At 38.7% G+C, this 64,170-nt stretch overlaps 2 protein-coding genes and 1 long non-coding RNA gene across 3 annotated transcripts; 2 read left to right on the top strand and 1 right to left on the bottom strand.

Annotated features, from left to right (window-relative positions):
• Window positions 1-3,692: 3,692 nt before the first annotated feature.
• LOC147334184 (uncharacterized) lies at window positions 3,693-26,402 on the bottom strand. The gene is made up of 4 exons (XM_086286437.1): window positions 26,384-26,402; window positions 22,547-23,191; window positions 5,965-7,155; window positions 3,693-5,835 (listed from the first exon to the last, which is right to left on the bottom strand). The coding sequence occupies exons 1-4, from the start codon at window positions 26,400-26,402 to the stop codon at window positions 3,740-3,742; spliced, it is 3,951 nt and encodes a 1,316-aa protein (XP_086142563.1). The 3' UTR covers window positions 3,693-3,739.
• Window positions 26,403-32,092: 5,690 nt separating this feature from the next.
• Window positions 32,093-42,420, top strand: LOC147334183 (uncharacterized). The gene is made up of 3 exons (XR_015128474.1): window positions 32,093-32,185; window positions 34,729-42,125; window positions 42,207-42,420. It is a non-coding gene; the product is annotated as an uncharacterized LOC147334183 (long non-coding RNA).
• Window positions 42,421-52,727: 10,307 nt separating this feature from the next.
• On the top strand, window positions 52,728-54,916 carry LOC147334182 (myelin-oligodendrocyte glycoprotein-like). Its single transcript, XM_086286794.1, has 3 exons — window positions 52,728-53,107; window positions 54,007-54,354; window positions 54,481-54,916. The coding sequence occupies exons 1-3, from the start codon at window positions 53,035-53,037 to the stop codon at window positions 54,582-54,584; spliced, it is 525 nt and encodes a 174-aa protein (XP_086142920.1). The 5' UTR covers window positions 52,728-53,034; the 3' UTR covers window positions 54,585-54,916.
• Window positions 54,917-64,170: the final 9,254 nt, after the last annotated feature.

The raw sequence follows: 64,170 nt of genomic DNA, 5'->3' as shown, positions 1-64,170 counted from the left end.
GGGTTCAATTATTTTCTGTAGTCACATATTCTAAGTTGACCAACAAGCTTTCTATAGGGGAAGTTGGAATGTTACATTTCAGACACTTTGATAAGTCTTCACATATCTCTGTATGTATGTTTTACATGTATCTGTAAAACTTCTAAACTGGTGGACAGAACCAAAGAGCATGCATGTAATTGTCCGGTGTATTGGCTTGACAGTGTGAGCAGTTTTTGGAGGACATAAAGCCCATCTTAAACCGATGAATGGCGGCCGGGAACATCGTTTTTGAGCCGGAGAGTGCTTTTACTGAGGAGGAAGCGCCCAATTCGGCCAAAAGGCGGGCCCACCGGTAAGTTCGGGGTTACAGGTGGGCTGTGTTTTTAAAGCAGATAAACCCCATCTTTTGCTGACCCTTTTCTTGACAACTAGTGCTAAGGCTCATTCATTTCATGCTCTCATGGAGTCTGAAGCAGAGCAGAATTTAATACACACTGAGGTAGCTAAATCATTGAATCTGCCTTTCACTCAGCTCTAGCCTCCCATTCCAGACACTGCTTTAAATAATGAGGTATTCGCCATGATCACTCACCAGACCGCTCCTGTCAAATTAGCCACGTCAGGCAATCATCAGGAAAATATAACCCTTTTTACCAGTTTTTCCCTCGACGTGTTTCTTCTCCTGATCTTACCACTGTTCCTCCTTAATGTCATGATCTACAGGAGGTGTTTAGTAAAGATAGAGCTCAGTCACTGCCCCCTCATTGACCTTATGATTGCACCATTGACCTCCTTCCTGGTGCTCCATTGCCCACCAGCTGCCTCTATAACCTGTCTCATCCTGAGAGGGAGGCTATGGAGAAGTACATCCGGGAATTACTTGTGGCCAGCCTCATTCGCTCCACTGGATCCACATGGCGAACTTTACTTGCCACCCGGGAGTGAGTAGAACTACAGCATTACTAAAGAGGTATTTCTGGTGGAATTCAATTGGCATCCACCTGGCTTACTTCACCCCCCACATAGACCCTGGTCTCACATTGCTTTGGATTTTGTCACCGGCATCCCAGCTTCCTCTGGGAAGACAGTAATCCTTTCTATAATCGATCGGTTCTCCAAAGCGGCCCATTTCATTGCCCTAGAAAAGTTACCAACAACTACTGAGACTACCGAAATTCTTACCAACCATGTGTTCCAACTTTATGGCATACCCTCAGAATTTGTTTATGACAGAATTCACCTCCCAAGTGTGGAGAACCTTCTGTTTGGCCCTAGGTGCCAAAATAAACCTTAGTTTCGGCTTTCATCTTCAGTTCAATGGTCAAAATGAACGGTTGAACAAGGAATTAGAATCCACTCTCCGCTGCATAACTTCACAGAGTCCCACTATCTGGTCCACTCAATTACCTTGGGTGGAATACGGCCATAATTCTCTTATATCCTGAGCGACAGGTTTGTCACCCTTTGAAGCCTCTCTCGCCCATATGGAAAAGATATATAAAAATCTTATAAAGTTTGTATCTGTCTTGTGTGAAACTTGTATGAAAAGCATATAAGAGTGAAAACAGATATAAGATCCCTTGAAAAATTATATAACGAAACTTGTATGTTTTGGATACTTACTAAAACAATGTATGAAAGTAATGAGAAAGTGGCCACTTTCATGAGTAAATCATGTAAGCCTTATATGATTACTCACGAAAGTGGCCACTTTCATGAGTAATCACATATAAGTTTTTGCTATTTCTTTTCCATATGGGCGGTTACTAGAGAATGAGATGGAACTAGCCATTCCACCTTCGGCGCTGCTTAAGTTGATTTTCCCTTCAATAAATTGTACAATAATTGTGTATAATTGTATAAATGTATTGTGTATAATTGTACATAGTTCGAGCAATTGAGTCTGCTCTTGAGTCCACAGCATTCCTATTTCCAATCTGTAACACCCATTTTAAGTCACACCCTGTAGCTTCTTTTATCTTTTAGTGATCTTTCACATAAATGATTTGAAGTTCAAACTTTGAAGCCACTTCATTTCAATGGTTACATTTTCTTATTTTCTATGTTCTATGTTGTACTTTAACATGAGTTTCATTAACTCCATAACATGCATATAAATATATTCAATCACATATTAATATACTATCCTTCATGTTTCATTCAGTTTACACATTTTACTTCAATAGGATTTATTAACTCAATTTCACATGAGAATCATAACTCTTTGTGATTTCAATTTGATCTCTTTTTAACTCGTGAATACTTTTTTCTCTTCATATCTCTGTATTTCACTTACAATATCTTCCATATAGCTTATTTTTAAATCGTATATGTTAAAGTCAGAGATTCTATAAGATTAGTGTCTTCCCATCCTTCTCCCACGCAGCCTCCAAGCACAATCATCTTTAGCACACACAACTTCATAAAGAATTTCAGTGAGAGGCGTGTTATTAAAATCATTTTATTACTCAGGTTAAATTTTCTTATTCATTATGTTGGTTAAACCTATACTTGATTGTATTTTGATTAGAATTATTCATGATTAACTGCTGGAAAAGTCACATATAAACTATGATTCTGTGTTCATTCAGTCACAAAACAATTAATATAATTTCTCTTATTCATTCACACTTCTTATCTTCCACATTCCTGCAGCCAGCCTCACATACATAGACACTAATGCACACAAATGTAGGCATTCCAATAATTTCCATTACTCAAAATACATTTCTCATTGATCATATAAATTGCATTTATATTTGAGTTTTAAATTAGAATTAAAAAATATTTACTATTAGCAGAATTACATATAGATAGACTGTTTTAACACTCTGTGTCACTTTAACCATAAAGAGGATGGATGTTAAGTCCTTTTATTTCACTTTTGGATGGAAATGTGCCAGGGGATTTCAATCTCTTTCACAATAAACAGTACCATTTACAGTGTACATAATGTCTTCTGGGTCTATCTTTGGTCTCAAAACATGAAATCCAAAAGGCAAAGCAAAAAACATGGTCCTTAAGGAACTAAATGTAAGACAGCACTGTTTGTACATATATAAGGGGGACTGGATGGGAATTCTTGAAAGTAGAGCATCAATAAATGTACACTTACAATACTATACAATAACATTTAGCGTAATGGAAATAAACATAAACAACATAGGTGTACACTGCACGTTCTTTGCGCAGTTCCAATACTGAACCAGATCCCGCAGAATTCTGTTAAGATGTCCAGATTAACAGAAATAAACAGCATACAAAAGATGCAACAACTGTGCCATTGTAGGGGTGGGATCATTATGTAACCCTCCTGTTCAAATGTTATTAACACATACTTGATAATTATATGTTATATGGCATTCATATGCTAAGAAAACTGACAACGGTTAGGCTTTAACTTAGACAACTTGCAGCTGTTGACTGTATTTGTGGTGTTGGTGCCTTTTTTGAACATTTTAAATAAAATATTATTAAAATAAAATAATATGACTCTGTGCAGTTAATTGTACCAACAGACCATCCAAGTTTTACTTAGTGAAATTATTTTATTTCAAATTAGGACTTGTCTAAACTTATCTTCCCTCTTTAGGACCTGATTGAAAGTTGGCCATGTTGTATCTATGACAGTGATATTATCTGATGTTACAAGAGACTGTAAAAAAGACAAAGAAAACAATTCATGGGTTTAAGTGTTGTTATGTGTTGCATTCTTCCAGGCTTAAAATAGCTCTCTTTTTCGACTTAGCAGTTTTATTTATGAAACGAAGCAGGACTGTTTCTCCTCTGAAGTCCAAAGTTTTTCTTTCAACTCACTCATCTCTTTATAATGTTTTTTCTGCATTTCATCCATTTCTTCTCTGATACTGTCTTCATCTTGCATCCCAAATTCCTTTTTCAATTCTTCCATTTCCTTTTCGTGTTTGGTGTATAGTGCATCCATTTTTTCTCTCTGATTTGTTTCACTTTCAGCTAGAAGCTCTTGTTTGAATTTCTTCAGTTTTTTGTCATGTTCTTTTTGTAAGTTATAGAATTCTTCCTTCTTTCTTTGTTGTTGTTGGTCTAAGAGTTTTTGTTTCATATCTGACATTTCTTGTTCATGTTTGATGGACAGCCTGTTTCTTTGTGTTTTCTGTTCGTCTTTGTTTTTAGTTCCTAGGTTTGCTTTCAAATTTTTGATTTCCTCTTTTTGTTTCTTCTGTAGTTTACCAATTTTTTCCTTCTCTTCTTCTTGGTTCTCCTTTGAAAGTTTTTTTTCACACTGTTCCACCTCTGTTCTATACGATTTCTGTAGTTGTTTTAGTTTTTCCTTGTTTTCTTTCTTTTGAGTCAAGAGTATCACTATTAACTCAGCCATTTCCCCTTTATGTTTACCCAGCAGGTCATCTATCTCTTCCTTTAGACTATTTTCTTTGTGTTCTGACAGATTCTTTAATCTTCCATATTCCTTCTTCTTTTCCAGCATGTCAGTCTCATGTTGCTGCTTCAGACTCTTCACCTCTTCAATGTGTTTTAAAATCAGTGCTGCAAAGTCCTTTTCCTGATTTTCTTTGAAATCATTGAATTCTTCAGCTTTTTTTCTGGCCTCTTCTTTAAACTTCTCCTGCATGTTCTCAATTTGTTTCTGATAGTTCTCCTCCAAGTCTTTAAGCTTCCCTTCCTGTTCTCTTTTCATTTTATCTTCTTTTTCCTTTCGTTCTAGTTCAAAGTTTTCTTTTTCTTGATTGTAATTTTGTTGGAGCTCGCTGATTTTTTTTTCTTTCTGTTTATCTTCTTGTTTACGTTTTTCGTTCAGTTCTTTTCTTTCCTTCTCCCAAGTTTCTTGTTGCACTCTTATTTTTTCTCTGTACACTTCACGATCTCTATAAATTGTTTCCCTAGATTCTGACTCTGATTTTAGTCTTTTTTCCAGTTCTTGCATTTTTCGTTGCCACTCCTGTCTTTGAAGTTGTTCCTTTTCTGTTTTCTTCCTGTCTTCTTCGTCTCTAATTTCTTGTTCTTTCTTCCTCTCTTCAGACTGAATGCGGATGCTGTCCTGCAGTTTTTTAAGTTGTTCGTCTCTCAGCTTTATTTCCTGATCAATTTCTGCTTTCTGTTCTTCCATTCTTTTATTCATGGATTGGATTCTTTCCTCATATGTACTTTGAAGCTTTTCCTGCTGTCTCTTCATCTCTTCTTCCTTATCCTTGAGAATCCTCTGCATCTCCTTCTTTATTGCTGCTTCAGCGTCTTGCAGCATCGCATTGGTGAAGCAGCTACCTCCATTTTTCTTCACCATGTTATCAATTTTTGTGATCAGCTCATTCACTTGTGAGTGACTTTGCTTATTATAATTATTGAACACATGGTATCTTCCTCCACAGTCAGAGATCAGCTTCTTCAAGGAATGATCACATTTTTTTTGTGTGTAATCTTCTATTGTCAGTTCGTCCTGTTCCAGTGAATCTCCTCTTGTGAAAAGAACAATGGTGAACTTCTCAGAATTTTTTCCAAATACCTTTTTGATGAGTTCCAGTGTCGCCTTCTCTTCTTGTGTGAATCTGCCAATCTGTACAACCAGTAGGAAGACATGTGGTCCTGGAGCCAAAAGACTGATACATTTTGTGATCTCGTCATTAACCTCTTCAGGGGTCAAACTGTCGTCAAACAATCCAGGAGTGTCGACCACAACAACAGGACGACCATCTATTTCACTGTGTGCTTTCTGACAAAATTTTGTGACTGAGGTTGAACATGTTTCTGATGTAAACTCTTTTCTTCCGAGAATGGTGTTTCCTGAAGTGCTTTTTCCACAGCCAGTCTTTCCAATCAGCACAATCCTGAGACAGTCTGGACTCTTAATCTCTTCATCATCTGTTAAAGGAGTTGGAAAGAGATACCTTGAATACTAATAGTTTGAATTGTATAATTTAAAAGGTAAATGGTTACATCATCAACATAAGGGCATTTCTATGATAAAAAAAAAAGGTTTGCATTACTTACAGCTTACTGTAGTCTTTGTTTTCAGGTCGTTAAGTTCGCCCTCCAAATCAGCGATCTGTTTCTCTTTTTCTATGATCTTTTCTATTTGTGCATATGTAAATGTTTCAGTTGTGTAGCTGCACAATTTGCCTTTTTTCTGAGTAATTTTTTCTACACTGCGTAACACATTTTGCTTGTCCTTCATGTTGAGAACAACAAATCTTCCTCCACAGCTCTCACAGAGATCATGGATATGCTTGTCTTCCATTAGAAAGTTCACAACAGCTGGAGCTGTAGGATCTGAGTCCACGGTGAACAGAATCATGGTGAAGTCATCGACTCTAGAGCTGAATGTGTTCTGTATGGTGTCTAACTCTCCCTTGTCTTCATCAGTGAGGGGACCCATAGGTAGGATCAGGATGAAGGCATGGACACCCTCAGGATCACAGAGGGAGATACATCTAAGTGATTTTTCCATCACTTCCTTCTGAGGCTTTCCATACAAGGCAGGCAGATCTACAAGGGAAACCAAACGTCCACACACCTCTCCCTGATGTTTAACACATTCTGATGTGTTGGCAGGTGGATCAAACTTTCTTTGTCCAAGAATAGCATTGATTACTGAGGTCTTCTGAACTCCTTTTGTACCACACAACACCAGGTTCAGAAGTTCTGCCTCTTCATTTAAAGTTAAATATCCTTCTCTATTCTCACTCACGATTTTTTCAATTTTCTCCATCAGTTCTTGTCTGTCTTTTTTTAAATCTTTTTTATCAATACCAAATCTGTGCACCCTTTCTTTGCAATCTCGGATTAGTCTTTGCACTGTGTTATTCTCGTTTTCATTATGCGCCACAACAACCATTGAATGTTTAAAGGCATCTTGACCAAACAAACTCAGGATGAACTTGAAAGTTTTTCTGTTCTCTTCAGAGAAGTCCGAAGGTTTCACTAACAGCAGGACATTTGGTCCAGGAGGACAAAGACTCACGCACTTCTTCAGCACTCGTCTCACAGATTCCACAGATAGACTGAACAAGTCTGGACATTTCACTACTGTTACTGGGGTTCTGTTCCATTCACCACTGGCTGCCAGACAGTCTTTCATTAGACTACCTTTAATGCCAAACTCTTTTTTGTCAGTGATAATGTTTCCCAGCAGTCTTTTTTTGTCTTCGCTCTTTCCAACCAGCATGATCCTCATTGCGTGTGCTGTAATAAATGACCAAATAAATGAAAGGTAAAATTTCCATTTAAAATTACTAAGTACACTTTTACTGAAATTTACAAATTGTTCAGCAGGTGATCCAAACAAGTTATAAATGTTCTTATGTTTGGTTTTAATATGTAATCTCCTTTATCCTTCTGGATTTGCAGAAAATGTAACAAATTTATAAATGTATACATTTCTTTAAATTGATAACCTCTTTTTTTCCCCTTCTTCTGGCTGTTCCTTTTTCAAGTCACAACAGTGAATCATTTGCCTTTTTCCTCCCCCTATTCCTGTGTTTGAAAACTATCTTTTGCAATTTTTTTGAATTTACATTATTGAGGGATATACCTCTGAAATGTATATAACTAGAAAAATTTGAGTAGCCAGTCATCTCACTGAGAGGATTCAGGCCCATGCAGAACAGCAGTGGGGACAGAGAATCTCCTTGGTAGATCTCGCACTTGTTGATGACTTATGCTGCTGGCTTGAAGTTGAGCTCTAGTGTTGTACACCACATCCCCACTGAGTTACTGATAAAAGCTCTCAGGGTCCTGTTAATCTTGTACAGTTCTGGGCATTCCAAGATCCATGTGTGGGGCATCAAGTCATAGGCCTTCTTGTAATCAATCCAGGCAGTTCACAGGTTAGTCAGTCTGGCCTTGCATTCTCAGGTGACTGTTCTGTCTACCAGCAGCTGGTGTTTTTCTCCTGTGGTATTCTTGCCAATTCCTTTCTGTGCCCTGCTCATGATTTAAGCCATGTGGCTATTCATCTCAGCTATAGGGCTGGGCGATATGGCCCAAAATTCATATCTCGATATTTTTTAGCTGGGTGGCGATATAAGATATATATCTCGATATTTTTTTAAAGCCATAAGTTAAGAACAAAAAGAGAGTTCTTAGTCAAAGCTGTGTCCCAGATGTCACACAGGCACTTTTATTATCATACAGTTTTATCATACATGAAAAAAAACTACTCAAAAATAAATTATGAGCATTTATTAAATAATATATAATAAATAAATAAAAGAAAACTATGTTGTTTTTGTGCATAACAAAGAGCTCACAATTGTGCAGTCAAAATGTAAACTAAAAGACGCTGAGCATAATAACAAAGACAGATTTCACAGCTGCTCTCTTTCCAAGTTTGTGACTGACAGCCTGGAGTTTGAAATCCGCTTCATAACCGTGTCTCTTAACAGGTGCCATTTATGGTCCTTATACACACACAATACGGTAATATTACGTTGAAGCACAGTACGTATCACTCTGCGAGGCTCCTCGGTAGCTGTAACGCTCCGACAATCCATCAAGCCGGTGCAGCTCCGTAGCTTACCAAAGTCGAGCGAAAACATTTTTTGACAGATTGCTGAGCGCCGTGTTCCACATAAGATCGGTTCGCGGTCATCAAGCACAACCAGAATTCATACATAAGACGCACTGTCGATTTTTGAGAAAATGAAAGGAGTAACGTTGCGTAAAGACAAAAGCGGACAAAAGAGAGGCAAACTTGTGGCTCCACAACTATAATTATAACGTAACATAGACTATATCAATATAAAAGATATTGTCACATCTTATATCTCGTATAAAAATATATCGATATTTTTAAAAAACTCGATACATCGCCCAGCCCTAATTTCAGCCACTATGATGCTTAACAGGTGCTTCCATGTGGTACTGTTCTTCGATCCACCTAACTTTATCTTGCCAGATAACACCCACAAATTAGTTAAACTGCAAGAATGTTGTTACGACATAAAGATCTGGATCACCTCTAATTTTCTGCTTCTAAATTCATATAAAAGTAGGGTCATCGTACTTGGCCCTGAAAACCTTCAAAATATGGTATCGAACCAGAATCTTATTCTGGATCGCATTAGCTTGGCCTCCAGTAACACTGTGAGGAACCTTGGAGTAATTTTTGTCATTTCTGGCTAAATTACTGGCGGCGTGATGGGTTGCAGTTGGCCACACCGGGTCCAAACCATGCTGCATTTTTGTGTCTTATTCAAGTTCTATTTAAGTTCTGGTTTAATGTAAAGTTGTAATGTTCGTCGGAACTACAGACCACCAGGTCTATAACCACCAACAATTTTGGATTTAGAAAAGCGTCAGCAAACACAACCAGATAGACATACTGGAGAAACTGTGCTATCGCGGCAGTTGCCAGTTTGCAGCGCCATTGCTTCTCAGCCTGGCAGTCCGTCAAAAGCGGTGTGCAAGGAGGCGGAAGCGCAGCAAGCCGGGACCTACGCTCAGCTAAAAGCTTTATGTGCATTGTTCAGAACTTGTGGATGTTTTAGCAGTCAGATGCAGACTGTCTTATATCCTAATAGTGGTGATCATCGTTGCTGATTACATCCCACCTAGTGCTAGTGCTAATGCTAAAGCTAGTGGAGCACTTTGTGAACTCTACAAGATTATTAGTGATCTGCAAACAGTCCAACCTGACGGCTTCTTCATCTCCCCCTGAGATTTTAATAACACCACAGTTAAATCAGTTCTACCCAAATTTCATCAGAACATTGACATTGCAACAAGAGGGGACAACACGTTAGACATGTTTACAAAAACATGCATGCATACAAGGCTTCACTCCTCCCCCACATTGGACAAAAGGACAACATCTCTATACTTCATTCACCCCAGTCTATAGACTCATCAACAAACAGATCAGATCAGCCTTGTGAGAGGTGAGAACATGGCCAGAGGGGGTAGTCTTTTAGGCAGGACACAGTAGACTTCTTTGGCATTGTGAATATTTGCCTTTTTCTCACTCTATTCTAGCTCTCTCCATGTTCTTCTTCCTGCACAGACTGGAATATGTTTAGAGAAGCTGCTACAAATACAGATACTTTGGACCTTGATGAGTCCACAACCTTAGTGACCAGCTACATCAGCAAGTGCAATGAGGATGTCACTGTCTTTAAGATCGTCATCACCCATGCAAAACACAAACTCTGGTTTTCTGCAAAGCTACGCAACCTGATGAAAATCAAAGACTTTGCCATTGAGTCCAACAATAGGGACACCTATACTACAGCCAAAGCAGATCTATCATGAGCCACCAAAGAAGCAAAGCGAGAGTATGCAGAAAAGATCAACACACATTTCACAAGTTCAAAGGACACTAGGTGCATGTGGCAGGGTATTCAAACAATCATGGGCTACGTGACAACACCTGCGGCATGCAGCAGTGATCCCTCCTTGCCAGATAAACTGAATGGCATCTTTGCACGTTTTGAGGCAGAGAACAAAGAGCCAGCAAGGAAGATGCCCCCCTTCCCCGAACAACCAAGTACTCTGTTTGTCCACAGCAGATGTCAGGAAGACACTTCACAGAGTAAACCCACGAAAGGCTGCAGGACCTGACAATGACAACATACCTGGCCGGGTGCTTTGAGAGTGTGCTGACCAGCTTGCAGGCATCTTCACGGACATCTTAAATACATCACTGAGCTCAGCTGTGTCACCTGCATGCCTCAAAACCACAAAAATCATCCCAGTCCCAAAGAAGTCTACTGTGTCCTGCCTCAATGACTACCGGCCGGTGGCACGTATGCCCATCATTACAAAGTGCTTTGAGAAGCTGGTATTGAGGAACATGAAAACTCAGCTACATCAGATCTTGGACCCGCTACTATTTGCTTACCGCCCAAACCGCCCCAAAAATGATGCCATCTCATCTTCTCTTTACCTTTCTCTCTCCCACCTCAACAAAATGGTAAATGGCCTGTATTTGTATAGCGCTTTACTTAGTCCCTAGGGACCCTTATGTCAAAATGCTGTTTATTGACTTCAGCTCAGCATTTAACACAGTCATTCCTCAGAAGCTGGTAAAGAAGTTGGACCTACTGGGAATAAACACCACCCTCTGCAATTGGATCTTGGACTTCGTAACTGACAGGCCTCAGTCTGTCATTATAGGAAATAACACTTCCAAAGTCCTCAGACAGAGCGCAAGCCCACCGCAGGGCTGTGCGTTTAGTCCATTGCTGTTAACCCTGCATGACTGTACAACACAACACAGCCCAAATTGCATCATCAAGTTTGCAGATGACAGAACAGTGGTGGGTCTCATTACCAACAACGATGAGTCTAGATACAAAGAGGAGGTACAACCTGGTGGACTGGTGCCAGAACAACAACCTGTCTCTAAATGTTCAGAAGACTAAAGAGATGTGTGAAGGACAATTTCCACCAGACACTGCAAAAGCTTTTTACCCCAAGCAGTCAGAGCCCTCAACTCACTACCACCAAAGGACTGATAAACATAAACACTTTACAAATGACTCAATAATAACAAGACAAACTGTCACAAATGCACTATAAACTGTACCTTGGAACAATATGTTTATTTGCACACCTCAGTCACATGATTACTGAACACATTATGTTATATTTGCACATTTTACATCGTGCACATGTTTTCATTTTGTCTTGTCCACAGTATCCTGACCATAACTTACCATAACCTGGTATTCAATATCAATTGCACAACATCTCACTTTACTGTAATTGCACATGATCATTTGTAATGTCTCCTGTCCTGTTTTGTCTTTTGTACATAGATAGCATTAGTACATTTTTATCTTTTTAATTTAATTTAAATTTAGTGTGTTATTATTTATCGGTAATTTCTAGTTTTATTCCTTTGAAGATTTATTTTGACATTCTTATAGATTCACCATGGTTTGGGGTGAAACGGTATTTTGATACACATAATACTGTGTATATTGTTGATAAGATAAGATAAGATAAGATAAGATAAGACAGATCTTTATTGTCACTGTTACCAGAACAACGAAAGACAGTTTGGCATCTCTCTGGTGGCAGCATTTAGGTTTTAAATTCAGATTCTTAGGGTAAGAGAATAAGATAAAACTAGAAAGCGAAAATTTCGGAAGAAATTTTAAGTGTGCCTATGCCGCTGCTAATCAGTGTAGTTTGCCATTCATACGGCTACAGAGAGCAAAACTCAGCAGAGCAGCTATTCTCCACCATGAACTATGGTAAAAACAAACACCGCTCGCGCCTCACAGATGACAGCTTACAGTTTTGTGTAAAGATGAGGTGACTTCGTACAGCCCCAATTTGCAGACGCTGTGCACAGAGGTTCATGAGCAGAAGTCCCATTGTACCACGGCAGACTCGACAATGTTTGCATGAACACGCTTTGTAACATTACTTTATTGACCACTTTTCACACATGGTTGGTGTACCCACACAGCCGGCTGTAGCTTTTCATCTCACAGCCCGACACACACCAAAACAACAGCCGAGAGAGCACAGACTTTACGCCTGAGAGGCGTGATTGCAGATGCCGCTCAGGTGGGTCCACCTCCCCTGCAGCGGCACTGCAGACCACGCCCTGCCACACACATCAAACACGTAAAATAAATACTTATGCACGTTTGCATTCACTTTTTGTTATTTTTACACAGTGTTCTGAATGATTAACAATGGTCTACAGCCAATCTTGTGTATTAATATACAAACTTTGGTTGTAAGATTCAGATAACTATTTAATAAGTAAGAAAGAAAAGTATATCTTTGTGCCCCCCTTTCCCTGTTAATGCCCTACCTGGCCCCCTGGCAAAAGCGTTGCTAGATCCGCCCCTGCACAGTTACCAGCTGTCAGCTACACAGAAAAGGATATTGGTGTTATTCGTCTCTCAGAAACAGTTCATAACTTCCCTTCAACTCATTCATGTCACCTAAAAGGTAAACCTGTTTCTCCATCACCAGTTCAGCTCTGATGATTCAGTAAGGACATCTCCTGGTTTGGACCATGTCATGTCTGTGTGTAGGCAGGCAGGAAGAGAGGACCCAAAATGCTGGACTCACTGAGGCGGAAGTAATTCAAAACACACAGCTTTATTGCTGGTAAGAAGCAGAACAGAAAAACACTAACTAAACTGGAAGAACGGAATGAGTAGGCAGGAAGGCTGGCTGGCAAATGGAACACACAGAGGAAGAGAGGGTGAACAGACGTTAACGACACGACACAGAGTAGGGGAAGACACAGACACTAAATACAAGAGGTGAACGGAGCGAAGAGGAAACAGCTGGGAGACACGGCTGACGCTGATTACACTGACGAGACAGGGAGAGCACAAAGCTGAACGCACTGACATAGGACACAGACCTACAAAATAAAACAGGAAGCACACGACAGACAGAGACACAGACTCGTAAACAGGCATAATGACATCACGGGCAAACAGAGGGACATACGGGCAGAGAAGACTAAGCACAGGCAACCTAAACCAAACACGAGAGCGAGACAACAAAACCTAAACCAGAAATAATCATCGTCATCATCATCAACAGATAACTAAAGAGTCAGAATATAATTATAATCAAAACGGTATCACCAGAGAATAAGAACTAATCCATAATGGAAAAATAAACCAAAACATAAGAAACTCAAAATACTGGGTCGAACCGACCCAGGACCGTGACAGACCAGCCGTTTTTACAGCTGTGGCTCCAGCAAACATCAGCTGATACTAGAAATTTAAATCAAATGAATTCTAACAACAGCTGATCAAGCTTAAACGTGCTGCAGTTGTTTAGCGCGATAAACAAACAAGAGAGAAAAGCCGATCATTGATCAGTTTCATGATTGAAGTTGCAACAGGCGAGAGAATGACAGGGGAATAAATCCAGCTTTGTGTCTTCTTCCGTTCTACCTGAAGTACGGGACAAACTGTGTTCCTTTTAAGCTCAATACGAAACGCGTAATATTTTCTCTGAATGCGAGACGATTCTGTTTGTACGGAACGGTTGGCAACTCTACGAACTAACCCTTATGAATAAAATAAAGTTCAACATCAGTAACTTAGGGCACACACAGCTGTATAGAAACTCCGTCGTGCTAGCTAGCATGCAGTACGAGTTATTGTAACTGATTGTAAAAAGTCAGCACAACGAAAATAAACTACACCTAAACTCTGTTTATATCTGACCCAAATAGAGTGCAGTTCATAAGTTGTTACCTGAAATTCAGTTAACCTGACGCTCTGACCGGCAGCCGCCTTGGGTCTGCTTCTCCTGCCTTCAACTTCCCTGATCCATGGCTGCCATCTGTTTGAGCTCTGCGTTAGCCACCACCGGTCGATTGGCGGCTGCCTCGCCACCTTGTATGTGTCTTTTTCCCGCATGTCCTTTCTGTCATACACCGGTGGCTAGCTGCCCTTTGTTGGAGCTCCGCATTAGCCACCACGAAACAACTCAGTTATTTTTCCCACATCGACCAGCATCTGGACAACCACCTTTCACTCTTTATACAGTTACTAAAATGAATAAATGAATCATCGGCGCATATAAACGAAAAATAAGTCCAGCTGAGACAAAGACTATTTGCGAGCGATCGGGGGGTGAAACGAGTGTGAGCCGCCTCACTGAAAGCCAAGCCCGGGTGCTTTTTAGCGAAGAGCCGCTAGTCGCGCAGCAACATCGTAAGAGCACTGTTGCTAATATGGGATGTCTTGATAAAGATATTTGAAGTTTACACACCTACATTCTCGCCTGAAAATATCTTAAAAGTTTATTTTGGGACCTAGAAACACTAATAAAAGACATAAAAAACAAAGTAGTGGCCGCCATTGTTTGACTCTGTAGAGGCGTGCTATGAATTGTGGGATATGGAGTTTTTCCACCAAGCATACACCCTTTCGGCTGTACTACTCCCGGTTTACCACTAGAGAGAGCCAACACACCACAAATGAAGTCTGTTTCTATGGGGCAAAAAGAAGAATCTTTCTCATGGGCCTAGAAATTGGCCTAAATTTGCACTAAAATCTAAATATCTAAAAAACTATAAAAGTCATAAATACCAAAAGTCATAGCATACTAGTCAATGATCGGCTTTTCTTTCTTGTTTGTTTATCGCGCTAAACAACAACAGCACGTTTAAGCTTGATCAGCTGTTGTTAGAATTGATTTTAATTTCTAGTGTCAGTTGATGATTGCTGAAGCCACAGCTGAAAAAAGGGCTGGTCCAAACCAGGAGATGTCCTTACTGAATCAAAACGTTTGACTGTTAAAAGGTCGTTTTTCCTTCCCACTGTCTCCAAAGGGCTTGCTCATAGGGGGTCATACGATTGTTGGGTTTTTATCTGTATGTATAATTGTAGGGTCTGCCTTACAATATAAAGCCCCTTGAGATGACTGTTATTGTGGTTTGGCGCTGTATAAATAAAATTGAATTGAATTGAATAAACATTGTGTAGCATACAGATATTCAATATTCAATAAAACCTAATGTTTTCAAGTTTTTCTTTTCTCTTGTTATTTTAGTTATATTTAGTTGTTTGAAATAAATCTATTCTATTTTATTCTAAGTAGTAAGAGTAAAAGTCTGAGTATACGGTCACATCTGTATAAATAGCTTTCACAGGTTACGCCAGCCTTTAAAAGTAACAGACCTATTGTCTAGGCCACTAAACTAAACCCACACATATTCCAAGAGCACTGATTTAGAGGGGAGGTGTTGCAATGGATGTCGCTGGTAGGACCTGATAGGACTAGAGTCACAACTCCAACAGAGTGACTTTAGGAGCCTGTGGTGGGGACTAAGGACAATAACGGATTATAAAGCACCAACAACCGGTATGACGAACGCGGACGTGACTCTGGCAGACGAGCTGAACACTTTCTATCCTCGCTTCGAGGCTGCAGCTAAGGACTCCAATGATGCTAGTGCTAGCGGTGCTAACGGCTGCAGACAGGAAGATACTGCCAACACCGGAAATGTGCTCGTCATCTCCGAGCATGACGTGAGGGGAGCATTCAAGAGAGTGAACACCAGGAAAGCAGCAGGACCAGACAGCATCTCAAGTCGTATCCTCAGAGACTGCGCATACCAGCTAGCTCCTGTGTTCACTGAGATATTCAACATCTCTTTGTCTCAGTTTGTGATCCCCACATGCTTCAAGGAGTCCATCATTGTTCCTGTCCCGAAGAAACCCCACCCTGCTTCTCTCAATGAAGAAGCAGGGTGTAGCCTGTAGCCCTCACCTCAGTAGTGATGAAGTGCTTTGAACACCTGGTCAGAGACTTCATCATTTCTTCACTACCAGACGCACTGGACCCACTACAGTTCGCTTACCGTCCAAATCGTTCCACAGACGATGCCATCTCTCATCTCCTCCACACATCACTTACTCACTTGGACACTAGAAGGGGGAATTATGTTAAAATGCTCTTCATAGACTACAGCTCTGCATTTAACACCATAATTCCCTCCACACTCACCACCAAGCTGGAGCACCTGGGACTCAGCTCATCTATGTGTCAGTGGATCTCCAACTTCCTAACTGGCAGACCACAGGCAGTAAGGATGGGCGGACATGTCTCAGCCTCCACCACTCTCAGCACTGGAGCCCCCCAGGGGTGTGTTCTGAGCCCCCTGCTGTACTCTTTGTACACATATGACTGTGTGGCCACTACCAGCTCCACCACCATCATTAAGTTTGCTGGCGACACCGTCGTGGTGGGCCTGATCTCTGACAACAATGAAGCCGCCTACCTGAAGGAGATTAGGAATCTGAAAAACTGGTGCCAGAGGAACAACCTCCTTCTAAACGTCAGTAAGACAAAGGAGTTGATAGTGGACTTCAGCACTAAGCAGGAGAGGAACTACCAGACCCCCGTCATCAACGAGTGCCCAGTGGAGAGAGTGGACAGCTTCAAATACCTTGGTGTTCACATCACGCAGGACCTGTCATATATATATATATATATATATATATATATATATATATATATATATATATATATATATCTCATACATTCTTATATATTTCTATACTGTGTATTGTGTATTTTGTTGACCAGTTATTTTATTTTCAACTTTAATTTATATATTGTATCTTATTCTTTCCCGGTTAAATTTACCCTTCATTCTAATTTGTGTTGTACAGTTATTTCATTTTTAACTTTAATTTTTATATTTTATTTTATTTTATTCCTTCCTAGTTAAATTTACCCTTTTTAATTTTCATATTTATTTCCTATGTTATTCATAGCCTTTTCTTTTTTCTTTAGGTCACGAGCAGTTGTCTAAGCATTTCACTGCATATCGTACTGTGTATGACTGTGTATGTGACAAACAAAATTTCAATTTCAATTTCAATTTGACTGGACCTGCAAGGTCAGGATCAGAGGTGGCAAAGTACCAACATTCAGAACAAATCGGTTCAGTATACAGTATATATATATATATATCGGTTAGAGGTTGGAAGGTTTGCAGTGTGAAATAATAACTCCCCTCAAATTTGTAAAACCTAAAATAATGAGTAGAAAGTATAGATGTTTGTTTAAAAATGTAGTAAAACTAAGGAGTTGTCAGGAAAGAAATCTAGTCAAGTAAAGTACAGATACCTGAAAATTATGTTTAAGTACAGTAAAAAAAAAAAAAAAAGGGTAGACATCCCATCGGCTCGATCTATGCTCTGCATTGCTCACTGGATAATACTCTTAGGATCAGAGATTGGGACTATTTTAACAGAGAACCCATTCAGATTTCCTGTACTAGAGTGCTGGTTCCACAGATCAACACTTGGCACCCAATATGTTTGGACCCTGGTCCCTTTTGGCATCGCTGCATGCTAATGGGCTTGAACAGATCACCTTTTAGCACCTGAACAGCCCAGAGTCAGAGACCTTTCAAGAAGGAAGACCGTGGAAAAAGACGGTGGAAATCAGCTACAGCCTAGAGAAGGTGTGTAATGGCAGGATGTCAACCTGAAAATCAGGCTGAGGTAAGTCACTGCTACACAGAGGACATGCAGCTGGCGCTGGCAAGGCTGGCAGCCTTAACCCAATTTTCCTCGGGATGAATAAAGTATTATCAATCAATCGTTCAATCAATCAATCAATCAGTTCAAGTGAACTTCAGCCCGAGCAACAGATCGAGGCAACAAACCCAGGAGGTGTATTTGCCTATCGCACCAAGCTGCTTGTATAGTACAGGGTGGGAACAGCATGCCAAGGAAGAAGTGAAAACCTCCTACATGTGTAGTAGCCAAACCAGCTGACAACTAATCCCTTGGGTGCTACGAGAGGCTTTCACAGGTCAGTTACTGTAGATGAGAAAGACTGTAGCCAGAAGTGACACCCAGAAGGATGGCTTCTGTAGAAGTAGAACACATTCACAGGAAAAGGGGGTCCAGCTCAGCTTAAATGATAGAAGGTGAGATCCCTCTCATCATTTGAGGATTAGGAAAAAAAACACAGAAAGAAGTTTTAGAGGGTACGGCTACATCCTTCACAGAATCAATCCAGGGCAGGAATGGAGTTATTTAAAGCGTCAATGTGGAGACTGGGGCAGGCCAATACATGACACACTAGGCTTTGTAGTCAGCAAGTCAACACAGAGAGGCCATGGGGAAAAGCAGCAGCTCTAGATATTAGATAGCTTTATAGCTTTGTAGATAGCTCTTTGGCCTTTGTAAGAAAAATTAAATAGAATGCTATGGAATTAGAAGCTCATTCAGTTAAGAAAATGAGTTGTGTTCATTGGGCATAATCACAGTTTGAGACAATCCTGTTCAGATTGAAAGATAAGATTCAGGAATGTGTAGGGATGGGTATCGTTTAGGTTTTATCCGATACCGGTGCCAAATCGGTACTTTTGAAACGGTGCCGGTGCTCAAACGGTGCTCAAACCGGTGCTTAAAGAATGGAGAACACAAAATTGGTCCAAAAACCTCTCATGTTCAGCTGTTTTTTGTAAAAAGATAACAATGTTAGCCTTTTCTGCAGCTATGGGGCATATATGGTATCACTCTTGGCTGGAAGCAGTGCTTAAACAATGGAAAAAACACAAACTTTGTCCTAAACCTCTCATGTTTAACTGTTTTCCACTTTTTCTTTGGTCATTTTAGCCTTTTTGGCCAGGGTGAAGGGAGTATCTGCCATCAAACAAGAAGACAGCCGCATGTAGCTATGATGATGTTTGCTAGTTCACCTTACATGCATTAATTTAATAACGTGGTTAGCCTACTCAACGTAAATTACACACGAACAACATTAAGCTACTCACGCAGAGAAGAACGGCTGCTGCTGCCATCATCATCCGTCATCATTTCTGCTACACTGGCAGGGCTAGGGGCCAGGACTCTCCTCTTTGTGTTTTTGGGGGATGTTGCATAACAGGCAACCCACCCGCAGTAGATGTGCACGGTGTGAGGTCTCGCAGCAAGCTATCAAATACGGCGCATTTCTGGGCTTTTAAAAAAAACGCTATGCGTCGCCAGGTGTTTCATCAGATTTGAGGTGTTACCTCCTTTGACAGTATCACAGTATCAGCTTAAAGCACTTGTTGCAGGCTGCTGAGTTTGCATATTTTGCTGTGAAGTACAGCCAGACTTTTGACCGCTTCGCCTTGGACATTTTTAATCTGTAGCTCTGCTCTAAAAGAACGTACGTACCTGGGCCCGCCTACTATCCTCGGAAACGTAAAATGATTGGCTAGAAGTGTATCACAGCTCAGGAAAAAAAAGCACCGAAATAAAGCACCGAAATGTGCGCTGCTTTTCGGTCTGGTTATTACCGTTTATGTCAGAACCGGTGCCATCATGGCACCGGACACCGGTACCCATCCCTAGGAATGTGTATGTCAGGAGTAACTGTGCTGGAACTGTTTTTTGGTGAGTTTAGCTAAGTCAGTTGTCACAGCTAACTAGTCTTATAGCCATATTATTTATTCATACGTTAGCATTGCAGCCTGTAGTTTCCTTTGCAGATATATGAACTTGACTTTACATTATATTTGCTGTTGTTATAGTTATTTTTAACCATTTGCTTTTTTCTGCTTGAATAAATGTATATTTTAAATATGAATTGTCCCTTTGCTTGTTTTTGAAGCTGAGTTACTTCAGTCCAATGTGATTAGTACAATAAATATACATATATGTGTCTAAAAATATAACCCTAGATGCACCAATTGATGTACACTTGTAAAAAGTTAGAATTACTGAAGGAATCACTGTAACAAAAATAGTGCTGTAGCAGTATTTGAAGAATGTTTTTTTTTCTTTATGGACATTATATTTGGTATTTAATGCTGGGGTTTTAACATTCTATGGAAATGCCCACACATTTGTGATTCTCTCTGATGATGAAGAGGCATCTTAACCTGATTAACCTAATCTTCTTTCCCAGAAGAGCTCTGTTTTTTCAATGAATGAGAAGGAGACCATCCAGTATTTATTTAATTTAAACCCAGTTCACCTGTGTGAAAGAACAGCAACAGCACCAGATTCCCTCACTATTTTATTTAAACCAGGAGGTCTGAACTAAACCTAACTAGAGATGGCACGATACCACTTTTTTATGTCCGATACCGATATCATAAATTTGGATATCTGCCAATACCGATATGAATCCGATATAGTGTTTTTTAATCAATAAAACTGTTTTTTTAATATCTTGCTGCTTTTTGTATAAGTTCATACTCAAGTTAAAAAACAACAACAACACTAAAGCTATTCTGTTATACCTGTATGTAAAAAAACAAACAAAAAAAAAACAAAAACACTGCACCCAAAATATTTCATAGATCAACAACACTGATCAATCTAATAAAGTTAAACCTACTCCATCTTCCCTATTTTGGTATTTTAAAGAGTACTTAGCAGAAATATTAAGCAACCTAACTAATAGGGAACCAGCCTCTTCCTCATGATGCTTAATCAATGTAATCAACATAAAGTTGATTACATTGATTTGATGCAGGGTGAAAAAAATTCACAGAAATAAATTATTTTTCAAGAATAATTAAATAGATTCAACATCTTTCTTCAACAGAATTGCAGAATTCACAGATGGTATCTTCCCAAAGGAAAAAGTACTATAGCTTACTAGGGTATATTAGACTTAACAGTTACTATATACAATAATGGACTTCTATACATTTTACATCAGATTAAAACTTTGGGTGTAAGATTCAGATAATTATTAAATAATTAAAAGCTAGACATTTTAAATGAGAATAAGAAAGAAAAGTATGTCTTTGTGCCCCCTTTTCCCTGTTAATGCCCTATCGGCCCCCCTGGCTAAACTTTGCTAGATCTGCCCCTGCACAGTTACCAGCCGTCAGCTACGTAGAAAAAGATCCTGGTGTAGAAAGTAATATTAAATAAATTCTAACAACAGCTTATCAAGCTTAAACGTGCTGCTGTTGTTCAGCCGCTGGTTTCCTCTTTCTGGTGCAAAGTGGGCCAAAAACAAACAAGAGAGACGGACTCCCGACAGAAAAGCCGATCAGCTGATCATTAAGCTGTTTCACGATTGAAGTAGCAGCAGGAGAGGGAGAGAAGAGGCAGTTGCTCCATATATCGGTTGTTAAGCTTAACTTAACTTACACACTTGCTTTACTTCTCTCTGACATAACTTCCTCGGAGATGAAATGTTTGCTAGCAGGCTACAAATACACACAGCCGCTCTATCACGTGAGCACACTGCTCCGACGTGCTACGGTTATGAGCTGAGTTATGCCGTGTCGCAAGTTTTGTGAGGTGCTTTCGTGATATTTAATGGATCGGATTACATTTTTTATTTCTCTCCGATATCCGATCCAGTAATTTAGGTCAGTATCGGACCGATACCGATACGTAATATCGGATCGGTCCATCTCTAAACCTAACTGGGCACTGATTTGTCTCACTAAAGCTAGCTGACAGACTACAAATAAGAGGAAAGTCAAACCTTATGAATTAACTAAAGGAATTCCAAACTGTGAATCATCCCAGAGACATTATCAGTTTATTATGATGGGAACTTTGATCACGATGTTTAAACAGACAGATTCACAGAGACAGATGTTTTTGAATCTCTGTGAAATATTTACTGTTGTTTTGTGATAACCTTATTCATATTTTATGTTAAATGAAGAAACTCTTATAGGGTTTAATTAAGCTACCCTGTGGCTCCAACTACTCAGTTTTCTTTCAATTTGAAACCCCCTCCAACAAACTCTGGTCCTACCTATATTTCAGTAGTATAGTCCTCACTTTGGATGCAATACTTAAGTAGTAACTGGCTGAATCAACCATGAATTAAAATATGAAATAAGCTCTATTAACAAATAATGAGCTCATATTTTAATAATTTTATTTATAAATGTGTATCTAAATAGTTTTGTTAGTGTTGTACTTATACTTTCTAAAGACCTTGATGTACCTGCAGCTGCATGACATTTTTCCCATGAGTATCAACTCAGTCAAAAGACACTCAACAATCATATCAAGGCTCAACAAATGTCCCATAATAGAATAATTAATACATTTTCTACCACCCATCAGCATATTAAATAACTTGAAATTGAAATATGGTAATTTTGTATTTATTACATTATGAAATATATTCTTGTACTTACCAGTAACCGTAACAGGATTCAAGCTCTCACCGACTAGCCCTCCTTGATTTAATTTTCTCCTTGCTTGATGCTCACTCAGAATGCCACTTGTTGGTTCTTTGTAAATATCCAAACTGAGATAATCTCCATTGTTCTCCTTCACTATGCTGCCCATGGTTGATAACAGCTGTTGTTGTAGTTGTAGAAGGTTCTCCTCCCACAACAATGTGGCTCTACATTTTCCAACAGTGTCTCTTAACAGTAGGTTTTGCTGAAATGTCTTTGTTGAATGTGATTTTTCTGCTTGGAGTTTTATAACTGCTAGTGAATGTTTAAATTGTTGATCACAGAAATTTTCAAAAAATGATTCCAGCTTCTTTTTATGTTTCTCTGTAAAGTTTTCAGGATTTAGAACCAGCAGGAACACATGCGGTCCAGGAAAAGAGAATTCTATGCATTTTTCTACGTGTTCTTTTTGGGTCATGTTAGGATGAAGAAGATCTGGAGTGTTAACAAGAACTATTTCTGTCTCATTAAACTTTCTTTTGAATCTGACAAAGAAGTTGAGTTCTTCAGTGTGAAAAATGGTCTCTCCCAGTAGTAAGTTCCCCAGCAAACTCTTGTCAGACCAGCTGCTCCCCAGCAAAACAACTCTCAGCTCAGGCACTGAAAAGACATTTTGTTAACATTAACATTGTAATAACACTAAAATAACTTAATCTGGCTCCAGACTGAAGCTCAAGACTGTTAAAGTTTTTTGCTGTCCAAAATAATGTTAAAAATGTAAAAAATAACTAAAGGTACACTTTAAAAAACAAACCAGATCTCAGTAGAAAAAAAAAAGATAATGCTTGGTATCTATATCAATATGGACTGGATAATGCTGGGAATGAAAAGATGCCATATCTTTTGATGGAAATAAAAAATAAAAATGGTCAACACCAGTGTCCTGTTGGAGATAACTTGTAGCTCTTGCAGTCCTGATCCTGCTCCTTCTGGCACAAAGGAGCAGATACTGGTATTATTGAATTGTGAAATAGATGGAGGGAACAAATGTCAGTGTCGTCCAACTGTAAAACCATTTCTGTTTTGGGGGGGGGGGGGGGGGGGGGGGTTGTCTCATTGTTTCCCATCTAGTGCAACAGTTGTTAATTTAAAAAAAACAAAAAACAAAGCAGCTAAAGCTGATCAACAACCCGTCTGCTACTTAACTGACTAGATCAATACTATACTTTGATTAAGCAATGTCATATATAAAAAGTGTGATATATTTATTTATTTTTATTTATTTTGAGCAGTGTAGAGATGACTTTTAATAGGAATTAACCCCACTTGACTACCTAGACAGCAAATCAAAGTGAAATGACAATCATTACAACACATTTAAATGAGTGTCCAGCCTGAAAGAAGTCAACCTGTAGATGTCATCATTAACATTATAAATCATCAAAGCACAAAATTAAACAATATTTTTTGCACCTTTCAAAATACTTTGTATTTCAAAATACAAAATAAAAACAAAGTAAAAAAGAATTTTTGGAATTGGTTCAGTTTGACTCTCTGTCAGTTGGCAGAATTTCACAGCTTCTCCTGTGGTTTATGGGACCACCTGTAACTATAAAGACAGAAAGCTACACATTCATGCTTTCTTTTTCCTGTGTTACACATAATCTGTAATACAGTTCTCCAAGTCATACATGACACAAAACCTTTACTGATTAAACATTTATAACAATCACTAATGAACTGCTAGTTTTAACAAAAAGCTATTAGGGCAATCCCAAAAGTAAGGTCTCCAAAGCAGTGGGAACATAGAGAAACTGTTCGTATGGCTGTTGGCCACACTGTTGTGATCGGTGCTTCACATGCTTGTTTGGGCCACTCCCAAACAAGCATGTGAAGCTTCACTGGGATGCTCAATCTTGGGTTGGCAGCCCTTGAAAATACAGCTCAAATTGAACGCTACCACCAAGTGCCAAGTTCACACAGTGCCAAGTTCAATTTTTGACTGCAAAAGGCGTTAAACCAGTTGAAATTCATTGCCAACTGACTGTGTATGTGTATGGGCAGTCGTGCATGGATGTCAAAAACGTTCGCAAGTGGTGTAGACAGTTTACAGCCAGCTGAAAGGCGATTCTGCTCTGGCAAAGAGGTGAAAGATGAGGTTCAACACTTCCTGAAGGAAATGGCGCTGAGCTGGTATGGCACAGGCATTGTAAAACTGCCACAGCATCAAAAATAATGCATTGACTGAAATGGCGATTATGTAGAAAAATAAATAATTTGGCTTGCCCTCATAATAATCTCCATCACATCACATCAGTTTGTTAGAAATCTCATCACATTTTACCATGTACAGTCTCAATAGACTATACATGCGAAGTACAAACTGTGTGTTACTTTTATTGGCTAGCTGAGGTCTGCTTGGAGTATCATGCCACAGTATGACCTCACGCTGTTTCACAGACCTAGTTACACCATCAGCTGCTTGACTCTTTTTCTGTTACTTAAATGAGGACCATGTGGCTTATGTTTTGTAATACTGTATATTTTTATTAAAACTGAAACACGCTACTTCAGTTGTGACTGTTTGGTCTAACAGAGTGATTTTTATATTAAGGTGTATTATCTTCTCTTTTTGGCAGTTACAGACACCTTAAGAAAGCCAGACTGCTTTCAGAACTAGATTATAGATGAGCCCTGTATGCAGAAACTTGTTTCTGAGAAGCACTGACTTTCTTAAATCTTACATCTATAAACTAAGTCAAACATTTAAGGTTGTTGCATTGGCACACAATCCAAACATAACTTTTAAGATCGCCCCCCTTAAGTGCAGTGGGGGTGGAGATTATTTTGTATATCAAAACTCCTATGTGCTATTTTGAACTCCAACTTCCAACTTTTTTTTTTTAAATTAGGCTATCTCTACTACTGATGACCCAGTTTCATTATTAAATAATAAATAAATCTTAACCTGGTTTAACTTTTTAAAATGTAAATCCTTAAAACAAAGCTAATAAACGGTAATCAAAAACTAAAGAGATGTGCACCTACATTTCTTAGTGCCTTTGCACAGACATAATTCTATGTTATCAATGATAATAAAGTTAATAAAAAGGTCAGTGATGAGGGAAAATCAAACAGAATAAGAAATAGGCAAGACTCACACAAAGGAGTGCACAGTAAAGTCCAGTTAATGAGTTAGAAAATGTGTCAGAGTTAGAGTTTTTTGTGTCACAAAAGTGACTCTTGTTTTAATGTGTAATAGAGACAAAGGATTCCATTCCATTACCTGGATTTTAGTGTTTTATTAGTTATAAAGGATAAAATAAAATATATTTATGATTTTGGGATTTCCTTTTCGGTTTTTAATGTTTATTAAGTTTTAACATTTTGAATAGTATTATTTAGCTGTCAATTTATGAAAGCTGAAGAAACTGAGGGGGGCAGGTCATGTTAACTGTCCTAAAAAGAAAACTTCAGTCAGAACTGTTCAGTGTGTAAACCTCAAATCTGTGTTGTATAAGAACAAGGAGTAAGTGTTAATTAGTGATAGCATGCACTGTGCTGATTATAAAATACATCTAATATTTTAAAGATTCAAAGAGATTATAGAACTTATTTATTTTTACATTATCGTGATTTAAATGGAATGCAGTTTGTAGATAAACAGTCAAGAAAAGGTCTATAAAATGGCAAATTTTATAAATAAATAAAAGTAGTAGTAAAGCCTAGCTGTGAGTTTGTTGGTGTTCGCTATAAATATTCAAGTTTTGCTTTGAACTTAATGGATTTAAGTTATATGAACAATTTCTTTTTTTTTAAATGGACAGACTGATAAAGTCTGACTTAACTTACCTGGAACTGCAGTCTCCATAATGTTAAAATGTTTAAAAAGATCAGAGGCTTATTCATCTGTTGAGGAGAATTAAAACAATAAAAAAAGAGTTAAGATACTGTCTGTTATACGTAATATTAATATATTATATAATAAAATATAATAAATATAATAAAAATATAATAAAATAATATTATACGTAATACTTTTTAGTGTTTTTCTATTGGAGCATACAATAGCGTGTGGTAAATTCTCTCCTCGAATGCGGTGCAAATAGTCTACTGGCTGAAACGATTGATCTCCTGATCAATCGAATTATCAACAGACTTAAAGACCGAATTCGTGTTGCGCCGTCATGCGGGAAGGAGTGAAAGTGAAAGCATTAACTGGGGGTGGAGTTAAGAGCAACCAAGCAAACTTTCTGTTAATATTTCAGTGTCACTCATTTAACGATCCCGTTAAATAATCTCCAGCCTTAACGTGGGGGTGGAGATTATTTTAATGGGACCGTTAAATATTAATGTCAAAATTCTTTTGTGTTGTTTTGATCTCCAACTACCCCCCCCCCCCCCCCCCCGCCCCCAAATAGGCTGTCTGTATTACTGATGCGTCATTATTTAAAAAGACCTCATCTTAACCCGGTTTAACTGTTTATTTACTAGGGTAGGGTACTGTCCTTTATACCTAATGCTTATAAGTGCTTCTTTGTTGAATCCTCTGATCTCTGATGAACATTTTAAGCTCACAATACTGGGGAAAAAACAAACGGAAAAAAAACTGAGGGACACTGAAATATTAACAGAAAATTTGCTTGGTTGGTCTTTTTAAATTCAAGTTTCACTTCCTTGCTCAGTATGTTCGCATGGATACTGGGGGGTCGGGGGTTGTTACAAGAAAACAACAGGAAAAGATTGCAAAAGAACCCTGATATATCACCATTGGAAAAATCTTAAGTTGTTGAGAAGCTTTATTGACCTATAAGTTTTTAAACCTACAGAATGTTTGTCTTTTACGTCACTCTTCTTCCTGCTTATGTTTCCTAAACATGATCCTGAAATGGCGGAATCATCGCTGCTATTAAATATTACCGATCAAAAATATAGCTTAAGACGAAAGCTTACGAAAACATTTGACAGAGACGCCCTGAAACAGGCTTATATATTTATTCACACTTAGAAAAAAGATCTACTGAATTTCTTTTACAGCTAAAAACCTCAACAATGTGATTTACGGGTGTGGTAAATTCTCTCCTCAAATGTGCTGCAAATACTGGCTGAAACGACATTAACTAGAAATTGACATCAAAGACAGATTCTTAAATGCAAAGTGATGGTGAGTCAGAATGTATTTCTGTACGTCTGTCTGTTAAAGTGCGCTACAGTCATTTCATAACTAATAAATGTCTGAACAAGCACTCACCTGAGTTTGACCGATGATGGGATTTAATAGGATTTTCATAGATTTCAGTGGGGTCAATGATAGATTCTCCTGATCAATCGAATTATCAACAGACTTAAAGACCGAATTCGTGTTGCGCCGTCACACGGGGAAAAGTGAAAGTGAAAGGGTGAGGTGGGGGTGGGGATTATGGTGGAGAACATGATCCTAAAATGGCAGAATTCATCGCTGCTATTAAATATTACCGATCAAAAATATAGCTTAAGACTACGAAAAACTTTTGTCAGAGACACAAGGCTTATATATACGGAAGAGTAGAGCTGCCACCCAGGCAAAAGAAAAAATAGAAGTCTATCACGTTATAACGTGCTAACAAGATACTTTTCATGTTTGAACAACATAATATCACGTTATTACAATATACAGAATTATCACGTTTGTACAATATAATATTTATATTGTACGAACGTGATAATTATATTGTTTGAACAATAAAGTTTTCACGTTATAACATATCTTTTATTGTTCGAGCATGATATATTGCCGTAAAACATCGTGAAGTGGGTGACAGTGCAGATCAGAGTGCGAGAAAATGGCTCGTTTATTGGAATTAATTAAGTTCTATTTTATGCTTGGATTGAGGCATGGGGAGATTTTGCTGTTATTGAGCAGTTTGGACAGTATTGTGATAAGCATGCGTACACTTAGAAGAAACCTAAAACGCATGGGACTGTACAGGAGAAAGAATGAGTCTAAAGGTCCAGTTTTGTTTATTGATCAAAGCCTGAACAGCTACGCATAGTGTCCAGTAGAGGGCTCTGTTGCTTAGTTAGCGGAAAGCTGCACTTCCAGCTCAGACCGGTTTTTGTGGCGCACATGTCCCAGTAGGCAGCCCTCAATGAAGCGTGCAGCAGCGTGATACGGGACTCTAGCGAAATTAACAATTTGCAGCCCTTGGAATATAGAGCGAGGTACATGTTTCAAGTTGTATTTAATTGCTTAGTTGATATTTTGTTGTATTTGCTGCTTTATTTGAGTTTATATTTGTAATAAGCGTCTAAGAAAATTTATTTTGTGTTTCTGTTTAGTTTTCACGGTGCATTGGCGCACCTCAGCACTGTTAGATTCTGAATGAATCTCAAAGTAAAAATTACTGCACCCGTCGAGGCTCTCTATTTCTTCCTTGGTCCGAGGGACTGCTACAATGAGTCCGATCCGATTGAGGTGGCAGGATTTCTTATTGATCAACTGGAGCGACACGGGAGGCTCCATGGATACAAACTACACCACCTGAACTGCATTCAGGCAGGTTATGTTGTCACGCAGAGTACTGTGAGACATTTACTGAAATATCTTGACCCTTACAGTGTTGAGCAACGACGCAGAAATCGCCTAATGCGACGCACGTATGTAAATCCTGGACCAAATTTCATGTAGCATGTTGACTCCTATGACAAACTAGTTCCAGAAACGGACTAGCTTTTTACGTAGCAAATTACACAGATAAAGTCAAACGAGCATCACTCTCATCTTACAATACTCTCGTGGTAAGCACGCACACAGTATTAACTCACACAGGAATGCAAGTAAATACGTTACTCCTCCGACACACCTCTCATCTGTGCAGAACTGCGCTGAACACGTTCCCAACCGGAAGTACAGATACCGAGGTGCATCATGGGTAACGCAGTCTAAAACAGTTACAGTGAACAAGCGGACTTTTAACACAGATCCCTATCTGATTGACTTGGGTAAAAGAGAAGACTTTCAAACAGCAGATCATCTGATACTTGATTCTCACCGAAGATGAGTGCCACTGTGAAAACAGGAACAAGGCGACAAGGGAAATTTCCTTGGTCTTGAAATCCCTTCAGTAAAATTCTACCCATGGATTTCCACACTTCTTCCTACCATTTAGGAGACAGTGATGGCACTCTGAACTCTTCTCCTTCAGCTGCAGCTGAAAAATAAAGGTGGCAACTGGAACCAAAATTGGTTCTTTAGACTGATGCCATAGAAGAACCTTTTTTGGCGCCACAAAGAACCTTTCAAACAATGGTTCTTTGAAGAACCATTTCTTTCAGTGGTTCATTGAAGAACCTTTAAAGGTGCCCCAGAGAACCATCAAGAAGTGGTTCTTTGGGGCAACTTTAATGGTTTTATAATGAACCTTTTTTAAAAATGATTCTTTAAAAAACCACTTTAAAGAACCTTTTTTTGAAATGGTTCTTTAAAGAACCATTTTAAATATTTAAAAAATAAAATGTAACATAAATTGAATTTGAGTAGGGTAAAATAAATACGAGCACAGCATAGACATATATTAATGGTTTATTGCCATTTTGTAGTATACCAAAAGACAAAGAGGCATTTTAACCCTTAGCACAACATCACTACTAATACATGTCACATATTAGTCATTTAAACAGTAATAATTAAATATTTTTACTATACTATAAATAAATATATATAAATACTATATCTATAGATAACACAACAATTAACACGTGTATTGTTTAATTAATAAAACATCAGAAAATGATAGAAACACATTAGAAATGTTAGATTTATATTGTTTATTGTCATTTATGCTTAGAAATATTTAACCATATATGCTTAGAGGTGTATAAACGATTGTGTAGTGATAGGATGTGTGATATTTGGAAGTCTGCATAGACTTGGTGTGCATTCCAGAGTGTTACTTATATATATATATATATATATATATATATATATAAGTATATATATATACTTATTTTCCACCCTGATTTACGAATAAATTCTTTACAAATCCTACCATGTGAATTCATGGATTTTTTTTCACATTCTGTCTCTCACAGTTGAAGTGTACCTCTGGTGCAAATTACTGACCTCTGTCATCATTTTAGGTGGGGGAACTTGCACAATCGGTGGCTGACTAAATACTTTTTTGCCCCACTGTATGTATAATCATAAGTACAGTTTATAGGGAAAAAACGAGTTTGTACAATTCTAGTGATCTTGAAAGTCCATTTTTAGTGTGACCAACTTTATTCTTCATCACAGCCTGGAATCTCTCAGTCAAACTTTCTTGTAATTTCTTTCTTTTTTTTTTTTTTTGTGTCCCGTTTGGATCTTTAGCCATCAGAATTGTTGTCTTAAGGCCAAGAAAGATGCCAAGCAGATTTATTTTACCAAGTGGATCATCATGGCCTTGCCATATTGGTCCATTTGATTGACCGTTATTATAATTATAATTTATTTTATTTTCAGTTGCTACAAACGGGACAGACATGACTGGGGGATAGGACAGGGAGAGAGAATGAAAGAAAGAGAGGGAGAGAAAGAAAACCAAAGGGGAGAAGAGACGGTGAGAAGGGGGGGAAGAAAAAAAAAAAAAAACAAACAACAAAAAAAAAAAAAAAACACCTGGGTCACCTGTATGGAGAAAACTTTCTTGTAATTTATTTTAATAGTCTTCAAGAATAGCTATCCTGGCTTCTTGAAGGACATCCAAAGGTCTTCTTTGGGTGCTCCTACCTTTTATTCTGTCCTCTGTCAGGATGTATCCCACACTGCTTCAATAATGTTGAGATCCAAGCTCTGGGGAGGCTAATTTGTGACTGATCTTGTTCTGTTATGTGTTTTTCTATCTAGACATGCTTTTACTGCATTTTCAGTGTGTTTGAGATCACCGCCATAGTAAAAAAATGTTACGAACCAGACACTTCCCATATGATATAACATTGTGTACTTTTCTGTGTTCATATTTCAATCAGTTTGGACACCAAAGGTTAAAATGCAGCCTGAAAAATGAAAGAGACCCCAGCATGAGCTACAGATGGCTGTAGACAATCTTTTGTGCTTCTGAACTCCTACATACATATGTAAGAGTTCAGGAGAGAAGTATGAATTGTTTCTTGGCAACCACCAACTGAAGAGCCACACAACAGTAGTTCATCATTTGAGTTATGCAGTTAGGTGCCTTTTTATACTTGAATTAAAAATATATATTCTGGAAATGGTCAGCTACAAGGAGTGGATTGAAAAGGATGTGGAAAAATAGCAGCCATTGCCCAAAGAAAAACTTTGAAAGACCTTAAAAAAGTCTAGAGAAACATTGTTCAATAGCACTTGAAAACATTACATGAAAGTCTGACTCATCTGCAGTAAAATATGAAAAAATGACGGGTGATTCAAGACTTTTGCAGTGTTGTAACTGTTTTGTTGTTGCTGTTGTTTGTATTTTTGTGTGTGTGCATAAAGAGTTCTGCTAGAGCAGCAGTTTCAATCAGCTCTGCTATCACTTGTACTGCCTGCACTGACGTCCTCTGTGTGTGTGTTTCATTGTGCAGAGAGTGATCCAGCTGCAGTCTCTCCAGCAGTAGGAACAGAATACGTCACTTATGGGCAAATCATCATCAAAGACAAGAAAAAAAAGTCAGGTACAGCTGATCTTCATTTTCTCCATCATAGCCAGTTCTCTAAATTGTAAAATCAGAATGCTACAAGCTTGGTGTAATGTTTATTTATTTAATGTTCATAATATCCACCATCCTAGTCTGCTCACATATTGATTAACACCAGCTTATAAATACATTTCGAAAGTTTTGCTTGTCTTCGTATTGGCTGCTGTAGAAAGTCAGAATCTGTCACCAGGATCCTGGAAGTTATATTTCACTAGCCAAATTTCCTGTCAGCACAAGGAACTGAAATTACGTGCGCACACACACACACAGTTAGTTTTGCCATGTATATACACTACAGGTCAAACAAACAATCCAGTTTTTCCAGATTTATTGAAAATTCTCCACGTTAATGTCTCATTGCACTCTAAAATGAAATGAAAGCATTGTACAAAAAGACAACTGGAATTAAACAAGAAATTATAGAATTTATATTCTAAACTTCTGACTCATCAAAGTAGCCGCCTTTCGCAGATATAACAGCTGGGCACACGCATGTCATTCTCTCTACAATAGAAATCAAATATTCTTGAGAAAGTTCTTCCCTTATGTGTTGCAGAAGTTCCCATAAATGTTTCACTTAGGCTGTGTTGCTTTCACTCTTCTGTCCAGTTCATCCCAAACCAGCTTGAATGGGTTTCAGTCTGGAGACTGTGCTGGCCACTCCATGTTTTCAAGCCTACCATCTTCTTCTTTTTTCCTGAGGTAGTGCTGGCATAGCTTGCACTAATGTGTTGGGTCATTATCTTGCTGTAGGATGAACCACTGACCAACTAGACACATACCAGAGTGTATGATGGTCTGTCTCACTTCTGTTGTTATTTGCTTTTTCTTGCCATTTTCGTAGCAACACACTACTTTCTGCAGCACAATACTGTTCAGCTGATGCATGTATGGTACCATAATCTGTTCCAGCACTTCTTTTATGTTGGAGCACAAACATAAAAACACAATTACTTACTCCTGGTTCCCAATAACCTTGTTGTTGACACCGTTAGGTTCCCCCAGCTCACAGAGGCCCCCTGAGTTCAACAAAGGATGCTGTTTAGGTGTTTAGGCTGTCTTCCTCCCTGCTCATTTCTGTGTGCTCGGTGCGTCTAGAATCCTACCCAGTGTCCCATGTACCGCATGACTCCTGGAAAGGCTAAATAGAGGGGTCATCCTGAGAAATCCAATGTAGGAATTAGTAGCACCAGCTTTCAAGGCTTAATCAACCTCCATTGCTGCAGAACAGCTTTTAATTGTTAATCCGTTTTGTGTTCCCTGAAACAAAGTCCTTTTACATAATACTGAAATTATTTTTCAGTTTTTATGGGTAACCTTACCTTACCCAAACCTTACGTCAAAATCTTACATCTTTTTTTCTAAAACAGCTGAATTATGGTTTCCAAAACAAACATAAAATAATGAAAATTAGATTTTTGCTGTGGCACCAGGACAGTGTGTGAGTCAAAACCGACGACAGTGTATGTGATGAATGAGCATAGCACATGTAACTCATCATTCTTAGTGTCATGTTAGGTCTCAATTGACTCTCTTTACTCAGGTAGAGTGTGACTCCTTCAACTCAGGCACTTGTGTTTTGGGCCACATCTGGTCGATAGAACATTGGGTAGAATCATAACTGAGGCTTATGTGCCAAAGCATCTCAGATGACGCCTAGATAAGTTCGCTACCTAGGTTTGGTGAACACAGACTTTTGTTGATTATGTTACTGTAACTATGAGACATTCAAACTCTCCATTAAAGCAAAGAATTATTTTCTAACCTAGTCCTACATTTAAAACCACAACAGCTTCTTCCTGTTATTGACTTTAGCTGGTGTGAAGCTGATAAAATTCTCATTGCTGTGTGTTCTGGTTTGGCTAATAATAGTGATAGGTGAGAAGCTGTTGCTTTTCTGCCTTGTGGTGACTTGCATCAGTCTGTGCTAAAAAAAAAAGAAAATAATATCATTGTGGTATTTGACCTTCCTTTTTCACAAAACACCCACCCAGTTCAATGTGGTCATTCTGTGTTTCTTTGAAGAGGTATTCAGATGAGATAACTGTGAAAAATTGTTGCAGTTATTAAATTTAACTGACACTTCTAAAATAAATAATCCCTCAGCTCTGTGTTGTATCTAAGATTAGACAGAGGCTTGTTTTTTTGTTGTTGTTTTTTTAGTGATCATGTTTAGAAGAGCAGAACATGTTCATATCAGGCAGGGTCGATCAACCATAGCACACTACAAAATAATTACATTATAGTATAATATAATATATTATAAAATGTTTTAGCATTATTTGATACACATAGATACTCAATAACCCAGCGCAGGACCATCTGTGATGAACTGGCAGAGTCTGAACAGTGCCAGTGGCATTTATGTACAACCTCAGTGTGTCAGTACACTTTGAGTAATACACAAATAACAAATTGTGGTAATCAGAAGTGGTAAAGCATACAGTATGCTGCAATAATATAACAGTACTATTGCAGCTGCTCTACTTACAGAAATGTATATGTACTTTACTCTGCAGAGAGTGATTCAGCTGCAGTGTACTCAGGAGTGAGAACAGAAGACATCAATTACGGACAAATAGCCTTCAGACCAAAGAGGAAAAAAGGTAAAGCTGCTCTGCATCTTTGAACTGGTACTTATACAACGCTATTCATCTATACAATTTAAGGCAATAAATTAAGATGATCAAAGATCTAAAGTCGCTTCAAAGTGAATTCAGTCTGAATTTGAACTCTAAAGACAGCAATGCTAACATCATGGTCTAAAAAACCTAAAGTAAGACTATCAAGGACATAACATAAAAATACAAACAAAAAAATACTATTATGACCAAATGGCCTGATCAAGAGTCCAGTGCACTTTTAAAAAGAAGGACTGCATCGACCAGCCCAACAGCACCAAAAGACCTGAAAGACCACAGAAGACAATTAAGGTGCTCGTGTCAAATTTGGAGTTGCTGATTCTCAACACAGCTACTTCATACTGAGCTGCAAATCCCTCTAATGCACACTGGAGGTTACCAACATATGAGGCCAGAAGAACCACATCATAATAGAAAGGTCATACCAAGGCCACCAAAGCAGAAACACTCCACCTCTTAGCTCCACCCAGAAATTGTATCCATAAATGTTAGGAACAGAATCAGTGGTGAAGTGCAGCCATGACAGATTCCAGTTGGAATTCATGAGGAATTAAAGATCTCGTGAATTGGACCATCTGTCAGACACAACCAATACTTACCAGAGATTTGGGTGTGCCTGGTTTGTCCAGCATCCTCCCCACTACCTGGTCCAACTTAGCATCAGGTAGTGATCACTTGACAGCTCTGGTCCTCTTTTACCTGAGTGGAGAGACTGTGGTCCAACAACAAAACACCCCTTGGGTTCAATCCTACCCTGGAAGCAGCCAAGGAGAGAGGTGCTCGTGGGGGAACTGGAGCTTAACCCATAGGGTCCAGCAACACATAGTCTGAACGAAACATGTGGACCTGCCCTCTGCTGGGTCTATCACTCACATCAGGGCCAGAGGTCCTGCCAGTCCAATCCCTGATTAATCTGGCTTTAAGAGCAGGGAAATACTGTGTAAATGTGTTTATGTTCCCAGTACCATCACTCTTCTTTGTATTTATGCCTGTTGGCTCATGTTTCTTCAGCAGTGATTTTGTTTCTTTGCACAAAAAATATACGTTTGTTTTATGTGTGTTTCTCACGTGGTTACGTGATCACGTGGTGGAATTCACCAAAATGTCAGATGCAAAGTTTGACTTGTTCTGGTTTGGTTGCGGCTAACATGTCTGCTTTCAGTCACAGTAATTTGAACATTTGATCTCATTAACAGAGAATTGTTAGTTTTTCTTTTGACATTTTACAATTATGTTTAATCAAATTTTGTAGTCATAAAGAAAAATGGAGGATTACTCATTAAAAGTTACTTATAAAAACTCCTCACTGTATAATTTCCCCCTTCATTGCAAATTACCACCCATATTGTACACTTAAATTCTGAAATTATCTTTGATAAAGTTAATGCTTTTGACATCTTGACAGGTTGACCACATACATTCATCTTGCTGATTATGATCATTAAATGTTATTTGATTGGGAAGATTGAGTTTAACATTTTTCTGATACAGACCATGAGACTGATGAGCTGCACTGAGTTTAAAGCTGTTTGCTTATTTGCAAAACACTACACAGTTCTACCATACTCATTTAAATGAAACCAATACTGATAAAAGGCTAAAAACCAAACATTTTTAAAATCATGAGTTCATTTAATATACAGGAAAAAAGCCATCCAAGCCTAACTGGCCCTGTGAAAAAATGCTGAATATATATTTTTAATTTCAGCCACACTGCAGGGTTTACCAGTATGTATGGTCTCTAACATTATGCCAAAGCATCCTAAATATAATTAAAATAAATTATGACTATGCCACCCCATAATATCTTTCTTTATTTTGTCTATTGAGAGATGGAATTGCTGCTGCGAGTTTGGATCATTGTCATGCTCCACAATCCAAGTGTGCTCGAGCTTCAGGACATCAACTGATGGTTTTCTCCTGCAAAATGTTCTGATAGAGGATAATTCATTGTTCCACCAATTAAGCAGCAAAGCAGTCCCAGACCGCCACACTAGCATCACCAAGTCTGACTGCTGGTATGATGTTCTGCATTCACGGTGTGTTTAGTTGACATTGGACCATTATCAAAGATGATTTAATCTGTGAAATTAAATCTGGCAGCACTGGTTTCAGTCAGTTCCTCCTGTATTAGGTCAGTTTAAATACCCAGGAAATGGGACTTTGCTTGAAGCTAACTACTAGCGTTAGAAGGTTAGCAGTAGGTTTAACGTTCATCATGTTCACCATCTTCTCAGTATGCTAACATTTGGTGATTTGGATGATGATGAGGAAATGATGACGAGTTTCAAAGGTTTTTTCACTATAATCCTGGAGCTGTCACTATGAGACGTATGAAGACATGAACGGAAAAGTCTAGAGATCCTTAACTGAGTGCACCGAGCCTCTGAAACTGTTCTTTAATAGAATGAATCAACCTTTTTTTGTGAACATTTTTAAAGTTCTGCATGTAAAACCACAGTAGCTACTTCCTGTTTACCCCAGTTAGTTTGAAGCTGGTGAGAATTGTCTCTGCTGTGCGCTCTGGTTTAGCCAATAGCAGTGTTCATGCAGTGAGAACCTGCTTGCTTTGTGCTTTGTGGTGAAGTGCATCAGTCTGCATTGAAAGAAGATGGCAGCTTTGTGGTCGCCCACCTTCCTTTTCACAAAAATACCCCCCAGCTCTTTCTGGTCATTTGTTGTTTTACAGTAGAGATGCTTTGAGAAGAGAACTCTAAACATCTGCTGCGGTTTATGCAACCTGTCACTTCATCTAACCGAATGCTTAGATTAAGCTAATGCAATGATAAGAATAGATAAGTATAATTCACTTTAATTGGCTGGTCAAAAAGAAAATCCTTGACTCTGGGTAGCGCATAAAATGGCGGCGAAGACTTGTTTTTTCATTTTAGTGCTGCTGTTTGTGATCTGCTCAGCCTGTTAATCTTAGGGTGGAGTGAGAAAGAAGAAGCTGGCTGTGTCTGAGCTGGTTCCCTTTGAAGTCTGAACTGGGACTGTGTGTGATGCAGAGAGGTGGAGACTGGAGGGCTTGATTGAACTACAAAGCTTGTAGGCTAATCATGTTTCCTGTTGTTTTGTTTGTTTGTTTTTAATAACTGTGTGTGTTTGTGTTCAGACTGTAAACCAGAGCCAGATGTCGTCTACTCTTCACTGAAGTAGTCCACCAGTCCAACCATTGATGTCCAGCTGCTGGTCTCTAACTGGTCCCCCAGCACCTCCACAGACACATCCATATGTTGAAAAGATTTCTTTTTGATGTTTTGTGTCTTTTATTTCACTTATTACATCCTCCTCCACTTACAAATTCAGGGTTGCAGTGGGACTGGAGCCTATCCCAGCTGCCGTAGGACAAGTTTCAGGGTACACCTTCAGCAGGTCCCCGTTCTTGCAGGGCTAACACAGAGAGAGAATTTAGACTCATCAACTAACTTAACCCCACTAATTGCATGTTGTTGGGCTGTGGGAGGAAGCCAAAGTACCTGCAGAGACCCACACAAACGCAAGGAGAACATGCAAACTTCAACATCAGCGATATTAATATAAATATTTTAATATATCTTATGTTGTCAGTAACTTTACTGTTATTTCCATTCTTGTTTGTTGGATCCAGCTCGTGTTCTCATGGCAGCGATCTGATTTCTTATTAAACTTTTGTTCTCTTGTGTGTTTCTCACGTGGTTCTGTGGGTTTCATTGAGTTGTCAAGTGACAAATGTGAACAGTTCCGATTTGGTTGTGGCTAACCGAAACACTCAGTGCTGCAGTCAGTACAGTCAGTTTGAAAAGGAGTTAACTTGAACATCGGTGTATAACCATAGACAGTTTTTCATTGTATTACATTACAACAGTTTTTCATCAAATGATATAGACGAGAACAAACACAGTGCTGCTAGTAGAAAATCATTAATTGACTGTTTATTGTTATCGTTATCAATTATTACTATTATTATTATTATTATTATTATTAGTAGTAGTAGTAGTAATATTGCTACTCCCCCTGGGAAACATTCATAGTATCTGTCTCTATACTTTGAAATGAAAACAAAAGACTTTAGTTTTTGTCTGATAAACTAATAATAAACTAATAATTCATGAACATGTGACTCAGACTTCATACTTTTATGAAGTATAATGAGAGCACATTATAATGAAGCACATTTCCTGACCCAGCACAGAGCCCCTCCTCTTAAACCTGTCACTGAAGCTTGAAGTGGCCGTGCTGATTGTCTATTGTCATCTACTGTTAAAACCGGGTCACACAGTGGGGCAGCTTTTAAATTTATATTTATACATTTTAAATGACATTAATGCCACTAACCGGAGAGGTTTCATTTGTCTTCTGACCTGGAAGCATCTCAGGATGACTTCACAGTAAATACATTTGGATAAAAGCCAAAGTAACAGTCCGTAAAATCCTAAAAACAAGTGACCTCATTTCATTTGTTAGCACTCAGTTTAAAGCAGCACACAGTCAGAGACCTGAAACAGCAACAGGAAATAAAATGAGAGCAGCACCACAAACACATAAAAAGACAAACAGCATGAAGTTTAACCAGTGACTTTGCCTCAATACCAAACAGAAAATCCCTCTTTGATTTAGTACAGATTAATTACTGAATTACAGGAAAGAAAAATATAATTAAATAGAGTCCATGACCCCAAATTATTGATTCATAATCATAACAATAATTATAATAACAATAGTAGTAGTAGTAATAAACTTCTCAGATCAGATCAGTGTCACATTTAACCTGGTCACAAAGCCCAAACGCTCTGATGCTCACAGTGTTTATTTAATCCCATCATGAAAACATACTTAAGTGAAAATAGTTTTTATCCACAGTTAATTAAAATAAAACAATGTCATCTTATCAGGAAGTGCAAATCCTCACTGTTTTAAGTGTGCTGTGGAAGTGTCATTGGTTATTTGATAGTCAAACATCTCCCTCTAGTGGCCATAAATAAACAATTCACATTTACACCGCTAATTCATCAGGACAGCTAAAGACTCAAGACTGTTCTTTCCTTAGACTGTACAGAAAAATACTTCTTCTACTGCGTGTCTTTCATATTAAAAGCTGTTTGCGAATGGCTGTAAGGCTTTAATGTGAAAATATCAGAGCAAGTTTGAACAACCTTACCAATATAAACACTGCAAATAAACATAAACCACAAGAAAATATAGACTCAGTGTGTCTGATTTGTGCTTTTGTATTAATGTAGTTTAAAAAAAGGGTCAAAGTCAATATTTTACATCAGCTTTTAATGGGTATAATAACGTTATGGTCCACAGGCAGGACTTTGTTTTTCATTTCATATAGTGAAATGTGGGCTCAACATGTTTAAAATGATAAAGATCCACAGAAGCAAATCCTAGACTCCAGTTTTTCATCATTCAGTGCTGCAGTTTGTTTTTCACCTGGTGTTGCCAGCAGCAGAGTTCAGTTGGCAAATTATGGGAACTGAATAATTCGATTTCCAGTTACATTAGACATGTACAAACATGATCATCAGCTGCAAACATCCCTAAATTTTACCTCTAGGGAAGATGGAGTTAGCATGAATCTGAGAAACAAAATTAAAAAAAGTTGTTTTTTTTTAGATTAGTTTTATTTAGTTTGTTTTGTTTTTGTCACCTTGTCAGGCTTAAGCTGGCGTTGTATTCACATTATTAAACTCTTGAGATCACAAACTCATGAGAAACGTTACTAAAATTAAACACTTCTTTCAAATTGTACAAATAAGGTGGACAACAAACTACAAATTGATTTTCAGTCAAATCTTCTCTGATGTCCGACTTTTACAACCAGACTTGATGTGACGCTGGCTGTCTCTTTATACCTGATATTAGGTCACCCTGACTCCTCCCTTAGTAACAATAAAACAGGCTTTGGCCTCTCGGGGATTCCCGTGATGGTTTTAGTTTATTTTTCAGTCATTTTTTTCACTTCCCATGTGTTTACACACTCCTACAGTAAGTGTAACACACACAGATTCGAGGTCTGAATATCTGTCTCAGATGTGGGAAAAATATGACAACCAATAAAATTGTAAATGGGAGGGAACAGCAGTTGTCCTCAACTCACCAGTCTGTTAGTAGGTCAGCAACCACCCCGGCCTCAGCAAGCCAATCCTCCCTTGAGGCTGTGGTATACAGTAGGCCCAGCCTGCACAGACACACAAAATATCAGCTCATCAGCATTTTAATAATGCAGAGAGCAACAAACTGTTCACCATATACATTTATAATCTAAGCCATCTTGAGTCTGGCCATATGTCACACCTGCACACAGAGACACAATGTCACAGCAGTGTTTACAGTGCAGAGACTGTTATCTGCAAACATCCCTCACCACACAGCCTTGTGCTGTTGGAGGCTTCTTGCTGTTAAAGGGGGGATTTTATTATCATTACTAAATGTTTGCTCACAGTGTGAGAGGTGGGACTTTCTCTCTAACGGTTCAGTATAAAACACCTTGAAGGAATGTTGATTTGCTGATATTTGATTGATATTTGATAAACATTAACTGAAATGAACACAGCTAACTTCCCCTCAGGGACTTCTGAGAAACTGACTCATCCATAAACCTGGATTTCAGTCGTGTAAAGACTTGTTTTTGTTTACTTTGGAATTTATTTTCCAGCTGCAGCTCTCACAGCTGCTCCATCAGAGTTGAACTACAAAGGAAAACTAACACATTGTAAGGTACTTTAGATGAACTTATCATCTTATAGTGAGAGATAAATCAGACTAATGTACAATGAATAATCTGCACTGAGACAATTTAAGATTGTTTAAGATTTGAGTCCAAGGCTGAAATCAAATAGTCAGAACATTTTCTGCTCCGTCTTTTCCTCACTCGGTGGACATCCATGGAAAACACGATGAGTTGAAGGAAAAGTTCCCACAGTGTTCCTTCATACAGGTCATATAAACATGTATGAATATCTAACACATTATTACCAGGGTTAAAAATACACAGTGATATTTCTCATCCACTTGATCCTTTAAAATATGTTAGTCTTTTTATCTTTCCAAAGCCAACATTTCAAAGTGCGGCACAGAGGAAAGAACTTAATGTGAAGAAGGTTTTAATAAATTGTCATATGCTGTGGGAGTGTCTGGTCGGGTGTGGTCCAGGCTCCTGTTGTCCGTCCCCTGGGGTGGAGTTGGCCAGCTCATCACCTGCTTCCAATTTCCGGGGCTCCATCTAGAGGGCTTTTAAGCCAGCACTGCCTGCTACTCCTCGCCAGTTCTTCCTGCTACCACCCGTGGTAAACTTGGCCTCCTCTGTGCTCAGACTCTGTGTGCCTGGATCGTGGGTTAATGTGTCCCCCGTCTCCTGTATTCTCCAGATTCATCACCCGTCGTACTCACCAGCAGTGCTGGTTCTGTTTCCGTCCCGTTCTCCCGTCTGCCCAGAACCCGAGGACCACACATTCATCTTCTCCTCAGCCCTCCAGCCCGTACTTCAACCTCCCTGGACACCTTGGAACCTGGACCAGCCTCCCCACACTCTCAACCATCCCTGGAATGCTCCCACGGCAACCCCTTCCCCGCCTAAAATGTTTTCAAGTAAGCCCAAGACTCTCCACTAGTACCACTCACCTCTGCCCTTTAATTTTCTCTGCAATATTGTAATGTCCTTACTTTGCTTTATAAAGAACTTTGAGCCAACTGTTTGATTTGATGCTACATAAATAAAACTGAATTGAACTCAACTGAGTGACGGCCCAAAGACTGCACAAAAACAGTGGCACGGTCTGATGTACCACCAACTACACATGCGTCCATGCAGGCGGCATCCTTCAAGTTGATTTCAAAGAAGTATAAAGTATAATTTATGGTCAACAAATGTGTAAAATAGTAAATAATCTGATTCTAGTAAAGTGTGTTTCTGCTCTCCTGCAGCAGTCAAAGCACTTTATGCATTCATACAAGCACTTTTTTTCTATAACAAGTGCTTTCTGTCTAATATTCATAAATCCATACTCCAGTGCATGCCTCAGACCAACTTGGTGTTAATATCTTGCCCAAAGATGTTTGACATGCAGACTGGGGCTCAGCCATCAACCTTCCAATAAGTAAGTGACCTGCTCTACCTCCTGAGCTACAGCCACCCCAAATGTACATCCTCACGCTTGTTTCCATTTGGACAGCAAGCAAAGGGAGGGGCTGTTCTCTCCCGCTGGATATTTGCTTCCTCACAGTCCTACAAAATACTGTCTCCTAACTTTGTGGAAGTAAATGCTGTATATGTCTGAGGGATGCTGGAATGGGGACAGTACCAGGATATGTGACCACTGTAGCCACTGTCTGTGTTTTAGCGTAAGAGTGGATTTCACTGTTGTGACAAAACACAGACAATAGCTGCAGTGAGCTTTTTACTTTGTTTTCAATTCTCTGGCCCTTTGTATGTTAGCACTTCCCCTTTCTCCATCAACACTAAAAAAACCCTCTCACTGCAACCCACACAGAACTGTAAACTCCTTAAAACCTCGATTACACTCATTAGACTCCAACATGGACGGCTGAAAACTCTATGGCAGAGCAATCCTTGAGGTCTGTTTGAAGTTTGATGATAAGGCGTTATCGGCACATTATAATACAAGTTGACTGCAGACAAGACACAGCTACAGTCAATTTATAATCATTATTTAATCCAACAGTTTATTGTTTTGTAGTAGAAAAACCCATCAATCATGAAAACATCAGCTAAAAACCCCGTTTGACTCTTTATTTCTGTTGATTTGTAGAAGAGAAAAAGAAAAAAAGCAACAGAAAAGCAAAACATCCTTTCACTGTTTTGAAGACAGGGGGATCTCACATGTTCACACATGCTGTATGTAGTTCCTGTCTGGGCCTGTTACGCAGCAACAGAAACAAAGCACAGAACCTGATTTAGTTCATGCTTTCAAGCTTTTTTATCTCCTTCACCACCGTTAGATTCAGGAAGACAAGAGTTTCATCTTCATGAAGACTCCACAAAAAGTGGTGCCGCTTGCTTTCTCGCAGATAGAAACCATTAAAAGAACAGTACAGTGTATCGAGAGAGTACAATTACTTCGTAGTGATGTGCATCTCACACTGCAGTTATTGACTCAGAAATCTAAAACTTTTACACCCCTTCTTTCTCCTTCATTCGATTTCTTTTCCAGACAAAAACAGGTGAACTCCACAGAACGGACCTGGCTGCTGTGTGGAGTGACTCACACTCAAGTTTATTCCGAAAGTCCCTTGTTTTCAGTTTTCTTTATGAATCAGTTAAATTTCCCCTCTGAGATCAGGATCAAGCACTGATCCTTTTTAAGTCCTTGAGCATTTCCTCTTTATTTATTCTTATCTTTCATCAGTTCTGCTTTCCAACCAGTTCATGTAAAAGAGTCGTGCAAGATTTTACCAGAGATAGCTCGTGTTCAAACATGAGCTCGAGACAACATCAGGACAGGAATGATGAACCCATAACATTTTACAAATCAGGACATGTGTGTGTGTAAGTGTGTGTGTGGGTGGGGGCATATTTTTCCACGTCATGTTCTCATTCAAATGAAAACAGCTGGCTGAGGGATGTGCCTGTTCTTCAAGGTTTAAGGCTCTGCCCACTGTGAGCTCCTTTTTCTAAGATTTTGAAGGCTTCATGCATTCTCCGTGGCGATCGAGGATATAACTTTTGGGAAATTAATCAAGAATTATTTTCTTTTTAATAATTTAAACCCAGCGAAATCGAAAGAGTTTGTGACATGTTTCACTGTGACTTTGGTCAAGCCTCGAATTTGATCTCACGCAGTCAAATTTGAACTCCGGTCCTGTTATTTACGGATTCACGCAGGATTTTTAAAAACAAAGATCATCAGACATGTCTGCAGGAATATGCATATTTCTTTGTTCGATTCTGCTGCTTGCTGGCGTCTTTGTGTCCGTGTGTGCAGGTGAGATAACTGTATGTAACATAAAGAAGAATAAAGAGTTTCAGAGTGGTTTACGTGTGTACAATATGATATAATACAAAGGTATTAGGTGCTTGTTAGACAGTGTATTTGTTTGAAACTGAATATGTGATATAATTGTTTAATAAATAAAGTTTGCTTTAAGCCGCCCATCATCAGGGCATGTTTCTGTGGATCTTGCAGGAAGTCAATTAAACATGTAAGCCCTAAACAATAAGAAGACAAAGGTCTGTGGAGTCTTTCCAAAATGATCTGGTGCTGATATTAAAACGTCTCTGAGAAAACCATCAGCTTCCATTTACCACGAGCTCCTTATTCAATCTAAACAGACTAGCTCTTATGTAGTACTTTTCTACCTGAGCAGTCAAATCACTTCATACATGTCTCAATCAGCAGTGCTTTATGTCACACTCCTGCTCTACCTCCTGAGCCACAGCCACTCTAATCTACAACTGTCATCAGAGTTTTAGACAATTCAAGCAGCAGGACTTTGACGTTAAACTGAGGTCAAAGTTCCCACAGATGATGAGAAGTAACTCTTTGTGCTATCAAAATCTGAGATTTTTGGCTTTTCAAACATGCCCTCTGATGTCTTGGCAATCAAGAAAAAAACACAGATGTACTTCATATCATAAAAATAAAAATAATTTGCTCAAATGTCAAAGACAGTAAGCAGCATATTAGAAGTTAATTGTTATTTTTGTGAGTCCACTGATGTGGCACACTTTGTAGTGTCCACTAAATACTTCTCAGTGGTGGTTTCTGAGGCTCCTCTTTTGACCCACAGTGTCCTCAACATCAGTAGGAAAAAGTTTTTTGAGTGTCTTGACTGATCCTCACTCACTTTGCTCTGTGTTGTTTCCTCTTTCAGAGGACAAAAGCATCACAGTTCAGTCTGGACAGAACGTCATTCTACCATGTCAAGCTCCAAATGATACGGGTTCCATCAGAGTGGTAAAGTGGACCAAACCTGACCTACAAAAGAAAATAGTACATTTGTATGTGGATCGGCGATTTGATCTCGAGGATCAGAATCCATCTTTTAAGAACCGGGTGAATCTGCGGGACAGAGAGATGAAAAATGGAGACGTGTCATTGATTCTGAAGAATGTGACGATTAATGATGCTGGAAAATACGAATGTAGTGTTATCCAGAAAAAAGACCTCAGCCCTTCCACCACTACTATAACTCTTGACCTGAGAGTTATTAATTCTAAAGGTGAGTTATGAGAGTTCAGTGTCAGTGATCAAAGCTGAATCTGCTTCCTGGTTGTTGGATTCTGTTCTGTTCTTCACTCATCACCTACCTGACACCTCACACCTGTTTCTCACCTGCAGGTCAGACATTCCTACCAGTAGGACGAAGTGTAAGTGGCTCTGCTGGACTGGTCATTGGTCTGTATCTTCCCGTTGTGCTTCTCGTTGTTGCTTTTGTTTTTTAGCTACAGAAAATTTAAAGAAATCAGTCAGTGTTCAAACCAACCTCAGTGGGTTTTTTTTTGAAAGCAAGAAAAGAAAAATGATCTGAGGACAGACGGACATTAAAGATGGGGAACATTCAGCTGCAGATTTCAAACATCTAAAATTTTAATTTCTTTCACATCTGTTGGACTGATTGTTGGTCTGACAGTTTCTGGTCTGCTTTTTCTGGCAGTTGTTTTTTTCCATCCACAGAAGATATAAACAACAACACAATCAGGGTCCATACCACCCTTCTGCTGGGAAGTAGTAGGTTGACATTTTTCCAGAGAAAGGAAGATGATAAGATGACAGACATTTTAATGCTTAACATCCAGCAGGCCATATCAAATGTTAAGTTCTTGATTTGATTTTACATCTTAAATGTTCAGTTTCTTGTGGTTCCATCTGTTGGACTGACAGTTGGTCTGTCTGTCTTCTTTTTACTTTTGAGGGGTTAAAAGAAATGAGTCAGAATCTGCACGAGCTCCCCAGAGCAGAGTAAAATGAGTTGGCTAAGTTAGTCATAAAAAGATCAACATTCTAAACCAACCACTTTGAAAACAGTTTATTTTGTTCCTGCTATACTTTTTTGTTTTACATTTCTAAATTATGATTATCTGACTGTCAAGAAGTGCACTACAATCCACTAAAGTCTCATTTTCATTGTTCCTGTTTATAAAAAGCAGGGAAAATCCATAAATATGTTTAAACATTTATGCTCCAGTACTAAAACAGTCAGTGTTCAAACCAAGCTCAGTTTTAATGAAAACAAAGATGATCTGAGGACAGACAGACTTTAAAGATGTTGAACATTCAGCTGCACATTTCAAATATCTAAAATCTTTAATGTTTTTCGCATTTCTCTCAAACATCATGTCAAGTCTGCCTGCAGCTTTATGACCTACAGTTTTCATCCACCTTCAGTATTTTAATATGTTTTGCTCACACCAAGTTAAACTGTATTACGCAGGAACATTACTCTATGTTCTGCTGTATTAGAATCAGTGAGCCGAGTTTATATTCTTTTTAAAATATCGTTTATATTTCTTTTGTGGAAAATTCACAAGTTTGACCCAAACCCATTGTACATATATGCATATTATGTTGTGTTTTTCTAATTAAATATCCAGTGTCGTGTATGTTGCAGTGTTGGAATCAGTGAGTGTTGGTTTCAGCTTCAGGTTCAGCAGCTGTTTGTGACATCTGGATGGGTTTGACTCATCATGTTCAGTCAGCATAAATACAGATGCTGACTAAACCAACTCACAGACACAAAAGCATGTCACAGTGTGTGGAAAAATCACTGTGGATTATAGAAGGTGATAATATGACAGCCACAGGACTGGCCGCGCTTTCCTTGTCGGTTTTGTGTTTTCATCTGTGTAACATAAGTAAAGTTGCATATTTGGGAACACCTCATTGGTTTTGGTGTGATTGTTGGTTTAGTTAGTTCCCTTCACACACCAATGACTTGGGCTGTGGTGTGTTAGTAAATCAAAAAATTAACTGCCTGAACAATAATGTTCACTTGGATGGGTTTCAGTGAGTGATTAGAGGGACTGCTGTCCAACTTGCCATTCTTTGTGAAGTTGATTTTCCTGATTTTTAACTGGTTTTGAAAATGGCTTCTGAATCAGTGCTGGAATGAGTATTGATTTGCTGCTATATGAGAAAAAATGAATTGAAATGAACACAAAAATAAAAAGGATAATGAAACTGAAACTTATCAGTCCCAGTCTGGTATTTCGTGAAATCTAACTTCCCTTCAGGAGCTTCTGAGAAACAGACCCCTCCATAAACTTGGATTTCAGTCATGTAAAGGCTTTTTTTTTTAAAAAAAAAATCCAGCTGCAGCTCTCACTCTGATCACAGCTGCTCCATCAGAGTTGAAGGACAAAGAAAAACTAAAACATTGTAAAATACTTTAGATGAACTTATCATATTATAGTGAGATTAATCAGAATGTACAATTAATAATCTGCACTGAGACACTTTAAGATTGTTTAAGATTTGAGTCCCAGGCTGAAATCAAATAGTCAGAATATTCCCTGCTCTGTCATTTTCTCTCTAAGTGGACGTCCATGTTGCTTTAGTGTTCTTTCATGCAGATAATATAAGCATGTATGAATATCTATAACATTAATACCAAGGTAAACAACTGCAGTCATATTTCTCATCCTGTTTATCCACTTCATCCAAACTAGCTTAGACTACTACAACCTTCACTTTAACACATTTGAGTCTTTTTATCTTTCCAAAGCCAATGTTGCAACGTGCTTCACAGAGGAAACAACTTTACACGGAGAAGGTTTTAATAAATAGAGTAACATGTGCACAGGTTTCTGTCCTGACAGCGAATGAAGAGGGGCTTTCACCCACAGTCGTGCTCGTGTGTCACTGGAAGATAATGACCTATGAACCTGTCAAATGCTGATCGTTTGACTAGTGGTCCGGATTAAGGTAAGAAAGCAACAGTGGATTCACCAGTGGAAAAGAAAAACCACAATAAAAATTTTAATAAAAAAAAAAAACATGATGAAAAACACAGACGGTGGCAGCAGTGGGGAATTTTAATTTATTTTAACACTCAGTTTCACTTCAGCTCTTTGTGTGTTTCTGTGCTCTCAGACTGTGGGCCTAATTGTGGTTCCCAGACTATTTCAAAGTTTAGTGGGACAGTATCACCAAATGGTGATTCTGACTGTTGGAGTTTTCTCTGCATTATTGTAAGGTCCTTACTTTACAATATGAAGCACTTGAGCCAAGTGTTCTGATTCTACACAATATAAATTAGTCTGAATTGAGTGATGGCCCAAAGACTGCACAAGGAAGAATGACCCACAGTCTACTACACATGCATCCCTGCAGGCAGCATCCTTCAGGTGGATTTCAAAGAAGTATAACGTCTAATTTATGGTCCACAGATGTGTAAAATGTAAATAATCTGATTCTTGTAAAGTGTGTTTCTGCTCTCTTGCAGCACTCAAAGCACTTTATGTAATATGCATCATTCACCCATTTATACAAGCAGTTTTGTCTATGCCTAAGTGCTTTCTGTCTAATATTCATAAATTCATACTCCAGTGCATGCATCAGATCCAACTTGAGGTTAATATCATGACCACAGATATTTGACATGCAGACTGGGGTTCAACCATCAATCTTCCAATCAGTAAGTGACCTGCTCTACCTCCTGAGCTACAGCCACCCCAAGTGAACATTTCTGTACTGCTGTTCCATTCGCACAGCAACTGAAGGGGTGCTATCATCCACTGCAGATAGGCTCGCATGCAGTCTTACAAAATGCTAACTGCACATCATTGAAAGTAAATACTGTATACAAAGTTGTGCCAAGGCACAGACACTGGCTGCACTGGGCTTTTTGCATTGTTTTCAACACTCTGGCTCTTCACATGTTAGCACTTTTCTCTTTTCCACACCACAGGGTGGTTGTGCCACATATTGCTGTCACTGCCTACATTGACACTAAAAAACCTCTCCCACTGCCGTCGTGTTACCTACGCTGAGCTGTAAATTCTCCTTAACGCCTCGATTGCTCTCATTATAGACTCCACCATGGACAGCTGAAAACTCTACAGCAGAGCAGTCCTCGAGATCTGTTAGAAGTTTGAAGTAGCTCCGCTTCGGTCACAGGATGTTCTTGTAATGACTGTATGAACGACTGGAGATCCTATACAAACAGCAGAAACACTTCAGATTCCTCTGCTTCTTCAATCTCGTCCAGAGCACTTTCTGCCAGCCGAATCAGAGCATGTCGGGGCTGTCCTTTAAAACCCACCACTGTTGGTTCCCTACACTTAAGACGCTGGCACACCTTTGTGAGTTTGGGTTTCCCAAGGGTCCACAATGCTGTTCTGATGTCATCTTGTAGTTGTTCCATCTTTGGAAGATGTTAATTCAACATGTTCTAGATTTTTGTCCAGAGCAGGAAACATACTCTTGGCTGGTAGCTCACCAGATCATGTTACACACTGAAGGAAGACAAGGTTCATTCAGGTGCACATTGAGCTTTGTTGCTCTCAGTAGTTCTGTGTTACTGACGGCTTCCATCACAATAACTGTCCTGCGTTACTTTTGCAGAGGATTATTTATAATCAGCCTTTAGAGAACAGAGTAAAAGACAGTAAACAATACACAACATGTACCAGCTGGTTTACCAAAACATTTCTGATAATTTTAACTTAAACCAGCAAATATTTTTCTCTGTCATATTTTTGATGGTACAACACTTTGCAAAGTCTAATGTAGGATTCTAGGACACCCATGTTGCTAGGTTCATCCACAGATAAGCTTAACTAACTCTCTTATTTGGACACATTAATGTCACATTAACAGGAATTTCACTCAAAAAATATTACTTTAAATAAGTGTTAACTTTTCATAAACCTATGCAGTGCTCGTATACTGCTTTCACCTGAAACACAGCAAAACAGCAGTTCTTTGTTACTGACGGCTTCCATTACAATAACTGTCCTGCGTTACTTTTGTAAGGCATTACTTTGCCAGTCTCTCATTTATCTGAGCCGCCACTGCCACCTACTGACCAAACTAAATATCACCCTAACACCACATCGGGTGCGAGCAAATGTGTTTTGCTCTGTGATACAAACTATTCACAGCAAAAGCAAGAAAAAAAAGTGAGGGGGGGGGGGGGCACAAACGCTGCGGGCTGAGAGTTGTTGACAGTTCAAACATTCAGGGTACCACACCAACAGGCATGTCATTCTCTAATCCAGCATGTTATTGTTTTGTAGGAGAAAAACCCATGCAGGTACAAATATCAAATAAATACCCTGTCTGACCGGACTTTGTCCTGTTGACTTATAGAACAGAAAACAAAAAGAAAAACAAACCTTCCTGTCACTCTTTGGCTAACAACAGAGCTCCAACATGTTCACACATGCTGTGTACAGGATCGGTCAGACTGATTTTGTTTGTGCTTTCAAGACTTTTTAACTCCTTCACCACCATCGAATTGAGGAAGCGAACAGTTTCATCTTCATTATGACTTTACAAAAAGTGGTGATGCATATTTGTAGAATTTAAATCGCTCCAAGAATTAGATAAACCTTTTACACATGGTTAAAAAAAAGTTTCATGTTTTTGTGTTAGGTAGTTTTAGTGTCAGCCCACTCAGTAAACACGCCACATCATCCCTGCTAACAACAACACCGCATTCACGTGCATGTTAGGCAGTATTTGACTCACTTGCTGCTGCGCTTGTCTCACAGATAGACCACATGAAAGCACTGTATGATGCACTGAAAGAGTACAGTTACTTCAGCTCTCACTGATGTTATTGACTCAAAAATGTGCGACCCTAAAACATTAATGCTCTTTCTTTCTCCTTCATTGGATTTATTCCACACAAAAAAACTGGTGAACCACAGAGCAGGCTCAAGTCATTCGGAAAGTCCCTTATTTTCACTTTTCGTTACAAAACATCAAAGTCCCCTCTGAGATCAGAATGTAGTAGCACTGATACTTGCCAAGTCTCTGAGCATTTCCTCTTTATTTATTTTTATCTTTCATCAGTTCTGCCTTCTAACCACAGCTCATGTAAGAGTTGTGTAAGTTGTCTGAGAGTCTGCTCTGAGTCTGTGTTTGTATTATATGCTGACTGAAGTTTCTAAACAAAGATAGGCCGTGTTATGTTCCAAAAACTACTTCCAAAAACATTCAGCTTTGATATTAATGAGTTTTTTGGGTTCATTGAGAACATGGTTGTTGTTCAATAATAACATTATTCCTCAAAAATACAACTTGCCTAATAATTCTGCACTCCCTGTAGGTGTTTAGGCTGTTTTGTTTATGTTTTGGATCAATTTATATCTGGCATGTGATTATGGAGTATGTTGTGTTTTCTAGTGTAGCTCTCCTGTTTGGTGGCTTTTTGGGAGCAGGTTGTTAACCAACTGGATCCATGTTTGATCTCCGGCTCCTGCAGTTTGCATATTTAAGGAAGGTAAGATGGTGAATACTGAGTTGCTTCTGATGCATCGATCTGAATTCGAGTCTGTGTGAATGTTAGAGAAAGTGCTTGTGTGATGGGGTGTAGTTCTCAGTTAGAGTAAAAAATGTGCAACATAATAAGCAGTTCATTTGACCAAAGGGTGGTACACTTTTGCTGTAAACGTACCAATTCTGTCAAAAGCAGCACATAACTGAGGGATGATTAATGTGGTAACTAAAATAAAGTGTAAGAGCAGCTCTGATGTAATGTGAGTATTTCTTAGTAAGACAGTTCAGAGATATGAGAGGAGCTGAAGGAGAATCAGTATGTGTATGTTTTCACCTTTAAACCTTGAAGCTGTATCTGAAAGGAACTTCGCTTTGGTTCGATAAGAGGGAAATTAACAAAAGTCTTTCCTGTCTTTGCACAGTTTGACATATTTTCACTTCATGTTCTCGTTTATATGAAAACAACTGCCAGAGAAATGGGCGTGTTCTGGGTATTGTCTGCCCACAGACGGTTTAACGGCTGCTCCTGTTTGTTTTCCTCAGGCTTCATATGGAGCTCGAGGGTGAAGTTTTAGATGAAAAAAAAAACAGATAAGAGGTACTTTTTTGTGATAATTCAGGCGCAGGAAAATCGAAAGCGTTTATTCAAGATGAGCGGCTGAAAGAGATACATGTTTCACACTCGCTTTGAATTTGAACTAACGCAGTCAAGTTTTAGACCCCGGTCCAGTTATCCACGGATAATATCAGCAGGCGGGATTTTAAACAAAGATCGTCGGACTACAGCGCGGACATGGCTGCAGGAACATGTGCGTGTCTTTGCTCGACTCTGCTGTTTGCTGTCGTCTTTGTGTTCGTGTCTGCAGGTGAGATTTAACTGTTGGAAACCAAACAGCCACCATAAGCAACATAAAGAAGAATAAAGAGTTTCAGAGTGGTTTGCATGTGTACAATATGGTATAATGCAATATCAACACACATAATACAGTAGTAGTTCATTGTTACGGAATGTTTTTGTTTTAAAGTGAATATGTGTTTTAATTGTTCATTAAATAAAGTTTACTTTAAACCCCCCCACTCATCATCAGGGCATGTTTCTGTGGAACCTGCAGGAAGTCAATTAAACATGTAAGCCCTAAACAATAAGAAGACAAAGGTCTGTGGAGTCTTTCCAAAATGATCTGGTGCTGATATTAAAACATCTCTGAGAAAACCATCAGCTTCCATTTAGCACGAGCTCCTTATTCAATCTAAACAGACTAGCTCATGTAGTACTTTTCTACCTGAGCAGTCAAATCACTTCATACATGTCTCAATCAGCAGTGCTTTATGTCATATTTATTCACACTCCTGCTCTACCTCCTGAGCCACAGCCACTCTAATCTACAACTGTCATCAGAGTTTTAGACAATTCAAGCAGCAGGACTTTGACGTTAAACTGAGGTCAAAGTGCCCACAGATGATGAGAATTCAAACATGCCCCCTGATGTCTTGGCAATCAAGAAAAAAAACAGATGTACTTCATATCATTAAGAAAAAATTAACTCAAGTGTCAAAGACAGTAAGCAGCATATCTGAAGTAAGTAATTCCTTTTGTGATTCCACTGAGTGGTAGTGTCCACTAGATACTTCTCAAGTGTGCTGGTTTCTGAGGCTCCTCTTTTGACCCACAGTGTCCTCAACATCAATAAGAAAAAGCTTTTTTTTTTAGTGTCTTTTCTGATCCTTACTCTCTCACTTTGCTCTGTGTTGTTTCCTCTTCCAGACCCGGAAATCGTTACAGTTTTGTCTGGACAGAACGTCATTCTACCATGTCAAGCTCTAAGAGATAAAGGTTCCCTCAGAGCTGTAGCTTGGACCAAACCTGACCTACAAAATAAAAATGTGTATCTGTATCGAGATGGGCGATTTGATCCCGCAGATCAGAATCCATCTTTTAAGAACCGGGTGGATCTGCAGGACAGACAGATGAAGGATGGAGACGTGTCTTTGATTCTGAAGGATGTGATGATTAATGATGCTGGAAAATATGAATGTAGTGTTACCCAGAAAAAAGACCTCAGCCCTTCCACCACGACCATAACTCTTGACCTGAGAGTTATTAATTCTAAAGGTGAGTTATGAGAGTTCAGTGTCAGTGATCAAAGTTGAATCTGCTTCCTGGTTGTTGGATTCTTTTTAGCTCTTCACTCATCACCTACCTGACAGCTGACACCTCACACCTGTTTCTCACCTGCAGGTCGGGCAGTCCTACCAGTAGGACGAGGTGTAAGTGGTTCTTTTGGACTGGCCGTTGGTCTGTATCTTCCTGTTGTGCTTCTTGTTGTTGCTTTTGTTTTGTAGCTACAGAAAATTTAAAGAAAACAGTCAGTGTTCAAACCAACCTCATTTTTTTTGTTAATGAAAACAAGAAAACAAAAATGATCTGAGGTCAGACGAGCGTTAAAGATGGGGAACATTCAGCTGCAGATTTCAAACATCTAAAATTTAAACGCATTTCACATTTCTCTCAAACATCTTTGTAATATCTGATTGCAGCTTTATGACCTACAGTTTGAGTCCATCTTCAGTATTTTAATATGGTTTTCTCAAACCAAGTGAAACTTTATTATATTACTGTATGTTATGCTGTATCAGAATTAGTGATTTTGCTGTAGTAGAGTTTACATTATTTGTAAAATATTATATGTGAAAAAAAAAAAAAAAAAAAAAAAAAAAAAAAAAAAAAAAAAAATATATATATATATATATATATATATATATATATATATATATATATATATATATATATATATATATATATATATATATTAGGGGTGCAACGATACTCGTATCGATATTGAACCGTTCGATACAGTGCTTTTGGTTCGGTACGAATATATATCGAACAGTACAAAATTTTTAATTTATTTTATCAACTTTCCTTCTGACGATGCTGTCTGTGTTGAGAGCTCAGTGGATCTGCGCTCGACAGTGCAGCCTAGTCGGAGTAGTCGAACGCAGATTCACTGAGCGCAGGGCAAGCTAGCAGACAGAAGTTAAGCTCTCCTTGCAACATGACAAATTGAACCTCCCCCACCCTCATTCAGATCTGGCATTTGGAACTATTTTGGTTTTCATGTGACGTATGACCCTGAAGGTAAGCGCGTCATGGACAAAAGTAAAACAGTATGTTGGATGTGCCACGCAATGCTCAATTACATGGGTGGGAGCTAGTGCGTTAGCGCAGTTAGCTTGTTAATGTGTTGACACCGTCCAGCCCCACGCATGGGGCGATCGGCTGTAACTCATTAACGGAGATTTGCCACGTTATGGCGTTAATGTCATTTTAACGAGATTAAGGCTGACAGCACTAGTGGGAACACAACGAATATGACTGCACATTTACGCCAACATCATCCTAGTGCAAAGACAAGTGGAAGCAGACAAAAACAACAAACACGCATGCTACAAACTTTACCCGAGTCATTTAGACAGCCAATAGCACATGATTCTCCTTATGGGGACCTGATATGTTTAATATGCTGCTGAGAATATAGCCCAGAAGAAGCGTATAGTATAGCTTTTAGTTTGGAAAGAGACATTTCTCTGTAATAAACTCTCTTTTCCAAAAGATGAGTGATTCCTCGATTAGATTTGTTTTTTTATTACTTTGTTGTTTCAGCAACATTAAATTTAAAAACTGTACTTCTGAGTTAAAATATATATTTATAATTTTAATAAATGACAAATTAAAAAGGCATGAACATTTTTTTTGTATCAAAAAAATATCGAACCGTGACACCAAAGTATCGAACAGAACCGAACCGTGAATTTTGTGTATCGTTGCACCCCTAATATATATACACACGAGTGTTTATACAACACAACATGTGACAGTAAGAGTTTGGAAAAATGAAAAATCACTGTGGATTATAGAAGGAGATATTATGACAGCCACAGGACTGTTGACCTTGCTTTCCTCGTCGGTTTTGTCTTTTCATCTGTAAAATGTGGGTAAAGTTGCATGTTTGGGAACACCTCATTGGTTTTGATGGGATTGTTGGTTTAGTCAGTTCCCTCCTCACACCAATGACTTAGGCTGTGTGAATATGTAAAAAATGTTATCTGTCTGGACAATAATGTTCAGCTGGATGGACTAGAGGGACTGTTGTCTATTTTTGTTGAAAACTCGTACTGTCCATGTTCCTGATTTGTAACTGGTTTTGAATATGGCTTCTGAATCCGTCCATTTCTTACAGACTGCTGAACACTTTGTTTCTGTGGTAGTTTAGGAACACTGATTGGAATCACAGATCACTTTTAGTCCAGATGATTTGGTTGATTTTGGTTTCACTTTATATTAAATAATCCCTAATCTGCATTACGGTTGTTGTTCTGTTTTGTTTTTGTTTCATGTTTTTACATTTTATATACTTTTGGGTCAAGTAGTAGGCATACACTGATTGTCGGTGTAGAATATTAAATCATGCTGCGTGTTATAGGGAAGTAATTTGGTATTTTGCCTTTTTTGGTGTTGGGTAAAATCAGCAATCTTTTTGTTTGTTTGTTTGTTTGCTTCATTTTTATTTTGATTACCTGATTGGTCTTTGCTTTGGTTGTTGTTGTTGGGTAGATTTGGGAGGGGGTGGGGGCAAATTGTTGCAGGAGTTGTACTCATAGGCACTTTAGTTCAGGCACATAAGCCTGTATCCCACTAGTACCAACTCGACTCGACATAACTCGACTGTGCTTGGTTTTGGCCATTTATAGCTACAACTGAGTACCCATCAAATAACACAACGTCATAATTTCTCTTAAACCAAGTCGAGCCGAGTTGACTAGCTAACAGTGGAAACTAGGTGTTAGGCACTTCGCTTGGCTTCCATCAGTTTCAGATCCTACGACCTGAATATTTTAATTATTGAATAATTCTGTTATTTAATTCTGTTATTACAGCAGGCACTTTGTCCCTTGGAGCTCTGTAGCTGCTGACAGAGCTCCTCTTAAACTAGCTGGGACCAACAACACATGGTGGGTTTCACTCTGAGTTCTTTTATATTTGGTGTAGAAATTCAGACTCATTCCTGGTGTCTGTTACACTGAACCAAGGAGTGAAGGTGTTGGATTTGGTGGCCTCAAGATCAAATAACTGATGTTTTGATGGGACTTCATTGAGCTATAACCTCCAACATTCAGTGATGGAGTGGTTTGACCAAATTCCCTTTTGAGTGAGTGAAATGCTAAGTTAATGATAGCTTGCTTGGTTATCAAGCTGCAATCATACCCTGTGTAGGTGCAATTGTGATTTCTTAGTTTGTGCATCCACAATTCTCATTGCTACTCTTCTCATATGTAGCAAGAGTAAAAACATTTCCACCAGAGACACCAGTCGATCTTATATTGTAGCTCCTGCAGCCTCTGTGGTCCACAGACATTTTTAGCCTCTGAGATGACACGTAACAGAAACCGAAGCACAAGATACCTGCTTATGGTTAGCCATCTAAAAAGTATGATATAAAGTTTGATATACTCTATATTCAGTTATAGTTCATTTGTCTTTTTGTAGCACCAAATCACATAAAGAGTCATTTCAAAAGTCAAATGATAATTCAAAGAGTCATGTTAGCTCAGCAGGATGTGGTTGTGAAACACGAGTGCCATGAAGTGTCTCATTTCACATGTCTCTGTTAGTTCCTCTTTCCAAGTTTTTTTTTTAACTAGTTGCAAAAAATCCCCCTTCTTAAAAAAGGGGGAAGAACAGCTAAGTGACAGCTATTAAATTGGGACTATTTTTTTAACTTTACAAAAACAAAACATAATTAACCCACCGTCAGCCACTCAACCTAAAAATATTTGCTTGTCAGATGTTTTTCACTAATAGTAACAAAACGATATATATATATATATATATATATATATATATATATATATATATATATATATATATATATATATATATATATATATATATATATATATTAATGTTTTCTGTTAGATATATATATATATATATATATATATATATATATATATATATAGATATATATATAGATATATAGATATATATATATATATATATATATATATATATATATATCTAACAGAAAACATTAATATATATATATATATATATATATATATATATATATATATATATATATATGTTTTCTGTTTTGGTTTAATAAATGTTGAATGTCTACATTTCCAATGAAGAATGAAAATGTTGTCTTGACAACCTGAAACTGTTTTGGGGTCTTGATTTGTCTCACATGGATGTTCTATGTCTCAGTCTAACAGCTATATGTTTTCATTGTGTTGCTCATATATTGTGTGTTTTTACATTCTTGTGCTTGAGAGACACCATTGACTGGAACCAAATTCCTCATATGTGTTCACATATTACTTGGCCAATAAATGTGATTCTGATTCTGATATGGTTTTCTCACAACAAGTTAAACTGTATTACACATGTATATTACTGTATTTCTGCTGTATTAGATTCTGTAATTTTGCTGTAGTCGAGTTCATCTTCTTTGTAAAATATTATTTATATTTCTGTCATGCAGTGGCGGTATGTATGTTGGTATTGATTTTCGTACTAAAAAATACTAGCTACCAGGTACCACCACCTGATGGAAAACCCTGAAAACCGGGTTGAACCAACCCGTGTAGGTACTAGATACTCCAGTAAAGACTGGACAATGTAATGAAAGAGCCACACTATACTGCAAAGCTAATGATGTAGAGCAAGATTTTAAAAAGTCTTCAACCTCCTCGTTCTAATGTTAGGAAACAATATACTTCGTACTAGGAAGCTCAGACAAACTATCCAGCAAGACGTTTTGTGAAATTTTTGAGATTTTGCCAAATGATTTGTAGATAAATCCCTGGTTATTACAGAAAGGTTCAGAATTCATAATATGAATTTGTCAAAGAAAAGGAATGAAATGAAGTTTATAAAGCCCTATCACCAAATGGAAGTGAAAGAGTAAAAAGTTCCTAACTATCTGCACACATAATGGATTGTACCAATGCAATCATCTTGTGTTTGGCCTTGCCTGGGCACCAGCCAAGAGTTTTTTCTTTGTTTTCTCTCATATCTCTCCTCCCTTCTGTTTTTCTTTCCCTCCCTTCCCTATCCCCTAGTCATGTCTGTCCCACCTGAAATAACTTAAATGGACCAATACAGCAACACTGTGATGATCCACTTGGTAAAGTGAATCTGTTTGGCATGTTTCTTGGCCTTCAGACAATTATTCTGATGGCTAAAGACCCAAATGGGACAGCCAATAAATAAATAAATGGAACGCCATAACCAAGTGCTTGGCATAGTGTACAGGAACATCTGTATTGTAGACAAAAAGAAGAAGGCAATAGTGATCGATGTAGTGGTTCCGAATGACAGAAACATCAGGAAGAAGGAATACGAGAAGCTCGAGAAATACCTTAGAGAAGAGCTTGAGAAGATGTGGAGGGTGAAGGTAACAGTGGTCCCAGTGATAATCGGAGCACTAGGTTCAATTCAGTGACTCCCAAGCTAGGCGAGTGGCTCCAGCAGCCCCAGGAACAACATCGGAGATCTCTGTCAAGAAGAGCGCAGTCCTGGGAACAGCTAAAATACTGCACAGGACCGTCAAGCTCCCAGGACCCAAGCTTGAAGGATTGACCGTCTGCAGGGGCGAGTGGGGAATTTTATTTAATTTATACATATATAATATGCATCATTAACCCATTTATACAAACACTTTTTCTACGATTAAGTGCTTTCTGTCTAATATTCACAAACATTCATACTCCAATGGATGCATCAGAGAGCAACTTGGGGTTAATATCCTAAATATCCCAAAGGTTATTTAGGATGTAGACTGGGGTTGAACCACCAACTTCTAATCAGTAAGTGACCTGCACTACCTCTTGAGCTACAGCCACCCAAAGTATCAATCTGCGCCCTTGTTTCAATTTGGACAGTACCCAAAGACGGAGGTGTTATCTCCTGCTCGCTCACAGTCCTACAAAATGCTAACTGCACATCTTTGGAAGTAAATGCCGCACATGTCTGAGGGATGCTGGGATGGAGAAAGCATCACTATATATGTCCACTGCTGCAACTCTCTGTGTTTGGTGTGACAGTGGGTGCAGTGTGCTTTTTGCATTGTTTTCAAAACTCCGGTTCTTTGTATGTTACCATTTTGCTAAAGATAGCTTGAGTTGTTTAAAGACTTTTTAAGATAATTTGTAGGGAAGCTGGTGGTGCTGAAGCACTGCTTGGTGGATAATGCAGGGCATATTCGAGCACCAAACCAAATAATATCTATTCATCTATATTGATGTTTGTCTGGCATTTTCCAGCCATCCTTTAATCTAACTGTCATAGGGTGAGAGATGCACCCTGGACAGCTTACTAGACTACCTCAGAGCTCAGACAGACACAGACCTACAGCTAATTAAGAATCATTATTTAGTCCTGTTTTTGTTTTGTACTCCTGTTTCCTGTTGATTTGTAGAATAGGAAAAAAAGAAAAGAACAAAAGAAAAGAAAAGCTAAATTTCATGTCACTCTTTGACAACAGCAGAACTCCCAACATGTGTCTGGGCCTGCTAAACTGCAACAGAAACAAAGGACCAAGCCTGATTTAGTTTGTGCTGTTTTATCTCAATTACCACCATCAGATTAAGGAAGACAAGAGGTTCATCTTTATGAAGACTGTACAAAAATTGGGGGGAAAGATTTGTATAGGATTTAAATTCTCCAAATGTGATAAAAGAAAGTTTCACGTTAGGTAGTATTAGTGTCAGTCCACTCAGCACTCACATCATAAATAATTTCCCCCAGGGATCAATAAAGTATTCTGATTCTGATTCTGATTCATCACTGGTAACAAACAACACCACATCCACGTGCATGTTAGGAGGGCAATGTTTGCCTCATTGCTGTTTCACAGACCACATGAAAGAACTATATGATGTACTGAAAGAGTACAGTTACTTGGTAGTGAAGTGCAGCTCTTACTGATGATGCCGTTGATTCAAAAATGTGCAACCCTAAAACTTTAACACGCCTTCATTTGATTTATCCATTTTTTTCCACACAAAAACAGGTGAACTCCACAGAATGGACATGGCTGCTATGTGGAGTGACTCACTCTCAAATCATCTGGAAAGTCCCTTGTTTTCACTTTTCTTTATAAAGTTAATCTTCCCTCTAAGATCAGCTTGTAGTAGTAGCACTGATCCTTGGTAAGTCTTTCAGCATTTCCTCTTTTCTTTTAATCAGTTCTGCCTTCTAACCAGTTCATGTAATACAGAGTTGTGTAAATTGTCTGATAGTCTGCTCTAAGTATTGTGTGTATCTGTCACAGTGGAAACTCTTTTATATTGGTTTTATTCTGATTTTTTGTGTTTATTTATAAGTGTAGTTTTATTTGCATGATTTTATTCTGTTTGTATAGCATGTTTATAGTGTGTTATTTTACATTGTTTTGATCCACTGTGGGTTAGCTGGGCATGGGACAAATTAGCTGATAGGGATCACCTGCTGAGGCATGGTGTGTCCAGAGGTGGCCTATCAGCTGTCTAAAGACCTATTAAAAGGAAGTGTTGTGGAAAATTTATCAGTAACCTGCAACACATGATTTGAAGTGGGTTTAACATCCTAAACGTTTAAAAAAAACAAAAAAAACAAAAACTTAACGAACTGTAAAATTAAAAAAAAAGGGGAATATATTTTTTAATTTAGACGCATGTCCACGCAATGTGGAGAGAGCATCCCAGTGAAACACCAGGACCATCTCTGAATTGTGGCCGCCGCCTTACATCTTATATACAGACACACAGACAAAGAACATTCCTCAAACTCACATGTTGGCCCCTCTCACTGGGGGGGGGGGGGGGGGGGGGGCTATACCTCCTCCCTCACAGAGAGAATTATGACCTTGTTTTCTGCTTGGCCGTCACCTAAAGATTTACATCCTTGATAAGGTGGAAGGAGTCCCACTATTTGTTTAACGTCTCCCATTACAATGGCCTCACTGTGTTAACTTTCCACATGTATGCAAACTAGTGACAGGAGTGCTCTTACTATAGTAAAGGGACAAAGTGATATTACTATAGCTAATGTGATATAATTAAATATGTGATTAACACATGAGAAAAGAAATATGCCACCACATAAGCTAGCTGAGCATCGGAGGAGTAGAGGTCCCAGATATGAGGAGGAATACATGAAGGCCAGGTGGAAAAAGAGGGACCCGCTGCCTGGTCGTGGGGGTGCGTCGCTTTATCTGGAGACTGCTGAGCTAGACGTGGCGACCCCGACAGCAAGAACGGCGACAGTAGGAGACAATGCGTGTGATTAGCAGCAGGCAAAGGTATACCTCTACCTGCATTTTTAAGAAGTGTCTCCACTGTTGTTGACCCGGTGCAGCCATGTTGGGAGAGGTTCGCCATGGTTCCCGCTTCCGGGACGATTGTTCTGGCCCCTTTTTGTTTATTTACAGGGCGCTGATGCGAGGAGAGCCGTGGTGGCATTGCGTGATGGACTCCAGTGCAGAATGCGAGCTGGGCTGGGCGCAGTGAAGGGACGAGAGGGGAACCGGACGCTCCTCCTCGTCTGTCTGGGACTAGGCTGGCGAAGACTCCGCTCTGGAGAAGGACTTTCTGCCCTGCTTGTGCACCCATTATGAACATTCATCCGGGGTAGTGGGACAATTACATCAAGGGATTTTGCATATAGAAAGTTGTGTTTTTATTAGTTTTAGAACTGGGTTTGTTTATTCTGGGGAGATTTTAGTATATTTGATATATTGATAACATTTTATTGTGTGCGTTAAGAGTTTTTTTTTTTTTTTTGCAATCCCTGCCTGGGAATAAACTGTTTCTAATCAGACCTGCATCATCATTGTACACTATTGTGTTAGGTGTCATAAAGTATGACATAAATCTAATATTGATTCTTTGACTTAGAGTGAACGCTGTAGGTGTTTAGGTTGTTTTTGTGTGTTTGTTTTATTTTTTTTGTATTTTGGGGATAATTTTATATCTGGCATGTGATTATGATGTATGTTGTATTTAAAAGTGCAACTTTCCTGTTTGGTGGCTTTTGGGAGGTTGTAGAGCAGGTTGAGATAGAATAACAGTTAGAGAATGTTGTCAACCAACCGAAAGGTTGATGGGTTGATACCTGGATTCCAGCAGTTTGCATGTTTACATATATGTGACTAGGTGAATGAGGCTTTGAGTAGAAAAGCACAACATAAGTAGCAGCTCATGTTTATTTATATAACACTTTTAAAACAACTGTTGACCAAGGTGCTGTATATTTAATAAAAAAAAGGTCAGATGAGTCACAGAAAAGTGGATCAGACACCAGCTGGGGAGGATCAGAAAGATAAATACAACATCATTGTCATCTCTTATGTAGTCGGTGTCTCCGAAAAACTCAGGAGAGTTTTCTTCAAGCAGGACATCCCAGTGTAGTTCAGACCCAGCAACACACTCAGATAAAAGCTTGTCCGTCCTAAAGAAAAAACTCCTAAACACAAACTTAACAACGTGGTGTATGCTGTACAGTGCAGCGAGGAATGCCCAGAGCTCTACATAGGAGAGACCAAACAGCCACTTCACAAACGCGTGACACAACATAGAAGAGCCACCTCCACGGGACAAGACTCAGCAGTTCATCTGCATCTGAAGGACAAAGGTCACTCTTTTGAGGATGCCAGTGTTCACATTTTGTCCACTGTGAGCGACCATCTTTGAACAGAGACGGTGGTTTACGACACCAACTGTCTGCCATCTATAATTCAGTTTTGAGATCCCTGCCAGATGCCTTAATGCCCACTCACATCCTGGGCCATCTGACCTCAGGAAGTCACATGATAGCATGAGGCTAGATTTCACAGCGCATTCACCCGAAACCTTGATTGTGACCTACACCTGTTTTCACACC

This window comes from Aulonocara sp. 'chitande type north' Nkhata Bay, linkage group LG3, assembly GCF_057382095.1.
Source record: "Aulonocara sp. 'chitande type north' Nkhata Bay isolate Kocher_YH1m ecotype deep benthic linkage group LG3, A_spYH_male_GT1.1, whole genome shotgun sequence".
Taxonomy (NCBI): Eukaryota; Metazoa; Chordata; class Actinopteri; order Cichliformes; family Cichlidae; genus Aulonocara; species Aulonocara sp. 'chitande type north' Nkhata Bay.
Note: the sequence above shows the minus strand (reverse complement) of the source record. Positions and strands in the feature narration are given on the sequence as shown.

Excerpts from the sequence above, each read along its gene's own strand:
- LOC147334184 (XM_086286437.1), bottom strand. Across the intron at positions 7,156-22,546 it reads GAATCCTGTTACGGTTACTG|CACACGCAATGAGGATCATG; the intron begins GTAAGTACAAGA and ends CATTTATTACAG. Across the intron at positions 5,836-5,964 it reads AACAAAGACTACAGTAAGCT|ATGATGAAGAGATTAAGAGT; the intron begins GTAAGTAATGCA and ends CTCCTTTAACAG.
- LOC147334182 (XM_086286794.1), top strand. The coding sequence starts at position 53,035 with ATGGCTGCAGGAACATGTGCGTGTCTTTGCTCGACTCTGCTGTTTGCT. Across the intron at positions 53,108-54,006 it reads CTTTGTGTTCGTGTCTGCAG|ACCCGGAAATCGTTACAGTT; the intron begins GTGAGATTTAAC and ends TTCCTCTTCCAG. Across the intron at positions 54,355-54,480 it reads GAGAGTTATTAATTCTAAAG|GTCGGGCAGTCCTACCAGTA; the intron begins GTGAGTTATGAG and ends TCTCACCTGCAG.